General features: G+C 30.5%; 3 protein-coding genes across 3 annotated transcripts in view; 1 reads left to right on the plus strand and 2 right to left on the minus strand.

The window, feature by feature from the left end:
- The first annotated feature begins 21,604 nt into the window (after positions 1-21,604).
- LOC109808161 (pre-mRNA-processing factor 19) lies at positions 21,605-32,582 on the plus strand. The gene is made up of 18 exons (XM_020371034.3): positions 21,605-21,764; positions 21,898-21,983; positions 22,705-22,776; positions 22,926-22,988; positions 23,255-23,341; positions 23,788-23,935; positions 24,160-24,281; positions 24,592-24,708; positions 24,820-24,915; positions 24,990-25,049; positions 26,005-26,079; positions 30,681-30,785; positions 31,102-31,221; positions 31,309-31,386; positions 31,464-31,560; positions 31,654-31,705; positions 31,846-31,916; positions 32,036-32,582. Exons 1-18 carry the CDS (start codon positions 21,752-21,754, stop codon positions 32,149-32,151), a joined length of 1,578 nt encoding a protein of 525 aa, XP_020226623.1. The 5' UTR covers positions 21,605-21,751; the 3' UTR covers positions 32,152-32,582.
- Positions 32,583-39,380: 6,798 nt separating this feature from the next.
- On the minus strand, positions 39,381-42,393 carry LOC109807181 (uncharacterized). The gene is made up of 5 exons (XM_083060496.1): positions 41,668-42,393; positions 41,498-41,570; positions 41,014-41,094; positions 40,856-40,919; positions 39,381-39,597 (listed from the first exon to the last, which is right to left on the minus strand). The coding sequence occupies exons 1-5, from the start codon at positions 41,907-41,909 to the stop codon at positions 39,506-39,508; spliced, it is 552 nt and encodes a 183-aa protein (XP_082916622.1). The 5' UTR covers positions 41,910-42,393; the 3' UTR covers positions 39,381-39,505.
- Positions 42,394-71,797: 29,404 nt separating this feature from the next.
- LOC109808345 (small ribosomal subunit protein uS3x) overlaps positions 71,798-72,089 on the minus strand; it is a 2,353-nt gene continuing 2,061 nt past the window's right edge. The window contains exon 6 of the mRNA XM_020371306.3: positions 71,798-72,089. This exon is cut by the window's right edge and continues 47 nt beyond it. Coding sequence (XP_020226895.1) covers positions 71,966-72,089 — 124 coding nt within the window. The 3' untranslated portion in view covers positions 71,798-71,965.

The following is a 72,089-nucleotide window of genomic DNA, read 5'->3' on the forward strand; positions in this document are numbered from 1 at the left end:
ATGTTATAGGCATGAGAGCTTGTTCGCTCAAAAACTATGCATGAACTCGGATATGAGAGCTCATTTACTTAAAAATTGCATGTGGACTTATACACGAGAGCTCATTCGCTCAAAAATTGTTTGTGAACTTAAACATGAAAGATCATTCACTCGAAAATCGCACATGAACTTAGACATGAGAGCTCGTTTGCTTGGGAATCACACGTGAACTTGGAAGTACTTATGATAGGCACATGAGCTTGTTTGCTTAAAAATTACACATGAACTCAAAAGTTTGGTTTACGAACACGGTTGCCATATGATAATTTTTTAGGAAATGGTATGGTGATTTCATTGACAAATTGTTTAGGATTTCTTACATGTCCTCGATGTGCCTTATTAAAACCTTCTTAGTCAAAAACCTTTCTTTGAGAACAAAGGCTAAGGTAGGAAAAAAGTACATTACCCGATTTCATGAGTTCAACTAAAGTAGTTCTTCAAGTGGGTGATATTCCATATTCTTTGAATAAGCTTCCCTCCTAGCTCTTTGAGTTGATATACTCTATTGTTTACATATTCGATAATTTGGAAAGGACCTTCCTAGATCAAGGTGAACTTGCCTGAATGTTTGTTATCCCATGCTTTATGGTAGCTCGCCAAATGAGATTTTTGAACGGTAGGATCAGGGTTTCAACTTGGAGTTGTAACAACAAGTTATTCTCTATTTTCATGGAATCTACATTGAATTTCATACGTAAAAGGGTTTCCTTGGTGGTTGATTGAGGTGTGCAATGATAGGTCCAAAGGATGTTGGGAAGTTCGTCTGGCCACACCTCTTTGGAGGGCCCAAGACATTTCTTAGTTTGTTTAGGATGACTTTGTTGGTTGCTTTGTCTTGGTCATTAGCATGGGGGTATTCAATTGATTATGCTCGATGCGAGATATCGAGTTTGTAACGTCTAGTCGTGTTAATATTAATTTTAATATAATAATAATATACTTTATATAATTAATATCATTATACATAAACCAAAATTTATTTTTTTTCATACCCTCGCTGACATATAGCTTTTTATATATGCATCATATCTTATACAAAAATTTACAATAATGTACATTCTTATAATCTACTACTTATTTCCTAACTAATTATATAATGTCTACATATCAGGTTGATATAAGTTCACTATTGGGTTAACATGATTGGTTGGAGGAAGATAAAAAGTGACTACAATTTGTCCATCTATGATAACGGGGTTTTGTTGGGTTGGTGAAAACACAAAAGATGATAATCCTATTCCTTGGAATGTAACGGCATTGGCAGATGCGTCCATGGCCCAACTGGTACCCGGAAAAACTGCAGTGATAACAGAAGAGAAAGGGCCCGGTAGGATTGGTAGATCCATCTATTTTATGATATGTTAAATTTTTTTTTTACAACAAGAAATAAGGAGTGAGAACACTTGTTAAATAAATATAATTAATTAAATAAGGAACAAGATTATCTATAGTAAACATAAAAAAGATTAAATAATAAAATTTGAATCATTTTTATAGTGACTAGTCAGGATAAATGAGCATTATTGTAATATCAATCAAATATCACCAGAATATTTTACCATAAATGCTTACTCATTTAAATCCCCAAGTTCAAACCTCCAGCTATAAATAATTCAAACTTTATCTTCTATGATCATAAAACAATATTTATGAAGATAAATACATGAGGAAATAAGTCCAAAGTATCACAACTATATTATTATCGATTATAATATATATTTATAATAAATATATTTACGTAAAGAGAATATATTAAGAGTGTCAATAATATAAATAAAAATGACAATAATTATAAAATAATTAAACAATATAAAATATGAACACCTTAATAGTTAATATGGATAAAAATAATCATAAATTAAGCAAATAAATGAGGTTAGGGGCACCTCACTAGATAAAAATAACATAAATAAATAAACATAAGAGTATATAAAATTAAAGAGATAAATTAAGTTCTCCTCCCCCTTACCTTGAAATGCACTCTTATCAGAATTTTATTCTCTTACATTGCGGTTTTCTATATTTTTTTCTCGTTCTCTCTTCCTTTTTCACGTACTATTTCTTTCTCTTTTTACGTTCTCTTCCGTTATGGGTGGTTTTTACTTTGATTACGTAAGGAAGTGCGTAATTCTATTATGGTAGAGGGAATATTTACCTGAAGATAAATAATGTTTACTAATATTTACATTGAGGAAGTGACTTTTATCTTTTCCTAATTTTAATTGATTTATAAAAATATATGAGGCCATGGTAGGATTTGAACCCAAGACCTAGTACATGTAGTTCTTAAGCTCAACTAGTTAAATCACTGAACCATTTTATTTTATATATCTATAACATCATGTAAATTTATAATAAGTTATTTTTCATAGGTAATATTTATAATATAATTAGTTAGCACACATGTATATATATATATATATATATATATATTTATTGTACTGAACAAAAAATTTTATAAAATAAAACACTAAAATTTAAAAATTTTATTTAAAATAAAATTATAAATATTAGGTGATTCTATTTTAGTAATTAAATCATAATAATTATATAATTAGAAATAAATATTTTATAATTTTATTTCACTAAAAAATGTTATAATAAAATTTTATACATATATATATAGTGAAAATATTATATTTATTCTCTTATATATATATATATATATATATATATATATATATTATCATAACTAAAAATTTCAATACACTTAATAATAATGTTGAGAATATTGTTATCTAAAAACATTAGGATACTACAGAGTTCCTTGAGAAAATTTTCAAATTTGGTTTTTGTGAATTGTTTGTCATTGTCTGTGAATATGGAATTTAGGAGGCTGTAATTAAAATTGCAAGTCTTATTCTAAAATCTAGATCCGGAGTACATTCTAAGTCACATGAACTACAGGAACAACACCACCATCCTCCTTTCAAGTATCAATGATAATTTTTCAAAGAAGTAGTCTGACAAATGGCCAAGAAAAACTCAAATGTTCAAGGAAAGTGTTGGCTTGTATAATCAGATGTTCTTCTTACAATCAATTTGTCTAGTAGATCGCATAAGTGTGACATGCTTGACAAGAGTTGTATTTGTAGGCCACAGTTAAGAAGGATGCATTGTTGAAAAAATGTGACGAGTTTGATGAGAGGGTTGGTAATCTATCCTCGTCATTAAGGGTGACAATATCAAGCTATTAAAGGTCAAGTTGAAGTCTTTTTATATTGATACAACCATGTCAGCGATGATGTGTGCTCACCTTGAAGGTGAGAAGAAAAGATTATTGGAGGAGAAGGAAGTTTATTTTACTAAAGGGGTTAGGCTTGTTGTAGAGAAGGTTGGTGTGCTTGTGGATTGTTGCAGGCTTTCTAACAAGGTAGGTGCTCTCACCTTTGAAATAGGACAACTTTTGGGTGAGAAAATTATTTAGACAAGAAGCTTTTGGCAATAAAGGAAGATGTTACAAGAAACACGTAAAAAGTTGTAAGATATTATCTAGAAGGCATTCTTCGCACCAGATTTTCCTCATGGTTTGATTGATGAATTTGATATTTTTATTGTGAACGAGGCTAACATTCCTAATGAGGATGAGGGTGAGGTGACAAAAAAACAACTCCTAAGATGCCAGTGCTAGAGGTTAAGGCCGAGGTGGTCGAGGAGATTGTTGTCTTGAATCAAGAAACTTATGTGTTTGAGGTGAGTGTCCAAGTTGTTGTAGTGAGGAAACCCTTGAGAGTTTTTGTCGAAGGTGGTGTCATCTAACTTGTTGTCGAGCACATTGTGGTTGAAGTCTTTATTGTTGATGCAGTTCTAGTGGTCGATGTCTTCGCCGATCTAGCACCAAATGAAGAGGTTGTTAATTATGAAATCCCTAGTATTATTTGAAAGTTTGTGATCATGAAGGCATGAGAACTTAGAAGCTTAAAGTCGCGCACAAACTCAAGATTCGTGATTGTGCTTATGAGTGACATGGGGAGAATTATATGATAGTTGTTGCAACTTTGAGGAAAAGAAAAGAAAATTTTCATTTATGATTCATGTACTTCATGTGTGTATGTAGCTAGTAGTGGTATCATGTCATGGAATATTGGTAAAATGTACTTCATGCATGTACGCAATTGATAGTGATATTTGTGCGACTATAATAATACCAGTTATGTAATGAAATGTAATAACTTCCTTAATTTAGCTTCCCACTAAAAAATTATAGATTGAACTTGTTTTGATGTTTGTCAATGGAATGTTCATTTTAGCTTGCCTTGTGGTGCTTATTTTGTAGGCATTGTATGTTGAATTCAACATGGTGATATCTTTGGTGAAGTGATGACCACAATGTTTGTTGACGAGTTGCCTAGGGGAACTTGAGGAGGGGAATGACTCTCCTTGTTAGTTTAGAAGTTTTGCATGATGAAGGTGTCTTGGGTTAATTTAGAGGTCATGTACCCCTCCGTTGTTGGAATGTAGGTTCTTGAGCAAATGTTATTGTTCTCCTTACGTAGAGCCAAAGTTTATGTTTACGATGTATGTGATCAACTTTGTAACTAGGGATGGCAATGGGGCCTCATGAGGGCGGGTAATAGTAAACCCGCCCCCGCCCCGCTGAATGAAAATTGGCCCCATACCCACCCCATATTCGCGCGGGTATCCATGAATTTCTTGAATACCCACGGATATCCATGGATATTTATAAATTTTTTAAGAAATTAAAAAAATTATATTACAAATAATTTTAAGTTTATATTTAATGTCATTGAAATATTAAAAATAAAAATTCAATGTTAATTTTGTACTTGTATTTAACGTTAATTTTGTTGAAATAATAATAAAAATGCAAGATAATCAATAACTTAAATACATCAACCTCACAAGTAAGTTAAAGTCTCATCACAAAGCTACAATAATTCAATCTCATAATTCCAAACGAAAGTAAACAACTTAAAATACATAAATCTTATTGGTTCAATCAAAGCTAGAAAATTAATCAAATTACATCCAACATAATTCTATAACATGCTTAACACATATTGGTAACTTCATCAACATCACTTTTGTAAGAAAATAAGATGAGAAAGTATAGTTTTAGAGTTATGTGGTACAAGAATAATTAGGATATTTAAGAAATATTATTAAACGAGTACCTACGGATATGGATATCATCATACCCACCCCCACCCCGTTTATAAACGGGTAAAAAATTATCTGTCTCCATTATCCGCGGGTACCCAATTAGCTTATCCATTTATTATCTGTAGTAGATTTTACCCGCAGGTGCGGGTATTTTTGTCATCCCTATTAGTAACATATGCAATCGACTTTGTAACATATGCAATCAACTTTGTAACACACTTGATTGGTGTTGCGTTGTTGGGGGAGGATTGTCAATGCTTTTTCATTATGGCTTTTCATGGCTTTTATGCACTATGATAATTCAATGCTGGATGTAATAAGCGGCCTTGTGGTGAAAGTAGTTGCCACAAGTTCCACAAACGATGTTGCAATGGCAAAAACTAGAGGTTGTTGCCCTAGGATTAAGTTGAGGTTGTCAGATATTGTGGAAGTTCCTACTACATTGTTGTTCATTATCTAGTTTTAGGTGGAAATCGTGTGTGGCTAGGATAATTTCACTTTGGCCCCACAGTGGAGCCAAATCTTCTTACCAAAATGTACAAGCGCTCCTACAATGGGAATAATGTCCTAATTGTTCCAATACCTAAGGTTGTGGGGGAGACACTTGCAAAGACACTTCGACGCTTAAGTTAAAGGAGACTTTATGTTAAGAATGAGATTAGGGTAGAATGATACATGGTACCTCATATATAGGTGATTAATCTTATCTCCAGGTTTAGAGAAGATGTTGTATGATATCTTGGAGATGTATTCCCGTAATTACATGAAAATATTATTATTGATTAGTGGAGATATTTTTCTTATAAGTGAATGTATTTGTTAGGTGAATATGGTGTGATTAATTATAATAGTTTAGAAGATATTCATGTCAAGATATGTCACTAGTAATTAGGAGTTACAACCTAGGTTTCACTGTATGATGATGGGATGGATGCCTAGTATGGGCAAGCAAATGAAGCTAGCTCAACTTTGTTGAGTTAGGTAGTATAAAAACCATTACATTATTTTATAATATTTGAATATATTCCAATATGATTTCATAAATAATAGTACCTTTTGAATCTTATACCCTTTTTATGAAAGTAATAATTTAATAAATCGTTCTCTAAATATATTTTTATCATTATAGGAATATAAATAAGACTTTGAATATTTATGTATTATATTAAATTTGTTGGATTTAACTTTTCTTTTTATGGGAATAATAGACTCAAATGTGTAAGTTCATTATGTCTCATTTAACTAGGTGAAATTGGGTCATATTGGAGTTGAGAAAGAGACTAATTATTGAGAGAAAAGTTGCAAACAAATAGAGAGAAGAGAAGAGGAAAAGTCATTGTGTAGTTCACATGATGCTTTGCTTTTAATAGTTTGATCAACAAAATAGGGTATAAAGTGGGAGAAAGAAGTTTTGTAGTAAGAACTATAATTTAGGGGGTTTCATCTTGATTCTCATTTGTGAGCATTATTGTTTGGTTTGTTTTGACTGATTGTAATAACTATTTTGGTGCATTAATTGGATACTTTTTTGTACCCTGTTGATTATAATGAAGTTATTTTTTTTGTATGGACAACACATGGCTTTTACCTTGCATTGAGGAGTTTTTAATGTTAAAAATATTTATGTCTCTTGTGTGTTTGGGTCATCTCTTTTTGCTCTATCTCTATTGGTGCTCCTCTTAAATTCTTGTAAGTTGGATACAAAAACAAGATAATGTATCTTCATTGGTTATAATGAGGATAATTTTGGTTACAAATTCTATGATCATGTTAAAGAAGTTTGTTACAAGTTGTGATGTGAAGTTCATGGAAGACCAAACTATTAAAGACATGAATAAGGTGGAGAAGTTTATACTTAAGAGAAATAGTGGCAAAGCTAATGTTGATTCATAATCCAAAGGTTGAGAAATATAATTTGGATGCAAAAATAAGACAATGTATCTTCATTAGTTATGATGGGGATGAATTTAGTTACAAATTATGTGATCCTATTGAGAATAAGCTTGTTAGAAGTTGCAATATGAAGTTTAAGGAAGACCAAACCATTGAAGACATTGATAAGGTGAAAAAGTCAACATATAATGGAGATAGTGGCAAGGCTCATGTTTATCTAGTTCAATTGCCTATTTATAATCTAGATATTGATTTCTAGAATGGTGAGTAACATGACTATGCTGGTGAGTAGTGACTTGAAGGTGAGGTAGATGTTCCTATTGACGATGTTGATGAATATGAACTTAAGATGTCACTAGATGAGAGTCTTGGTGATACACTTGAGCCACCACCAACCTAACTTAGGATTTTTAACAAAAAAAGACAACTATTTGAGGTATTTTTCTAATGGGTATATAACCTTGACAAATGAGGTAAAACATGAGTGTTTTGGAGAGGCCATCGAGTGAAGATAAGAAAAAGTGGTTGGATACTATGAAGAATGATATGAAATTGTGGTTGGATTTGTGAAGGATGATATGAAATCCTTGCATGATAATGACACTTTTAATTTGATGATTTTTCTTACTGGCTAGAGAGACTTGGATAACATGTGGACCTATAGGGTGAAACATGAAAGTAACTACATATATGAGGCACAAAGCCAAATTAGTGATAAAAGGCTTTAGTAAAAAAATGTGTTAATTTTAATGAGGTATTCTCACTTGTGGTGAAAATGACATTCATTAGAACCATGTTGAGTTTGCTTGCTACTCTTGATTTGGAGGCAAAGCAAATGAATGTGAATGCTACTTTCATTCATGGTGATTTGGAGGAAGAGATATACATGAATGAACCTTATGTTTTTATTGTTAAAGGCAAGGAAATCTGTGACACCCTCTACCCCGCTTACCATAACACATAAATAATAAAATTAGAATAACATAATCTTTCATTATTAAAAATACCAAATATGTTCAGATAGAGAACACCACATCCATAACTTAAACAAATAACATAATCAGCGGAAATTACAAAGAAATAAAACTAAAGTTTCCAAAATAATTTAATAGAAATAACACCCTAATCTAATCCTATCTACGCCCTGATGTCACATGTCCTATCAGAGCAAAGCCCACATAGAAGCCTAAGCTTCATCACCAACATCCTGAGCCTCATGCTGATAATCACCTGTATAACGATCAAAGGAAAGCAACACAAAGAAAAGGGAGTGAGAAACATCTCACTCTGGCTCATAGTGTAGAAATATACGTCGGATAACCAAACACAAACAAAACAAGTATAACATAGATATATTAACAACAATATCACATCTCACTCATCTAAGACATAAAAATATCAATTTATCATATGACATTAAAAATGCACATGTATGGACACGGACTACATATTATCATGCATGTGGCGCCAGTAACATATCACATGGCATATTGTCGCTAGTAATACACGAAGAGTAGTATAGGTGATGGAAAACAGGAGTACATGCCGGATCACACCCTCTGCGCACTCTCACTAGAAGGACATACTACCAAGGTCTCGTCGGGATAGCTAAGCTGCGCAAGATACATCCCATGCACACAATGGGCGAGACTGGGACTTCCAAACTGAGCTATCCCCAAGGACTAATCCTCAAAGCTTTTACACTAGGGGGCCTTCCCTAGCGATGTATTTTATATCGTACCCTTAAAAACATTTATGCAAATGATGCATGTCAATCAAGACTCTATGCATTCTCATATAACATTGTCATGTCTCATTATCATATCACATCATTATATCACATCATCATATCACATCATCATATCTCATTATCGCATATCTTCATATCTCATGTCTCAATCACATTTCACATTATCTCATCATATTCACATAGTCTCCATAGAGCACTTTAATTTATATCAAAACTCGTCTATTTGTAAAATTAAATACATATTTGTACATCTCATCAAACAAGGAATATAACAGAACAATCGAAAATCAAAACAGAAAATATTCATATTTTGTCTGTTTCTTATAGGGTTTCCCACAGGAACCCATATAGCACTCTAATTCATATCAAAACATATTTATTCTCAAAATTAATCACATATTCACATATTACATTCAACAAGGAATACAATAGAGCAATCAGAAAGCAAAACAGAAAACATTCATATTTTGTCTGTTTCTCATTGGGTTCTCTCAAGAACCCACGGAGATCTCAAATCATACAATTATTTACATATAAGAAGAGCAATAGAAGAAACATATATAATTGGAAAAAAAACCCACTTATACATGAGCATACAACAAACATAGGATTGGGGTCAATCCCACTACCCAACATATATTCTCACACCCAAAGCGAGGTTTCTCACTCCCCCCTTACCTCGATAAGCAGGAGCTGAAACTAAAGCCAGATCTTGCTAGTCCCCTCTTATGGGTTCTCCCTTGGTCTTCAGAAAGTGCAGAAGAAAAAAGATGTCAGAAGTGAAAAATGTGCTTTTGGGAGTGCTGGAGCGTTCTATTTATAGGCATCAGATGAGGCCAGAACGGCCCGTTTCAAATCCGGAACAACCCGTTCTGAACTCATGCGTCAAACGTAAATTTCACATCCAGAACAGCCTGTTCCAAAACTAGAACGGTCAGTTCTGAAATTACATATTACCTACAACAGCCATGTTTGGAATGACCCGTTCCCAAAGTGAAACGGCCTGTTCTGGAATCTCGTATTACTCATAAAATCATGTGTTGGAACGGCCCGTTCCAATCTATGGTTTAAAAGCCATTTTAGTAGTTTGGAACGGCCCGTTCTTGGCTACTAAAAATTAAAATAAATTTTTAAAATAATTTTCATAAATATAAAAATAAATAATAATTAACTCTTATACTAGTAGAAAATTTGGGATGTTATAAAATCTATGTGTAGGCTAAAAAAAACCTATATGAATTGAGTTTGCTATGCGTGTGCCAGACTACGAGAAAGTTACTTTTGACCATTATGTCTTTGTTATAAAGGTTTTGATGGTGACTTTGTTATCATGTTATTATATGTTGATGACATATTTATTGTTGAAAAATAATCATTTTGTATGTTATTAACAATTGTATGTTGATGCTTTAAAATAATCATTTTTTCTATTTTTCTCTTTAAGTTAATGTATTGAAAACTAAAATAAAAAGGTTTCATTTTTAAATATACATCATTATTTGCTTAACATGCATCAATTTATTACTATTTATTTTTATATAGAAAAAAATTAAGATATGAAGATGATATCTCAATTGAAAAAAATAAATTTAGATTATGTTTGATTTAAGAAATAAAGGGAAAAAATTAATACAAAATGAAAAGATTATTTAGGTTGATCAGAGAAAAATAAAATATTTTTTTTCATTTTAATTTAATTTTGTTTAATTTATACCTATTATAAAGGAGATATATTTTGGTAGCCACTCTTTTGGTTTTTACTTTTTAGTGGACGATTATACCCTTTAGATATAAAAAAAATTCTTATATATATTTTTTGTATGTAACTATTAAAGATACGAAATGCCTCAATCTCTCTAATTGTGTATAATGTAAAAGAAAAAATATATTAAAAATAACATAAATAATCTAAATTAAAAAATTGAGACAATAAATAAATAATGATATTTTTGTCTTTATAGCTAACAAATAACTTCTATGATTCTTGTAATACCCTGATTTAATAAAACATAATATATGTATTTTGTTAATAATTTTGATATTTTATTTTTATTAATAAAAGCTAATTAATTTTTATTTTATTATTATTTACTATATTTATGATAATTAAATATTTTGAATTTAATAATTATTGGTAATTATTTTTAAATGAATATATTGTGAGATTTTGTAATTAAAGGTTATATTATTTAATTATTTATAATAAGGGAAGAGAACTTATTTTTGATAACCATAGTTCACATATTTATTAAAGGGTTAAAGAGAGGTTAAGTTTTTTAAAAAAAAAAAAAAGAGCTCGTCAGTTTTACATTTTTTTTTGTCATAAATGCGTTTACGCTTCAAAGTTCGGAGAATCAAAAGGAGGAGGAAACCACCCCAGAGTTAATCGTTCATCCTTTTTTGCTCAACAAGGTAAGGAAGAGTGAGAAATCTCGCTCTAGGTGTGGGAATGTATATTGGGTAGTGGGATTAGTCCCCAATCCTGTGTTTGTTGTATACTCGTGTGAGGAGTTTTTTCCAATTGTGTCTATTTCACTTTTTGTTATTCTTGTATGTAATTGATTATATGAATTGTTTGAATGGATGATTAATTTCAGTTTTAAAATTGTAATTGTATGATTTGAGATCTCCATGGGTTCATATGGGAAACCCTAAGGGAATGCATTGGTAGTTGTAAGAGAGGATGGTTGAAAGATGTAATTGTATGATTAAATTGTAATGTTTTTAATGTTTATTGCATGATGTACAACATTTTTTTTATCGATTATACGAGTAGATAAAAGATTGGATGTAAAAAACGAAAATTGCAAACTGTAGAGTTTCTGATCGTAGAAACCACGCTAAGCGTCATTTCTGGCGCTAAGTGTCTTTTTTTGGCACTAAGCATCTAGGTAATAGAAAGCTGATAATGCTATCTGTGATCCTCAGATTAAGCGTGAGCTTGAGGCTTAGCGTGACCCATGTTGAGCGTGAGATTCCACGCTTAGTGTGGCTTAACCAAAGAGTTAAAATTACTCTCTAGAAGCCTTACGTTGAGCGTCTAATCTGGGACTGGGCGCTAGTTGCTCTATTATGTTTCTTTCCTTATTTGTTTGGTGAATTTTATTGGTGTAATGTGAATATTTTGTTAGTTCTCTCTTGTGATCTATGATATGCAATGATGTGGATTTCTTGTGTTATTTAATGTTATCCTTTAATGAATTCAATTGATGAGTATGCAATGTGAGAAAAATTGATATGGTGGAACAACATGATAATGAGACATGATAATGTGATATGAGAATGCATAGAGTCTTGATTTACATGCATCATTTGCGTAAATGTTTTTAAGGGTACGATATGGAATACATCGTCAAGAAAGGCCCCCTTGTGTAAAAGTTTAGGGATAGCTCGATTTGTAACTCTCAATCTCGCCCATTGTGTGCATGGGATGTATCTTGCACGGCTTAGCTAACCCGACCAAACCCTGATAGTATGTCCTTCTAGTGAAAGTGCGTAGAGGATGTGACCCGACATGTACTCCTAGTAGGGATGGCAACGGGGCGGGTCAGGTACGGGTTTCATGATACTTGTTCCCGTCCCCACGAGTCAAACCCATCCCCGTCCCCGTACCCGTACCCATCGAGTATATGATTTTCATCCCTATCCCCGTCCCCGCAGGTATTGGGTATACTCGTACCCGTACCCGTACCCGTCAAAAAAAAAATTAATAAAAAAATGATATTTTTAAATTATTTTTTTTATTATATTATAATTATAATTAGGTTATTTCTCTATCTCACATTATAATAAATAATCACACATAAAAAATATTAAATTTTTTTAATATAATTAACTTAAAAGTGGGTATTAAATTAAAAATGGGAACAGGGACGGGTACGGGCGGGTAAGTACATACCCGTACCCGTACCCAATTTAATATATTGGGTTTTATTCGTACCCGTACACGTACCCGGTCAAACCGGGTATTCTCCGTTAAAATCGGGACGGGTTCGGGAATTACCCGCGGGTATGGGTATATTTGCAATCCCTAACTCCTAGACTACTTTACGTGTGTCGCTAGCGGCAATGCACCATTTGATATTTTACTAGTGCCACATGCATGATAATGTGTAATCCGTGTCCATTACATGCGCATTTTAATGTTATATGTTAAATTAATTTTATGTCTTTGAGGAGTGAAGTGTGATATTGTTGCTAATCTGTTTATGCCATGTACATACACATGTCTTGTTTGTGTTTAACTATTCGGCGTGCATTCCTACACCATGAGCCAAAGTGAGATGTTTCTCACTTCCATTTCTTTTGTGTTATTTTCCTTTGGCTATTATACAGGTGATCATTAGCATGAGACTGAAGATGTTGGTGATGAAGTTTAGACTTCAGTGTTAAACTTTGCTTTGATAGAATATGTGACATCGGGATATAGATAAGATTAGATTATGATGTTATTTCTATTAAATTATTTCGAAAACACTAACTTTATTTTTCTTTTGAGTTTTCAGTTATTTGTTTAAGTTATGGATGTGATGCTCTCTATTTGAACACGTTTGGTATTTTAATAATTGTAACGTTCGATTCTAACGCCCAATTTATATAATAATAATTATATATTTCTTGTATAATATTTTCGCAAATATATCGTTAACAATATTTTTTTTATGGATAAAGATAAAGAAACATAATATTTTGTGAATTTAATACATAACATATCGTTCTAAAGTATTTATAATAATGTATTATTATACACAATATTTCTTTCTTTCACTTCTATTACAAACTTTACATTGATAATAGAAATAAATTTACAATAACAATTATAATAGATTCATCAAATAGCCTCCACATTCCAATTTCTTCCAAGAAAGACAACAACTATAATCACTGTAAAATGCTCTGGAATCCCAAGTAGATCCATCTATTTTGTAATATATTTAATTTATAAAAACAAAGAAAAGAGAGGAGTAAGAACAATATCTAATAAATACAATAATTCAAAAGAATATAAAGAATTATTTATAATCAATATTAAACATATATATATATATATAATATTTACAAATCATATATTAGATTTTCATGATGCAATAAAATTTGAATTATACTTATAGTGACTAGTCAGGATAAATGAGCATCATCATAATATCAACCAATAAAAGGATATTTCACCTTAATCAACAATAGGATATTTCACCTTCATTTCTTATTCATTTAAATCCCCAAGGTCAAACCTCCAGCTACAATTAATTCAAACTTTATCTTCTATGGCCATAGAACAATATTTATCTTCATAAATACGTGAAGAAATAACAACAAAACGAGTCCAAGATATCACAACTATAACATAGTTGATTATAAATATATTTACAATAAATATATCTATGTAAAAAGAATATATTAAGAATACCAATGATATAAATAAAAATGACCATCATTATAAAATAATGAAACAATATAAAATATGAACACCTTAATAATTATTATAGACAAAAATAATCAAAGGTTAAGCAAATAAATGAGGTTAGAGACCCCACTAAATAAATATACATAAAAAATAACATAAATAAATAAAAATAGGAGTAGATAAAATTTTAAAGAGATAAGGTTCTCCTCCCCCTTACCTGGATAAGTAGGAGCTAAAACTTGAGCAGAACCTCCCCCCTCTGGATTCCCTCTTTCTTTCCCTCTCTTTCCCTCTTTCTTTCTCTTTCTCTTTCTCTCTCTCTCTCTCTTTCTCTTTCTCTCTCTAAATTTCCACTTCTGGCTGTATGATTTTTCACAGCCCCCTGCCTCCTATTTATAGGCAATCTGATGCACCCGAAACGGCCCGTACTGATTTCGGAACGGCCCGTTCCGGAACGTTCAAATATGCGTAAAATTCTCAACTGGAACGGCCCGTTCTAATATCGAAACGGCCCGTTTTCAAAAAGCAGAACGGCCCGTTCTGAAACCAGAACGACCCGTTCTCAATCTCAGCAGAACGACCCGTTCTCCCTCCGGAACAGCCCGTTCTCCTTGTTGGAACGGCCCGTTCTGGGCCCGTTCTCAACTTGAAATTTTAGTATATTTTTATTGCTTGGAACGACCCGTTCCAATTTTGGAACAGCCCGTTCCAAGTTACCCTTTTACCCCTCAAACTTTAATAAAATTGCAAAAATGCCATTAATAATAAAATTACAAAAATACCCTTATTCCTTTATTAAAATTACAAAATGCCATTAATTACAAAAATACCTTTTTAAAAAAGTTGGGGTGTTACAATTCTCCCCTCCTTTTAGAAATTTCGTCCCCGAAATTTACCTGAAAACAGAAATGGATAAACTTCTCGCATCTTGCTTTCTAATTCCCATGTAACACTTTTTACCTTATTGATGCACAAATCTATCAATCTCTCTAAGAAATATCTAATGTTCATAAGTACAAGATGCGCAAACTCGGTAAGTCTATCCATAAGATCAAATTTCTTAAGAATATCATACATAACTACAACTAAGTCTATGGATACAGAATCTTATTTCCAAATTAGGACGTCTAAAGACTGTAAAAATATTAAAGGCTCTAGTGTTTCACCTCAAACTTTTGGCATACTATATACTTGTATCCAAATTCCTCTACTTCTCTTTTCTCCTTAGGCCATGCTTTCGCTGCACAACTCTGATACATTTTAGTATCTCCTAAATGAATACTAAAAGTACTTTTATGTCCTTCTTCTAAGATCATCTTCCTTAATTCGAGATTACTAAGCACATAGATTCTATCTTTGAATCTCAAAACATCATCAACTTTCAAGCGTAAAGGGCTATTTATACCTCTACGAATCTTTTCCAATTAGCTCACTAAAAAAGGATTTAACTCCTGAGTCCTCTAATCACATCTATTAATCTATTAGTCCTTTCAACATACTCAATTCAATGTTCCCAAGGGTGAGCTTACACATCACGCTTAAGTTTCTAATCTCCTCAATCAAATTCAACCCTTACATTATCAAAATGATAGATGAATGATCATCCTACTTAAGGCATTTGTCACCATATTACTTTAATTTTTATGACTCTCTCCAAGGATCAAGTACTTAAGCATAAGTTTACTAGGTACGTTTAATCAATCTCTAAGTCTTACCACCTTATCTATACCCAAGGCAACCTCATATTTACTACCTTTCCGATATACAGCTTTATCATTTCACCAAAGGATTTCTAATTTCACCATTCCATCTACACCCAAGTCAAACTTAAATTTCTAATGTGAGCAAAGATACATCCCTTTAACCATAAGAGGAGATATATACAGAACTTTCGTACTCAAAGTATCGATTACCACATTGGCTTTTTCCAAATAACAACTAAAATTAAAATCTTAATCATTAACAGTTTTGAACTATCTCTTTGTCTCATATTCAACTCCTTTTGATCAAATAAATGTGTAAGATTCTTATGATCACTAAATATCTCAAACTTAGAATCATACCAGTAATGTCTCTAAAATCTTAAGTGTAAATATTACAATCTCTAATTCAAGGTTATGGGTAAGGTAATTTTTTTTTCATGAATTTTTTCTTCATACCTAGATACCTAGAAATATAAGTTACTACCTTTCCTTCTTACATCAACGATCCACTCAAACCCGTTTTCGAAACATCACTATATAACACATAACACTTACTAAAATCCGATAATTTTAACACTAGGCAATATTTCCTTAAGAGTTTGAAAACTACCTTCACTTACTATTCCATAAAGGCAACTCTCTCTTTTTGGTGAATCCAGACAAAAGTAATGATATCTTAGAAATTTTCTCAATAAATCTCCTATATTAATAAGTTAATGCAAGAAAACTCTTAACCTCACTAATTGACTTAGGTATCTCCCACTTAAATACAATTTCTAGATAGATCTATATCATATCTCCACTAGAAATTACAAGACCTAGAAAATTCACTTTATACAATAAAAATTCATACTTAGATAACTTAGCGTAATGTTGTCTTGGATATATCTTCACCCTTAACTCCAATATGATGATATCACATCCTAAGGTCAATCTCACTAAACACACAAATATTCATTACTTGATCCCTAAAGTTATCTATCCACATATCAACATACATGCATATCAAATCATATCAAAATACTTACTTTAATCCTTCATATATACCATCCTTAAGCATGTATGAATCATTACCGTTTACTACGTATGACCTGTACATGAACAACCTTTTTCCCCATGACATCATACAACCTTAAAGAAACTTTTGATCCACAACACAACACCTCAGAATATCAGAATAAAATTGATTTCCTAATAACTCACAAACATCATATGATAACATATATATCCCTTTAACAACTATCAACGAAAATGATACATAGAAAATTATAATCATCCAAATGATCTCAAACCTATCACCAAAAGAAAGCTAACAGGATAAGCTATCACTCTTATGAAGACTTGAAATTCTAAAATGATCATATACTTAGCTAAAATTTTCAAAAATTGTAATAGATATAATCAGCGCTAACAGCTAGACCTTTATTTACTAAAATAGTCATAACGAAAGTTCTAATCTCCATTGTACCTGATTTTGGTGCCCTTTAAAAGTTAACATCCAAGACTACAGCTTTATGAAGATCATAAAATCCAACTCTATCAATATAATACTTGTACTGGCACAACAAAACTGCAGCTAAGACATTCCCTGTATTGATCAGCCAAAAGAGCGCACCAAAGTCTAAAGCCACAAAAATACCTTAAAACACTTTCAAACCATTATTTAAGCTTCTTCCTACAATCCTAAACCAAAATAACTTACATATTTAGCACAAAGAACTTAGAAACTAAAATAAAACCCTTATTCAACCTAACCCATAAAAATCAATATATAAGCATCAAATATAATAAATCATATAATAAGATTTTAAAAGTAATAAAGGAAATATAAATTGATTCCAGTAAAGGTGGCAGTGCCTCCTAGTTAGGAATAATATATAACTTCCAAATCATGTAAAATAAAATAACAGAGATGTACACTTGAGCCTTTTATCAAAACATTCAAAACCTTCTTAGATTCATTCGCTAAAACTATAAACTCTACCAAATGAGCACGGTAAACTCATAACTCACGGCCGATTGGATCGACCTGCTCTGATACCACTTAATGTAACGCCCGATTCTAACGCCCAATTTATATAATAATAATTATATATTTCTTATATAATATTTTCGCAAATATATCGTTAACAATATTTTTTTTATGGGTAAAGATAAAGAAACAGAATATTTTGTGAATTTAATACATAACATATCGTTCTAAAGTATTTATAATAATGTATTATTATTATACACAATATTTCTTTCTTTCACTTCTATTACAAACTTTACATTGATAATAGAAATAAATTTACAATAACAATTATAATAGATTCATCAAATAGCCTCCACATTCCAATTTCTTCCAAGAAAGACAACAGCTATAATCACTGTAAAATGCTCTGGAATCCCAAGTAGATCCATCTATTTTGTAATATATTTAATTTATAAAAACAAAGAAAAGAGAGGAGTAAGAACAATATCCAATAAATACAATAATTCAAAAGAATATAAAGAATTATTTATAATCAATATTAAACATATATATATATATATAATATATTTACAAATCATATATTAGATTTTCATGATGCAATAAAATTTGAATTATACTTGTAGTGACTAGTCAGGATAAATGAGCATCATCATAATATCAACCAATAAAAGGATATTTCACCTTAATCAACAATAAGATATTTCACCTTCATTTCTTACTCATTTAAATTCCCAAGGTCAAACCTCCAGCTACAATTAATTCAAACTTTATCTTCTATGGCCATAGAACAATATTTATCTTCATAAATACGTGAAGAAATAACAACAAAACGAGTCCAAGATATCACAACTATAACATAGTTGATTATAAATATATTTACAATAAATATATCTATGTAAAAAGAATATATTAAGAATACCGATGATATAAATAAAAATGACCATCATTATAAAATAATGAAACAATATAAAATATGAACACCTTAATAATTATTATAGACAAAAATAATCAAAGGTTAAGCAAATAAATGAGGTTAGGGACACCCCACTAAATAAATATACATAAAAAAATAACATAAATAAATAAAAATAGGAGTAGATAAAATTTTAAAGAGATAAGATTCTCCTCCCCCTTACCTGGATAAGTAGGAGCTAAAACTTGAGCAGAACCTCCCCCCTCTGGATTCCCTCTTTCTTTCCCTCTCTTTCCCTCTTTCTTTCTCTTTCTCTTTCTCTTTCTCTCTCTCTCTCTCTTTCTCTTTCTCTCTCTAAATTTCCACTTCTGGCTGTATGATTTTTCACAGCCCCCTGCCTCCTATTTATAGGCAATCTGACGCACCCGGAACGGCCCGTACTGATTTCGGAACGGCCCGTTCCGGAACGTTCAAATATGCGTAAAATTCTCAACTGGAACGGCCTGTTCTAATATCAGAACGGCCCATTTTCAAAAAGCAGAACGGCCCGTTCTGAAACCAGAACGGCCCATTCTCAATCTCAGCAGAACGGCCCGTTCTCCCTCCGGAACAGCCCGTTCTCCTTGTTGGAACGGCCCGTTCTAGGCCCGTTCTCAACTTGAAATTTCAGTATATTTTTATTGCTTGGAATGGCCCGTTCCAAGTTACCCTTTTACCCCTCAAACTTTAATAAAATTGCAAAAATGCCATTAATAATAAAATTACAAAAATACCCTTATTCCTTTATTAAAATTACAAAAATGCCATTAATTACAAAAATACCTTTTTAAAAAAAATTGGGGTGATACAATAATGAAAGATTAAGTTACTCAAATTTTATTAATTATGTATTTATGGTATGCGGGGTAGAGAATGTCATAATTCTTTTTTTTCATTTACTTTTAGACAATTTTATTTAATCATAAGATCCATTTTCAAGTTGTTATTCTTCGTAAAGACTAATAAATCAACTTGTGGAACAAATTACTTTTTAGTTCTTTTCCTTTTTGTTGTTAATCTTTGATTTTGTTTTTGACAAAAAAAAAAACAAAGGTTGGTAAATCTTATTTGTAATAGAAAGAGAAAACATGTCATGTATTGATAAAGTATAAAATAGTTTTACACTTCAATCATAAAATTATATATGTTGGATTTGCTTACTTTCATAATGAATATGGTAGGAATTGATAATATATTAAAGAAAATAACTGAAATTATAGGACATTAACTCCTTTACAATATAGCAATATAACTCGAGTTAGAAAAAGAAATAGGTAAAACAAGAATAATAATGCATAAAAAAGATAACCAAAGCTACAAGGTGCAACCCCTATCACATGGGCAAATGCTTACCAATTCCTCACCCTTTTAACTCCTCATCGTCCCCCTTTGTTACACTCCCATCCTATAACATGTCCTCCACTATCTTTCCCATCATGGTAGAATATTTCACTCTAATGCCCTCTTGCCATGTGTGCACATTCTATTATGCATATCATACCTTCTATTTTACATTTCCTTGCTCGGTCTTCTTTTTTTTTTTACCCCTCTTTGGGATGTTAAAAAAACCCAAACTCGTGGATATCCACGAATAAAATTTATCATGGATAATAAATGGATAGTCTAAATAGATATCTATTGGCAACGAATACAAATATTCTTTTACCTATGAATAAATGAGGTGGGACAGATATAGTAGTATCCATATCCGTGAGTACCAACTAAGTAAAACTAGTTAAATATTGATATATTTATCTTGCGTTTTTAATATTGTTTTTAATATTTCAATGAAATTAACGTTAAATACAAGTTTAAAAATTAATGTCAATTTTTTATCTTTAATATTTCAATAAAATTAACATATATAAGCTTAAATTTATTTGTAATTTTTTTTAAATAATTATAAATGTTTATGGATATCCATAAATATTTATGAGTATTTGGAAAATTTGCAAGTACTCACTTATCATATACCTATATGGGAATGATGCAAGTATAGGATAAATTTTTATTCGACAGCGTGGGAATGGGCATTGTACTACCTGCCTCTATGAGTCTCGTTGCCATCCCTAATTCCTTCTCTTATAGATATGAGTTAAAGGCCTAACATAATAATTAAAAGTCACACCAACGATGAATTGTAATTGATTAATAACTTTAAGTTGTCAATACATATCTAATAAACTTTTATAAAATTACATTCATCTTATTTAAATAGAAAAATAAACATCATTATTTATTAATAATAATAATATTTTCCTTTATATAAATTTCTTATATATTTTTAAAATTTGACTTAAGAATAAACATCTATTTTGATTCTTGAATTTGAAAAACATGATGATATTAATCTTTAAAATTAATAAATTATAAATTTAGTCATTAAATGTGTAAACTAACAATTTTTAGTCTAAAATAATTTTATAATTTGTTAATTTGATCAAGTATTACACTAATGTCTTTTAAATTTATGGATTTGAATAAGTAATTATTTTTGTACCATAATATTGATAAAAATATCTATTAATCTTAATTATATTAAAACTATTATTTTTAATATTAATTTTTTTTTTATCAAATTCAAAACTTAAACTCAATTAGACTTTGACAAGTGTTTACTCAAATCGAGGGTCCTCCATTTAAATAAGTGTTTACTTGTTATACCAAAATGAAAATATAAATTTGAAATAAGTGGATCCGGATCCGGATCGGAAAACAAGAAATGGACCGGGTATTTGGGCCTGGCCAGGCTGGGTGGATATCCACTTGTAATAAAAGATGGCTGAAATCTGAATCATTTGCGGTGGTTCGTTTGGTTCATTTCCGTTTCCCTCTCTCTCACACACCCACACTTCCCAAAACCCCAAAACCCTAACTCTCTCTTTCTCACTCTCTCTCGCTCGCTGCAACCATGAATTGCTCCAGTTACTTCCACTTCTCTTCTGATTCCGATTCTGCGCTGCATGCTACTATGCTTTCTTTCTGATTTTTCGTTTTCCAACACTTCTTTCAATTTTGCTGATCTGACGCTACGCCGTCGTTTTTGTGTCTTTGCAGTCTCCGGTGAAGTTCCGGAAGAGCCCGTCGTATCCAGGAACTCCGGTCTCCTCTTCGAGAAGCGTTTGATTGAGCGACACATTTCGGTAACCCTTCTCTCTCTGTTTTCAACTTTTTCTGTTCAATTTACTGAATGAATAAGGAAGAATGGGGGAAATAGAGTAGATGTTAAGTTAGGTTAAGTGTTATAATTGAGCAATGAGAAAGGAGAAAAGAACTGTCACTCCTTTTAAGTTAAATCAAATTTTGAACTGTTTCTCAGCTCCGTGACCGAAATTTCAGATTCCATGTTGTTTGAGTTATTAACCTAACTAGCCTTTAATCCTTTTTTTTTTTGAAAATTTTTTTTCCCGCAGTTTGCTCATGTCAGAAACCGGATTTTATATTGGTCATTTTGGTTAGGACTTAGGTTATGTGTGAGTGAAGGTTAATAGGATAGGACTGTAAAAGGATGGAATATAATTTGAATTTGTAGTGGCTCTAGTGTGTGACTTCTGATTTGGAATATTTTGAAGCGTTGCAGCCGTTATTGATTGTTTTCTCTATTGTTTGTGTTTGTGTTTGTATTTGTGTTTCGCATTAAATAGATGGAAAGTTGGGTGTTTTTTGTTGTAAGTTGTTACATGTGGAATGTGTTTAAAGTGGCTTTTTGGTCTGTTGTCTGTTTTTGCTATGTGACGGGTTTTGCGGCGGTACTTAATTTGATTATCCTTTGTATTTATGTTTTCTAAACTCGTATATACATATATTATTACTAATGTGATTATGACAGATCATGTTTGAATTTGCTAATGAAATATTGAGTAGGATTATGGGAAGTGTCCAATTACTGGAGAACCACTTACTATGGATGACATTGTACCAATCAAGACAGGCAAGGTATGGTGGTTAATGGTATTGGTTGTATGTTTTTAATATTGAGTACGAGGTTTATGACTGGACTAAGCCACCCAAGTTTGATGTGGTTCTTTGCTTTTCAAGAGTTCACTTGCAACGTACTGATTTTATCAGGATCATTTATTGTGCAGATAGTGAAGCCCAGACCTGTTCAGGCAGCTAGCATCCCTGGCATGCTTGGAATGTTCCAAAATGTATGGAATTTAGCCTTTGAAGTATTCCTTACAATTTTTGGTATATGATGACTTTGTTAAAAACTGTTTGGTGTATTTTTTTTCAAAAAAATTATTTACATGTTTTACATTATTGAATCAGGAGTTTAATGGTGGCTTCTGACTTTCTGTTAAAAAATTTCCAAATAAATTATTAGAAATGCTTAGATAAGTGTAGTGTTGTTTCTATTAGAGTAAAAAATTATGTAGTCCTCCTTCGTTGATGATTTGGTTTGCCTAATTTATAGGAATGGGATGGGTTGATGCTATCTAATTTTGCATTGGAGCAACAATTGCATACGGCAAGGCAAGAGCTTAGTCATGCTCTATATCAGGTAAGAGCAACAAAGTTATTGATGTAGTACATTATTGTCTTTTACAGTTCTACTTCTGATTTACATTTTCTCAGCCCTTGTGTTTACAATCTCGAAAACTTGCAGGCTTCTCAGCTTTTTAGGTTCTCAATTTTGTGATATTTTTTTCCTGGGGGTCTGTTTTTTTTTTTGTTTTTGTTGAGGATAACTTGTTTAAATTTAGGTGTATTTACTCTTCAGATATGATTGCTGTATAAGTTTTTTTTTTTATATTTATTTATTGTCTTTTGTTTGACTTATTGTGCAATAATTTTAGCTCTTTATATTTGAACTTCCAGTCTTTTGGATGATATTTTTTTATCAATATGATCCGTTGGTTGATATTGGTCACAAAATGATGTTATTATTTTGTCGCTATATTTTCCACCACAAGAATTACCGTTACTTATGTTAGTTTTAATCTGTAGCATGATGCCGCTTGTCGAGTGATTGCAAGACTCAAAAAGGAACGAGATGAAGCTAGGTCTTTACTTGCACAAGCAGAAAGGCAATTCCCTGTTTCTGCACAGAATGCCATAACAGCAAGTGCGCCTGTCCTGAGCAATGGGAAAAGAGGTTTCTACATTATCATTTAGCCAAAGTTTTCTTTATTCTATATATTTATATTGCAATTCTTCAAATTACTTTTTAGGCTATGTTTGATATAACTTTCATAAAGCAGCTACTTACCCCATTAATGGTATAGATGAAAATGTTTAAAAGCTTAGATTTAGCATTTTATTAAGGATATTTTCCCAGTTTGTTTCAATTGTTTATTTGAATTATCTTATTGCATTTAGCTGCTGAGGATGAGGATCTGGCACCTGGTGCAAAGAAAATCCATCCTGGAATTTCTTCTAGCATAATTTCCGAGCTAACTGACTGCAATGCTGCTCTTTCCCAGCAGAGGAAGAAGCGACAGGTATTCTTTGTGATAATATGTGAATAAACACATTGATTTTTTTCAAAGTTTTCTTAGTTGTTTCTATCTCCCCCCCCTCACCCCTTCATTTTGGGCTCATTATTACATGGAGTGTTTCACAAGTTAGAATTTATGAAACTTGTAGTATTCCTTTTTGCTTGTTTTGACTTGCCTCCTAAAATTGTAATATAGATAGTGTGTGTATGTGTGAAAACTTTGGTGGCATAATTCAATTATTTCTTTGGTGTTTCTAATAGTAAATTTGAATGTGTGCACTTGTTTGTGCATATTTTTCTCTGGTTTGTTTCAGATTCCTTCAACTTTGGCTCCTCTTGAAGCATTAGAGGCATATACCCAGATATCTAGTCACCCCTTTCACAAAACAAACAAACAAGGCATTATATCTCTTGATATCCTTCATTCAAAGGTATGGATTTTAATCTCTAAATTGGAAACATGCAAAAAGGCTCTATTTGTTTTTTATTAAATAGAAAATTAATGGCTGCTAATCCATGCTCATCTCATTCTCTATTGACAGGACTTAATTGCAACTGGAGGTATTGATACAAATGCTGTTATTTTTGACCGACCATCTGGACAAATATTATCTACACTCAGTGGTCACTCTAAAAAGGTTTTATTTCAATTGGAATTGCTGGACCGATCTTTTCTTTAGATTCGTGTGCTGATTATGGGTACTTTTGGTAGGTGACCAGTGTAAAGTTTGTAGCTCAGGGCGAATCATTCTTAACTGGTTCAGCAGACAAGGTAAAATGCCATCCTTTTCTTAGGTTTAATTGTTTGGAAGTTGAAACAATTTCATTTGGGCACTACTTGGATGAACAGCTTGATTGAGGTCTTATTGAATAGACACTTATTATGTTAGCACTTAGGTTTAAGTTTTTTTACAAATGAGGGGGAAATAGGGTTAAACTGTTTATATAGGCTGTAAGCTGTTATCATAAGCTATTCTGGGTAGTTTATTGAAATAAGCTGAAAATAACTTTTGGTCATATAATAGACTATTTTCATAATCTCTCCCAAACATTTGCACAAGTGCTTATAGGTCCAAAATAAGCTGTAAATAAAATCTTCCAAATGGGTCATTGATCATCCTTCTCCACCCAAGAGCAGGCATTTTATAGCATGCATGACACAAATGTTCCATCCTTACATTGCCACTTCCTTTGTTTTCTCCAGTCTCCTTAGCTTGTTTTTTGCAATGTAAGTATATCTAATACTTACTTGTGAAGTTGTGAGAACTGTGACCCACAATTCGCTCCTTATTTTTTGTCTCTTGCAATTGACTTCTGCATTTTTTTCTGATAATGGATATTATTGGTTTTTATACTCAACCAACAGAAAATGGTGTATATGACTTATAAATGTGAATTCTAAAGCACCCAGAAAACTGAAAATATGTAGTATGGTGCTAAGACCAATACTTGAAGGTTTAACTTTATCCAATTTCATCAAAAGTTTCACACTAGTGTTTCTGTTGGGCTTGTTATGGCCTAGCATTTTTGAGATTTGTTTTTTTTGTCTTGTTATTGGTTAGTAGTCAGTAATGTGCTTCTTTCAACTTAGTGTTATCAAGCAAATGTAAATTCTGAATCAAATTGGTTAAGTACACAATTTTCTCTAATCTACAACTTTTTTCGTACATGTAAGCTTTTTTTATTTTGCATTTCCCGGTGGTCAATGTTTTTACTTTATTTTGCAGACAGTTCGTCTATGGCAAGTGTCTGATGATGGTAACTACAACTGCAGGCATGTCTTGAAGGACCATACCGCTGAGGTAAATGAAACTAATGTTACCACATTATATCTGTAATTAGTTATATTTTTGTGTATTAGCATCATTCCTATGTAGGCTTTCTAATTCTGCTGTAAAATGAGCTGGAAGAATTTCTCCTATTTTTTTATGATGTAAATTTCTGTTTTTTTTCTCATTAGTGTAATTGAGTCATGCCTATGCTGTGCTTATTCATGAGTTTTAGGGTAACATATGGTCAAGTGATGAGAGCATAGTGTATTACTTGATTCTTCCAGTGTCTCTATAGTAATTATAAATGCTTCTGATTGGAATTATTTGATGTTTGCAAATTATTTAATCTCAATTCCTCTTCAACCTTGATCTTGTTCCCCAGTGTTTGGGTGATAATCTTGCTGCCATATGCCATGCTCTTTGCATTGTGATACTGATTTCAATAGACTAGGTAGCATGTAAGATTATATTGTCGGATTGGACATGCTCTCTGCTGTCTGATAGTGGTTTCATTAGATTTGGTGGCATGTAATATTATTTTGTAGAATTGGACAGGTTATTTTTCCATGGAACAGTAACTTCATCTTTCCATGTTTGATGGTATGGCTTGATGTCAATTCTTTTGTTGAATACGAAATATTTTGAAGATGAGAGAGTGCAAAACATAAGGAGAGTGAAAGATAATAGAATCTCTTTAAAACACTACTCCATCTTCAGAACCAAGTGGAGAAGTCCTCAAATAACTAACCTTCTCCAAATTGGCTGCGAAAAGTCCTCAAATTTTTCACTTCTTGAAATTTTGTAAACTTCAACCAGAACTCTTCTTGTCCTGCTTTAAAAAATGGATAACAACTTATTTAGTTTCTTACCCTCTGGCTATGTAATTCACCATTGTTGCAATTGTCTGCATTCATGCATTCTCCATACATTTTCTATCTTGTTAGGATTCAGAATTTTGTTTTTGATAAGCAAAGAAGATTTCACTACTAGTAAAAATTAATATTAGCACAAGGGATACCAAGTCCATGAATAAAGGTGAACTACATTATGCCCACCAACTAAAAACCTAGAGTGAAAAACAATTGTTCTGAGCAAGAAAATTGTGATACAAAAGGGATGCTCTCGAGTTAAACTTGTGCCTTATCTTACTTAGTACAAGTCATTCTCCTGCATAAATTCCTTCACAGTAATTCCATCATCCTGGCCACATTGTAGCTTTGACCATACTGTTAATAGTGTACTTGTGTCAATGGCTTTGCTTGTCCCCATGTCATGAATGTTGCACACCCCTAACCACTCTAAAAGCTTGACCGACCTTATAAAAAAAGACAGCATAGGGAGTTATTTTGCAAAGCTAGCAACAGATATACAAGCCAAAGGATTATTGCACCAATCTGAAAAGGACAAAGTTTCTACCGATGAAAGCATTTATCCTAGACCAGGATTGCACCTTGATAAAACATCCAACAACTGGGTAAAAACAAAGGGTCTTGAGAGAAAACAATTTTGGTACGCAACAACCACATAGACCATGTCATTGCATGCCAAATTAAATACCAATTTTTTTTCCCGTTTGCCTCCGGTCATCCCTTCATGTTGAGGGAAGTGTCCATACTCGTGTGTGCTAAAACATCAAAACCAGCCCACCCATGTATATATTTCCAGACCCACCAAAAAACAAATGATTGATTTCTTATTGTTCTTCATAGAACAGACACAATGTGAGACTTGCATCATTCAACACAAGTCTATTGAATAGAGTTTTCTTTTTTGGTAATCTATCCAACCATAGCCTCCGATAAAGCCTTAACTTTACTTGGCATTGGACATCTCAACAACTTTTTGAACTGTACTGAATTATTTGACTAAATCTGTGCAGATTGCACCTGATTGACAATAAGATTATATGCTGATTTTGCTGTAAAAGTTCCTTGTTTCCCCCAAGCCACACCTAGTAGTCAGTCTCATCTTTTGCTTAATTGAATGGTCTCTACTAGATTTGTCAATTCTGGAAGTAACTCTTTCTCCCAAATGAAAATCTCTCCATGACCATGTGCACTTCTAGGTATTTCCTGTCCACTTCCCTAATTCTGCAATGTTTGCATCCTGTTACTCTGAGACAGAAGGAAAAGAAGCCTTGGAAATGCCTCTTTGAGAGAAGTCCCTAACCAAGTGTCATGCCAAAATTTTGTCTTTTCTCCATTTCTCACTCTCACATTGTTGGAGAACCACCTTGGTGCAATATTAGGTCGACTTTTTTTAATTTTGTTCAAGTCCAACCACCACAAATGCTGATTTGTAATTCCTATTTCCTAGAGTACTATCCTTGTCCATTTGTCGATGTCTCTGGATAATTATTTTGTACCAAGTTGCATTTTTATCACCGAGACTTCTTCATTTCCACTTTGCCAATAAGATGACGTTAAACATTACTAGATTCTTCACGCCCAAACCACCTCCTTTGGAAGACAATCTGTTCCCCATCTCACCCAAGCAATTTTATTGTTTTCTTCAACTCCGCTCCATAGGAAAGAGTGTTGAATGCTTGTAAGCAACTTGACAACACTCTTTGGCATGCTTCCTAGATTGTTAGTGGGATTTGGAGATTTCACCTCAAGACATCTCCTTATATCAAGTTCATCACATAAACAATCATGGGATGTGAGTTTGGAGTGTTCCATCAATTTTAGTGGAAGCTATTTTCCATAATTTGTGCTCATCAATATCACTAATCATCACAACAAAATATTAATTTTCAGCTTATTTATTCTTGTATTGATAATTGTAAAATAAAGAAGAAGCAAGCATAGTATTTGGGGCTGGATTTTTAAGGCAATATTCTTGCTAAAAAGTGATTACTCTAATAGATTCATCCCCATTGACTTGGTTTACAAGAATTTCACTTGTATAAATATTCTTTAAAAAGTGAATTGGAGCCTAACTCAACCTTACAAAATTTGCTGGTAAGGTGTGTATTACTCTCCACTTATATACACTTTGTTGACCTCATCACTAGCCGATGTGAGATGTCCAATACAAACCCCTCTCGTCAAGTATCACTGGTATGAAGTTTATAAGACTGAACATTTGTGGGTGGTTTTATAAAGGTCTTATAATGTTCGGGTGGTCTAATAAGTTCAACAACAATCAATAATTACTAGGAGATGCTTTGGTACTATCTTAAGAAAGTAGGTTATGAACTTAACTTCCCTGTGGGTTACACATTGGAAATGTGGTGGGCTCGTAACCATAGGTCTCAAGATTAAAATCTGGCTTTGATACCCATCTTAAGAAAGTGAAATTGGGGCTTAACTTAACCTTACAAAGCTGACTTGTAAGGTGAGGATTGTCCTTCATGTATAAACACTCTGATGGCTTTATCACTAGTCGGTGTGGGATGTCTAACAATTATACCTAAAGTTACATCATCCTTGCTACCATGGTAAAAATGGTGTAGAGTCCCCTTCCTCTCATTGAATGGAGTTGGAGTCTGAATTATCTTCAAATTCATCACAAATCCATCCAAAATTTCACTCATTCATGTGAACAGCTATACAACTGGTAGAATATGTTGGAAATTTCTTATAATATTATCATTTCTTAAAATATGTTAAATTATCTTGATCTCTTGGGAGCAATTTTCATTTTGCATTATATTACTTATTTTCAATATTTGATTTGATTAGGATTTATTGGAGTGTGTTACTAGTTAATGTTTTATCTTTTTGTTCATATTTATCATATCATCATCACATCCATCACGTCATTATATTATATACAAGAGAATATTTTTGTTACTAGTTAATGTTTTATCTTTTTGTTCATATTTATCATATCATTATCACATCCATCACGTCATTATATTATATACAAGAGAATATTATTCAAAATCTCTGTTTTCTTCCTCAATTTTTTTGGAGTTTAGGGATTGTGTATTTTGCACCTAATAGCTTAAGCTTTTGGTATATTTGGTTTCATGGCATCGTATCAGACAAGTTTTATTCACCTTTAGAATTGTTTATCCCTTTGTTGTGTTAAGTTCATGGAACACAATTGTCACCAAAACCATATTTTGTGCTTTTGTTTGCACCTGAACTCTCCTTTGCGCCATACTGTTGAATTGAATATTCCATCTTAAGCTCTCATCACACCCTTACTCTTGTTACAGCTTTTTTATGCATTTTGCATGTTTCGGCCTGTGTTTCCACTGATGCCCTTTTTCTTACCTTGTTTTTTTCATGGATTCACCATTTTAGCCTGTCTTTGACTCTTTACAATGATTGGCTTTATTCATGCGTATCTTTATGTAGATTGGCTCCATTTCAGCCTTTCCATAAATTGACCCCGTGTTTAGAGTCCCAAATATAGTTTGTCTCAAACCCCCAGATGTAATTTTGCCCTTGTCTCCTACCTAAATCCTGATAATTTCAATATTGTAGTCCTAACAACCATTCAACACCTGACATTCTTGACTGCTAGGCTTTGATATAAACCATGAAATTGCTTGCCTTTAAGATTGCTGTTCTTAGATGAGGCTTCTACCAAATATATGACATCTCTGAACCTGTCAATTATACTTGTCTTGTTTGTGCAATGAGATGCAAGAATGATCTGCCTTTCCAATTTTTCAGGTGCAAGCTGTCACTGTCCATGCAACCAATAATTACTTTGTGACTGCTTCACTTGATGGCTCGTGGTGCTTTTATGAACTTTCTTCAGGGACATGTCTGACTCAGGTATGATCTCTTGATTTTTCTGTAATACATGCAATAAACGGGAAGAATCATACATGCACATGAACCTTTTTCTACAGTGGGGACTTATTTTATTTTTCTGGATTGTGAAAACTAAGTTGGTTTTTACAGCACTTCGAAAATTCTATGTATGTGTCTCAAGAATGTTGAAATATATATATATATATATATATATATATATATATATATATATATATATTTCTGTAAAAATTATCTTCAGAAAGTAATAGATTTTAACCTTTTTTTTTTAGTCTTTCATACATAAGTTCTTAATCTGACAATTAATGGTGTTGTGCAGGTTTTCGACTCATCAGGTTCTTCTGAAGGCTACACATCTGCAGCTTTTCATCCTGATGGTCTCATTCTTGGAACTGGCACCACAGAATCTCTTGTTAAGATCTGGGATGTAAAAAGTCAGGTAAACAGTGTTTCTTTTACTTTTTTTAAAGTTCAATTTTAATATTCACTGTTATTCTGTGTTTTTACCTTCTTCCATTGATTGTAGGCAAATGTTGCTAGGTTCGATGGACATGTTGGGCCAGTAACTGCCATATCTTTTTCTGAGAATGGGTACTTCCTTGCGGTATGTGAGAAAATGTAACTAGTATAAACGTAATGATTGTTTTTACAGTATTCTGATTTTACTTTTAAATTTGACAGACTTCTGCCCATGATGGCGTTAAGCTTTGGGATCTACGTAAATTGAAAAACTTCAGGAATTTTGCTCCATACGATTCGGAAACACCAACAAACTCTGGTATTCATTTTCACTTGATTGTCATATAACCTATTCAGGGTACGAAGTTATACCAATTTCAAAGGATTTCATCTAATTCTCTGTATCTTGCAGTGGAGTTCGATCACAGTGGATCCTACCTTGCAATTGCTGGCTCTGACATAAGGTGAAAAGAACACTGTCTAGTACTGGATTTGGTGAAAATTTCAGAATGTTAAAGAAATAATCTTCTCAAGCTTCTTAATTTGTCAATCCCTCCAGTTTTTTTACCTGAAAATGATTTCCAGTGCCTGTTAATTTATGCAGGGTTTATCAAGTTGCAAATGTGAAATCTGAATGGAACTGTATCAAAACATTCCCTGATTTATCCGGAACAGGTTTTGTATTTTTTCCCCATTTTTGTATCCGGAACAAAAACATTCCCCATTCATTCAGGGTTTTGATGGTTTCATGTTTCTTCAATTACTAAGACGCGACTTGAACTTTTTCTTCCCAGGGAAGGCCACGTGTGTAAAATTTGGTCCAGATTCTAAATACATAGCAGTTGGTTCAATGGACCGGAATCTTCGGATATTTGGGTTGCCTGGCGAAGATGCTCCTACTGAGTCATAAAATGCCTCAGTTGTACAGGCCAAAGTGTAGCTCTGGGGTGACAGTTGCTGCCTGCTATTGGTGGTTGGTCTATGGATTGGAAAAGTTAACGAAGGTAGTGGTTTCTTTGATTATTCAGTCTTGATCCTCACATACCATGGTGTATGTGGGATGGGAGCAAATGTACTTTCAGGCTTTCTGCAGCAACATTACTATGCCTTCATCATGGCTGCTAACTTTAAGTGACAGAAGCTGCAATATTTGCCTTGTCAAGCTTAATGTTGTCCCTAGATAATTTTGTAACGTCATTGTCTAATTAGTGAGATTACTCATTTCTCGGCCATTACTTACTATCGCAAATTTATATGATTGTAACTATTCTTATTCCGGGTGTTTACTGTTTAGTTGATTTATTAGACATTATTAAAAAAAAAAAAGGTATTAGACATCAACTATTAAACAGGTTATTATGAAAAACCATACTGAGCATTTCTTTTTGTTTTTTATGTCGCGTTAGTAATATAGATAATAGATGATAAAAAAAACCAAACGATCCAACGAATGGAATGCGGTGATAACATGTTTACTTTGTCCAACATATGCCCGAGTTGAAATTCTTTGCCAATGCTTTCTCCTTGTCATATGCAATTACGTATTAATACATATCTGTAATATCTGTATTTTTTTTTTGTTTAAATGGTTATTTGACTTCCGTGCAAAGTGGTATGGGATTGTTGCGAATAAAACCAACCTAGAAACAATAATAATTTTACATTAATTTGTTTATTGTTCAGTGTATACTTGCTGAGCTATTCAACGTTACCAAGATGGTTAATGATTCGATATATCATTAGATTACTAAAACTGAAATTTTTAGTGTGCATCTGGATTTATCGTTTGCTTGAATCGCACTCGCTAATAATTTAGTGTTTTGAAGCTAGTAAATTTCAATTAAGTATTCGAGTGTTCTAAATGGAATTCTTTGAAAGTTTTAGCTTCATTTAATATTTAAAATTTAATTATTTTGTTTAGAATCTAAATATATGCTACTATTACCATTTTCAAGTTTTTTTTTTTGAAATTTTCACCAGCGAGTAATATTTAAATTTTCAGGGTGGTTTTTTTTTTTGTTTAAATATAGATCTGGTTCTTATAATATACCGTGTTTTTTTTTTCACTTGTCTTTATAATATATGAATAATGTTCTTTTAGTAAATATTAATTTTTTTGAAAGGGATTAACTTAAAATAAACAAAAATATTATAAAGACCAAAATAATAAAATAAATATAGTAACGACAAATAAAATAACATGGACTAAAATGTAAATTTTAAAATTTATGAATACTATTTGAAAAAAAAAATTATATCTAAAGACCACCACAAAAAAAATTGGTATATTGCATGACCGAAAGTATAGTTAATTTTTTTTCTTCGAATTTTCATGTTTCAAGAACCAACGTACAAACAATATACACTTGCAAAGACTCAGATATTTCACTGTTATAAAAGATTACTAGATTCTAAAAATTCTATAAATAGGCATGGAAAATAAATCATATGGTAGGTTGATTCCAACCTAATTTTGATAGGGAAAACTTGGTTTGATTGTGTTTAGATTTGTTTTTAATTTGTGAAATTGGATTTCAGAATGTAACTTCATGTTTTCCTTCCAATAGTGTGGACCGGTGTTGTTGCATTTTTTTTTCAAACTTTTTGTTGGAGCACGCGCAAACACACAGAGAACATATCTAATTAAAATAATGATTTATTATAAGAGATCATAAAGTTAAGTAATATCCTTTTTATTAAAATAATGACAGAATTTAATTTGTATTTAAAGTTATATTTACAACTAATAACTCTTTTATGAAAAAATTATCGTAGTATGAACACCATTTTGTACCATTACTGCAATCAACAATGTTATTATTTCTATTGTTGTTGTCATTATCACATGGCTGCAATGACAATGAGAGTGGTGATAACAACCAGCACCACTTGGGATGAAAATATGTTAGACTCATAATAAAGACTTATGGTATGATTTGTTTATAATCTAGTTTAGCCTGACCCATTTAATAAAGAAGTTAGGTTTAGGTTTTAAAAATGCCTATTTCTTTTAAATATGCTTATAAAAAAAACCTACAAAGCCCAATAGTCCAACTTGCATATTAATTTAAATATAGTATATAATCATTCAACTTATATAATAAATATTTTAATATTCTCAATATTAAAATAAAATAAAAATTTGAGACAAAATATGAGTGATAATTATATATTTTAACATCGTAAGTCTATACTTCCAAATTCATAGATAGGAGATTAGATATAGGTCACGGTGATTGTAACTAAACAAATATGAATCTTATGCAAGTTATTCTTACCCTTTCTTATTGTTTCTTGGTTGCTTTATCCAGAAAACATCCATGTATATGTTTGTTTAATTGAAAACACATCATTCAAGATAGTTTAATAGTATCTTGCATAACCAATTTCAACATCCTTATCTCAAGCTTGATTAAAATCAATTGAGTCAATTAAAAATCTTTTAGAAAAGTTTTAATCCAATAAAGTTTTAAGACAAATTTAAAAATGATCAAATTCATCCCTTTTTGGATACAACCATCTTTTATCCTCTGGTCCTTTTCAGTCTGATGTTTATATTTTTTCTTGTTTTTATCTTGTTACTATAATTTCTTGTGAGTAGTTTCCTTTGTTCTAAGATTGGCGCTTGGTTGTTAATCATAGTTGATGTCAATCCAATTAGTTTGATGTTTTCTATATTTATCCTCTTGATTATCTCTTTATTGAATTATACATACAAACACTTAGCTACTATTTTCATAAATTAAAATGTTTAGGGGAGAATTGAAAGGTGAACCTAATATGGTAGATCTATAAGGGAATGATTTAGGTTTTAATTCATGCCAAATATAACTAATCGAAAATGGGTAAAAAGACATAACAAATAATATAAAAGGTTTAACTGAATGTAGATACCATGAAAGTATGAATTAATTCAACTAATGACATCTTCATGTCATGAAAGAGAATGAGTACTACCTTAGGTTGCTTCTCCTCCAAAGAGAAATGAAGGGAACATTGAAATAAGATGATAAGGTTGATAGTACATAATTAATGCATATTTTAGTACATTAGATTGAGCTTATTTCACATTTAAATGTATCTTAACTTGATGAATTGGTTGAAATTTATTTTAATGAACTATTTTGGTTTCAATTGTAAATTCTGGTTAATTTTCATAATTTTTGTCTACTTTGACATGTTGTCTTGCACATGCCATATTTGAAGTTCCCAAACTCGGAATTGGATGTTCTTAGTGTCCTAAAAAAGATAAGACAGAACTCTACAACTTTTTTGATGGAAGTTTCACCTAGTTCTAACATTTAAGGGTCCAAAAACATGCCTCAACATTATGCCTAAGCACTTCATTTTGAATTTACTTTAGAAACTTATTGAATTAGTAGTCTAACTTTGTTAATTAGTTGATTAGAGGGTCAGGTCTTGCAAATATTTTTATTAGACCTACTATATTGCTCTATTATTAGGTGTTAAAAGACATGTTATTTACACTTTAGTCTTATTTTTTTTAGATTTTAGAGTTACTTCCTCTTCAAATTTCTCTAAATTGTCTCTCCCTCCCTCCCTCCACCCTCCCCCCCCCCCCCTCTCTCTCTCTCTCTCATAATTTTCTCTTCAAATTTTTGCGTGCAAAAACTCTATGGAGATATGTAGCAAATTCGTTCATTCGATTCGAGGTTTCATAAATTATGATAAAATTTAAGTTCTCGATCTAGTTCTATCATACGAATTTTCTTCGTCTTCTTCTTTGTTTCAGATTTAATTTTCATTTTCATGATTATTAATTTCGTTTAATTAGACCTAAAATCAAGATTGAAGATTAATTTTGCATCTAGATCCGGATTTAGATCTAGACCGAAAATAATCTAGCTTTAGATCTATATTTTAATTACGTTTGTATTGATCTATGTCGATTGAATTTGAATTATATTTTGAACCGTGAAAATTTTATCATAAAAATTGAAATCTTGAATCGAAGTAATCTTTGATTGGAATTGCCTTTTAATTCCTTGTTTACATTCTTAATTGTTCAATTACTATTCGGAATTCATAAAATCCCCTTTCTAACCATACGAGATAAATTTGGATCATATTGACTTGAGTCTTCGAGAAGAATAACCTAGGTTGTTCCCTATATTACAAATCTTTGGGAAAAATCTTGTAGTTTTTTATAGTGATTCGACAATGCTATCAAAGGTTAATTGGAAGTTTTTATGTGAAAACTCCAATCCTAGAAACTTTCTAAATCTTGATTTTTTCTAAACTTGATTTGATTGTGAATGTTTTCCCAAGTTAATCTTCAAATTAATTCCTTTTCTATATTTACCTTGATTTAGAGAATTGAACCTTTTAAAACAAGTTTAGAAACCTAAGTTAACCAACGAGTGATCCTTAAGAATCTTAAGTTGAACGTGTTGAAGGTAACTAATAGTTTGAAATATGAGAATAAAAATGGCAAAAAGTTAGGTTCTTTTTGTTGGCTGAGTAAAAAGATTAAACCAAGGTAAATAAAGTTGTTTTAAGGTGGGCATGGAAGGAGTCTTAAGGTTCCTAGATTGGTTGTGTATGTTTGCCTTGTGTGTCAAGAGTCTAAGGTGGAACATCAAAAGCCTTTAGAAAATTGTAACCTTTTGATGTACGAGTAAAAGTGAGATAATATATCTATGGACTTTGTGATTGACTTACTTAATATCGCAAAAGACTTAGATGTTGTTTGGGCAGTAATAGATAGGTTGGCTAAATTTGCTCACTTCATTCAAATTAACATTAGATACTTTTTACGAATGTTGAAAACCTCTATGTCAGATAATTTTTTAAATGGATCAAATAAAAATAATCTGTTAACCCATTTAAATCTATTAAAATTTCAGTGTAAAATCCAATTCATTCAATTTGTTTAAAGAAAAAAAATCATTCAATCTATCCATTAACAATTTTTTGATGGATAAATATCCAATTCGTCCATGAAAATAATGTTTTGAAATATTTTTTTCTCTAGTTTTTTTTATAACTCATTACATTTATATATTGTCTTTTAAAATTTACAAGACTTTTGTTTATATCAAAATAACCTTTTAAAATCTCAATTCAATAAACATCTCATATTGTATTTTAATGAATTTTGAAAAATAATGGATGAATCATCAACTATCCATAAAATTAATGAATGGGTTGGATTTGATCATTATTTATTTTTATTGCATTTGATAAATTAGATAGATTTACTTGTATATAAATTGGGTGGATGATTGGATGATGAATAAATGGATTTTTTTTACCCCTAATTGTATATTGAGCAAGAATACACAATAAAAACATGTTTTTGTTCTCTATTGTAAAACCTGCACCCCTTTATAAATTAGAGGCAAGTTTTTTTTTATATTTTTTTTCACAATGGAAACATATTTTCATGAAAGTGTATTTTGAGGGGGAAAATTACAAACAAATAGAATGCAGGTGAATTTAACGAAAAAGAGGAAGGAAATATCGGTGACCTTCTAAGTTTGAAGGATTAAATACCATATTTTAATGCCCATTAGTTTAAATAACTTCTAGCACTCAAACTTTGCTACTTTTCCTTCTTGTTGTTTAACTGTAGTACACACAAATTATTTATTTACTACTTTTTATTTTATTTTATTTTTATTTTTAACTTCAATACACACAAAATTGACATTAGACAATAGGCTTAGATATTTATAAAGTTTTATTTTACACCAATAGATATTTATAAAGTTAACCTTTTGTAAAATGGAAAGTTAACTAATCCATCCATTAATTAAATAATTTGACATTATCTTGAATTTGTGATATTTTAGATATTTATAAATATAAATCTAAAAATTTTAAAAAATATTTAATATACTAATAAATATTTATTTATATTTTAATAATATATTCTATGTTAAAATAAAATGATAATTAAAGTTTTATAAAATTTTGCAAACTTAATATATTTAATAAAAACTTTTGATTTAACAAATAAATGAATAACATTTATCTTTCATAAAATTTATTAGAATGTGTAAGTGCACCAAATCCTATGCCTAGTGCAAGTAGATCTACATGTAATCTTCCAAATAATACAACACAAGGGAGATACAAAGTTATGGCATAAACTTACTCTGCACATTTTATTAATGTCCATGAGAACTTGAATAGTACACATCCTTATATTGTACATCACCTCACCTGAGATTCCAATTCACAACCTAGTGTTTTAGAAACCTCACAATTAATGAAAACTATGAAAAAAGGAACATAAATGTCTGATACATCCAATTGGTAAATCACTCGATGTTAGAAACCACCTTCAAGAAAGTTGGTAATCCATATTTGAATAAATTGCTAGTCAAGTACATGAAAAGAGCATGAATTGGATGTGTTCATTCTGCTTATCTCAACGTTGCATCAGGTAACGGGAAGTATATGTGAAACCCCACAACTGCACATAAAAGAAATAGTGTATAAATAGTAAATCATAGCCTCGTATAGTCGTAGAAATACAAGGTGGACAAAATAAATGCATGAAGTGACCATGACATCTACAACAAAAACAACGACTAGTAAACCCTATCCTAATATGTGGAGCTAGCAACGTAGAACAATTAACGTCATCAAAACATCAAAAACAAAGAAATCATTAAGAGTAAGGTCTTGTATAACGTTTAATCTTTTTTAATCTGACTAACTTTATAACATCACTAGAGTTTCTATTGGCCATCTTTTCTTTATGACCATTTTATAACATACTAATTGGACTCCACATTCATTATCTTGGATTACAACTTGTAGGAGAAATTATCACCATTATGTTACTCGTACTAGATGAATAAAATATTTGTACTTGGGCACAAAGGAATGAAAGTGTCAAATATGATTCATTCGGATGATAACTATTATTTAGTCATGTTATTTTGGAAGCCAAAGGAGATTATTGATCATAGTCTTAAAGATAAATATTACATGCAATTTTAAGCACACAAGCAAATAAAATAAAATAAATTAAACAACAGAGATCAAAGACACTAATTATTACTTGATGTAAGCTAGACAATTAATAATGGCAGTAGTAACAACATTACCTCTACATTCTTCAATTCAAATTCTGAACTATGAGCCAAACACATGTTTCCAAATGTATCACATGGTCCACTGGTCCCGGATAACCTTTCCAACATAAACAATACATTCAAGAGATTCCATTAGTGGTACTACGTACAACAATAATAAAGTAGACAACTAGTAAGAAACATTATGTAAAATACTTACAAATCGTCATCTAAGCACAAAGCAGGGGTACCACCACCACCAAGTGCAAGCAAGTCATTCAAACATAAGTAATAGTGTCGATTGATGCCTACCATAAACATATCAAATCAAAATACCATTATTAGTTCAAAGAAAATTGAAAAGGGTGAAACAACTTTACATGCTAAAAATAAAATTTTGAGAAAATCTATATTGATAATTAATTTTCTCATTCTCAATCGGGAATAGATTAAACTAATAATTATTACTATTTTTCGAATTTCATCGCCCAATTAATCATAACAATCATTTGTCAATGCCTCGAACTCAAAAAAATTAATACTCCTCGTGTTGGAAGGTAATAATCAATACTTTATTCCTTTGTTTTCTTTTTTTCCCTTGTGGGTGATGATCCAAATTAAAGAAAACTACAAGAAATATTACATTTATAAAAAATGTTTATAAAATATAAATAATATATATATATATATATATATATATTTGACATATAATTACACATAATTTTAATGTTAATTTTGAATAAGATTTAATATGTATATGTCATTATAGTTTATACTTATATTTTTTGAAAATATACTAATATATATTATATTTATAATATAGATAAAAGTAATTTTTAGTGATAATTATTATATTACTATAGAATGTATAACTATATTGTAATTTTTTTGTAGTGAAATTTAAGTGACAAGATTATATATTTTTCAAAGGAACAATTTTTGAGAATAATCATTAATGATGTGCTAAAATCCTTCTATTTTATTATAATTTAACCATGTAAATTTATTAAGTAAGTGAGGATGATAAATTTCAAATATGTAATAAAAATTGAGACTAAATAATTATCATATATTAATCTTGGACCTGCGTTATATATCAAAGGCTACTCAAACTAGAGGACAACATGCAAAAGGTGAAGAGCTAGTTAGTCGGCGACCAACTTGGGAGGCTCATTAATTCATCATTACCTTTCTTTTATATAAGGCTTTAAAATGAATTTTTATGTGATTAATTTACATACTTCCATGTCATACAAATTCAAATTCAACTAAAGCTAATTAATACTGAGAATTGGTATATCTAAATAACAAAAAGATATTTGACTTCAAAAAACAAGTATGAAATCATCAACAAACTAATTTAGACAATGCATCAATTTTTGACACTTGACTTAGTTGCAACATCTTCCTACAAATAAAATGCATTTTTTCTACACCATAAGGATTTTTTTATACACAAATTTAAATCCAAGATTTTGCTCGAGAGGAATAAGCATGTCCCATTTAAATTAATTTCCCCTTGGATAAAGAAAATGCATTTGTACATTAACCAATAAGAACCCTCACCAGTGGGCCGAAACAACCTTGGCTGACTATATATGGTTGTAAATACAAAAGTTTGATTTGTCCCCTATCACCACAACATACAAAACAAAATCATGTTTCAAGATGTAAAAACATGTTCATGGTGAAGCATTACCCGAAAAAGAAAAAAAAAATCATACTTGGTATTTTCGCTTTGCAGTAGGGTTCAAAGGGCAATTTAGTAGCCCTCCAAACACAGCCCCTTGCTTATCTCCAACAATCTAAATGTTTTGCAAAATAGATAAGAAACACGTGGTCGATAAAAGAATAATACATTAATCTGCAATTAGTAAATCTCTAATGAACTCCATAACAAAAGACATGTATTTAGTGCACATTGAATTCTCTAAAACCACATTAAAATACCAACTAACGTGATGTTAAGAAATTTGTGCACATGTAATGTTTCACATTGAGAATAATATTCTAAGTTGAAGAAAATTTAGGTAGCTTTTATGTTGGATAAAAATTTTATACTGACTTTTACTACTAACTTGTTTTTGTAATAAAAACACCCAAATATTAAACACCTTACTTTAAAATTAATTTCGCAAAACCAATTTCATTCAAAATCAATTTTACAATGCTCATCCAAACACACTTAGTCCATTAAGGTTGACATACCAGCAAACCAGGACCAGAAAGTTTAGCACTGTTGCGAAGAAGTGTGCGAAGTGATATGCCATGTTTCAATGTACTGCCCTTCATTTAAAGAAGTTATGTTAAATCAAAATTGCAAAGTAAAAACACAATACAATTCAATGCACAAACTAAAATCTAGAAAGCAAAATTACCTATAAAGTAGGACCCTTTGACATCCTTTTACTATATTAGGGAGGCATGATTCAAAAAAATCATTCAACTCGGGAGAAATAAAAACAGATTCATTAGTAAATATGGGTGGATGCTTCTTGAAAGTATTTGGAGAATGTTGCTCCTTTACGTGTTCAAAAATTTCACAATTGTTATTGCTCTTTCTTGAGGCATGGTGATCTTCATTTTTTTTACATTTGAATAAATCATTGTTGTCACTCATGGGAATAAAATCAACATATTTCTTCGAGAGATCATCTTCCTGATCAGTTTTTTTTTTATTACTTCCAGCAGAAACCGATTGATGATTGCTTGTCTTGGATCCATTAAAGCCATAAGAAGGAATAATATAATACCACAAAGAAATATCCTTTCTAGAATAGGGGCTCGCCTACACAAATAAAAACTTCATGTCAAAGATTAAATAAAAGGGGAAAAAGGAAAATTATGGCGATAATTTTTCCACTTAGTAATGCTAAACTGTGAAGCAGACTTACACATCCCTTCTTAATACTTGTTCTTATTCAGTTACACATAAAATGAAATACAATCATTTATTCTTTTTTATTTAATTACTTTCCTCTAAACTAATTCTACAACCATATGTATGATTGTTGTAGAAAGTAAAAACACATTTACGAGAAAAAGAAAAGGTGAATGTGGCGATGCAGCTAACCTAAATTTTCAAATGAATAAAACCTGTAAAGAAGGCAATCATACTACAGCTTCAAAGGAAACTTATTGACCACTCATCATGTTCCATCTTTCTATCTCATGATAAAACTAAGTTTATAGTTGAGAATACACTACTATGAGAGTCTTACACCCAAACTAGATAAATAAATCATGGTGCAAAAAAAAGAAAAACAAGTTACCAATTTACAAATCAAAATCCACAAATCCAACATTCTCTTGTAAATGCAAAAATGTCATAATCACCTACATAACCCCATTTAAAACAACATTAATATTTTCCTCCTAATAACCAATTGTTTCAAGGACATAACTCATATATAATTTGTGCTTTTGGTGTTATTATATTATTAGAACTCGAGTTTCATTTCAAATTTATAGAAACAAATTAAAACTTTTATTATGCAGATTATCAAGATGAAAAATAGAATCAAAAGCGTCTAAGGAACTACATTTAAATTATGTTCTTATTGCAATCAATTCACGAAATTTCTTTTTCGTTTATACACTAATTTTCTTTTTTCAAGGTGCATCTGAGTAGATAATTAACATTAAAATCCATGAAAATAAATATCACTGTGCACCCAAACAGTTGAATTTTGGAAATACCAAATGTAAATCACCACACAGAAGTTGATCTAAATCCATGACCATAAAGCTGAGATTTCATATAGATATAAAGATAGATATTGAATATGACAAATGAAATCAAAATAACTTAAATGCATATCAGTGAAAACTAAAAGGAACTCATTTTTCCCTTTTTTTTTCTATAAAAAAGAAAAGAGGAATGCAAAGAAGAAATAGAACCTGGGGAGGATTGGTAGAGGATTTAGGAGAATAGGGAAATAAATGAGAAAGCATGTGTATGAATTTCTCTTTCAAAGTATACAGTTTATGTAAATATTGAAATGAAAGAAAATCAAAGCAACTGCAAGGAGCTGTGATGTGAGTTTCAGTTATTCCATCAACGGTATGGTTCATAACATCAATTTTGTTTTTTTGACTCATAATATGAAAATTAGGAGGCACATAAAAGGGACAACACAAAGTGGTAAAACAGCAAATGACATTTATAAACACCCATTTGGTACTTCATATGTGAAATATAAGGTAAAGTTATCCAAAAAAACATATATAAGGTAATGAAGGAGTAAATTACCTATAATATGTGAAAAAGTCATATGTTTGCAAAAAAAGGTTTAAAGATAGATATTTGATTGATTTATTTTATGAAAATTAAAATTAAAATGCTAAAATAATTTTGTTGACTTTCCTTCATCTTTTACAATAACGGTAAGTTTTTACGAAAAAGTAATATAATATTAATTTTTATAAGATGTACCCCCAAAACAAAATATTGTATAAAATTTTTTTTTGACTTTTGTAATTCTTTTATTGCCTAGATAGCAAATATTCAATGAAAATATATTTGGATGACATGAATATTTATGAATTTGGATACTTATATATTTTCGTTTTCTAACTTCACAAATTTATTATTCACTCAGGTACAGAAGATTCTTTATTGTACTTTTATTATATAAAATAGTAATCCGTGACACTAGGTGTACATCTTAAAAAAAAACTTATACTAATTTTAAATCATTAGTATATATTAATTTTACGATGTATAATGTATGTGTGTGGGGCACTTTAATATGCTTCGTGATAAACTGACCATTAATTAATTAGTTAATTTTAGTCAGTCAATTAAATTATTTGATTTGATATTTTTTTAACGATTTACTTTTTAACATTAATTATTTATGAAAATTATAAACAAATTAATTTTATAACAATTTTCTCCTGTATTAGATAGCACTGTCTCTTGACTTTGTTGTAGAATCCAAATTTTCAAATTGGTTCGGTTTCTTTTAATCCAATATAATATATCTCAAGTATTTAATTTGATATTTTTAATTTTAATGATTTTCTTTTTTACATTAATTATTTATGAAAATTATTAACAAATTTATTTTATAACATTTACTACTATAATTTCTCTTATTACATGTGACTTTTCATATAATTTTGCATAAAAATTGCACGTTACATTGTTTCTATGAATTTTTCTATGAAATTTTATCTAGGTAATATTTTCATGGATAATATAATTTTGCGAATTTTAAAATTCGCAAGAAATTTTCCTGTCAGAAGAAAGTTTATTGCGAAACATTAAGAAATTTGTATCCATGCCCCCAACATGTGATATATAACCTTTTAAACTCTTAGATCGTAGATTATAGGTCTAACACTCAACCATACAAAATTAACTTGTAAGGTAATTATTGTTCCAAATTATATACTCTTTAATTTTTTTATTTCTAATTAATGCGCGACTTGAGATTTTTTTTTAAAATTATTTAGATCATGTCTTTAGAAAGAGAATTAATTCATTATATTGAACTATAAAATTATATTATTATAAATTATTTTAAATCTTAAAATATTCAATATTCTTAAAAAATAGTTTTTTATTAAATAATTTTATTTAAAAAACTATCATTAAATTACAACTCATCATCATTAATTTATACATTTAATTAAAATAAATATTTAATTTATTAATATTTTAAATTAAAATTATTTTTTTATGAAATATTTATAAATAATTTAGTAAAATAATATTTTATTAATTAAATATTTTTAATTTTAAAATTTTATAAGTTATCATTAAATTAAAACTAATTATCATTAATTTATCATATTTATAAAATTTATATATTTAATTTAATTAAAATTAAAATTAAAATTAATTATAATGATATTTATAAATAATTTAGTAAAATAACATTTTTTAATTATTAAACTAATTATAAATTTAAACAGTTTTTTTTTAATTTTTTGGGAATTAAAATTGAAAGGAAAATCCGCAAGAAAGAAATTTTTCTATCATTTAGTAAATATTATTTATGAATTTATTATTACAAAAAAAATCAGCAAGAAACAAAATAAAATTCTTACAAAATTTTCTGCAAATTTTTACCATAAAAAAATTCTATGATCTTTAAAATTGTAGCAAAATTTGCAAAAAATTTTGTAGATTACTTTTCACAAACAAAACTTGTAAGAAATTTCTGTAAATTATTTTTTGCAAATAAATTTATAAAAAAAAATTTGTAAAATTATTATTGCAAGAAAATCCATAAAAAAAATCTATGAATATGTTTTTTTTAGAAAAATTTGCAAAAAAAATGACATTTTTTTAGTAGTAATTTCTTTTTCTATCATAAATAGGACTAACTCTAATCTTTATTATAAGATCCAAATTTTCAAATTGGTTTGATCTTTTTTTTATTCAATCTATTATATCTCAAACATTATTTTTTTTTACAAAATACCATTATTAAATGCATTTTTTTTATTTCAACAAGTGAATTCATTTAATTTATGTCTTATAAAATACAAATAGTTTCATTTTATTTTCTCCTGGAACGCAAATACTATACAAATTTTACATTGTTCACTTCCCATGGATATTTATTTAGGAGTGGTTTTTGAAAAGAAAAAAAAAAGAAATTTAAGATATATTTATTGATTTTAACCAAAATAAAAATAATTTTTAATTATGATAAATTAGTTATTTGGATATTATAATAAGGATTTAGGGTAGTAAAATAGATATAATTATAATTTTGTTATGTTATATTTAAATCAATTAATGAATTTTTAACTTAAATTAAATAATTGAACAATTTGCATTAATGATTTGTTTGACTAATTAATTTTTAAAAAAATTATTTACATTATTCATTAATAGATTAATTTGTTTTTGTAAAAAACCAGTATTAAATAGTATATAATTAAAATAATTTTAACATACATTAAAATAATGAATTGGTTATTTATTTTAATTTAAATCAATAAATTAAATTATTTGACTTTTATTTTAAAAAATAAATTATTTGAGTTAATAACCTGTTAGGTTGATCATAATTTTTTTATTATCAATTATTTGATGAAATTATTAATGATTAAATTTTTTTCTTATAAGCTTTAGTAACCCAATAGTATATAAAAATAAAATTAATAATAACAATAATTGTTATTATTATATAATCATTATTAAGAATCAATAATATATGCAAATAATTATTGAAAAAAATTTATTAACCGATTTTATATACAAACCTTCCCATATATTTATGTAAAATATATATTTTAAATAAAAATTAGGTATGGATTACATCACTGTAGATCCCAGGCATCTCAATATTTCAAAGTCTATCAATCATTTGTAACATACCAAATAATATAAATAAAATACAAAATAATAACATAGAATAATGAGAGGACTATACTGAAAGTGAAACCCGTAATAAAACTAACAAAATCTAAAAAGAAGAAAGACCACAACAACTACAAGAGAGCCTCCCAATAGAATATGGGGATCGTCTCCAAGTCCAACCAAATGTAACCACCTCTATGATCTAACCCATAAAAGGTAAGTTGATCCACAAAAACATTTCCCTTGTGATAAATATGAGGTATTGAGGTACAAAAAATCTCACTGTAGATGTAAGATGTAAACATTGCTTCCAACTGCAATGAAACTCTCAGGGTTCAATATAATCCTTCGAAAAAGCCCTTAAAACCAATTTTTAATTACTTTCTAACCATAAATTCTGCCAACTCGTCTCATATGCCTTATGAATGGCCAACATGATCACCATAAGTTTCACATTTAAAGTAGACTTAATCCTAATATAAATAGAAAATTCACCAAGAAAGGCACTCGTGTGGTCCCTAAAAATGCCACCGTAAGCAGCATGACCCAGACAACCGTGAGCTGACCCATACATATTACACTTAATAAACCCAACAAGGAGATGCCAATCTACTTGTATAATATTTTGTTGCTTAGGCAGACGAGCCACCCTGATTAGATTATTAACAATATTGACATCTAACAAAGAATGAACATTGCTTGTTGAAACCAAACAAGAAGAGGATGCCATCAAGATAACAAAAGCTATGGCTTTAGTGGCACTAATAAACATACTATAAAAGCACAAGCAATTAATTATGTGCATGCCAAATGACCCAAATCTCACATGCACTATCGCTGCTGAAAGGACCTCCTTCACTTGGCTACTCTAGTTATGTTTTAGTATGAATAGTATCAAGAGATGATCAATCAATAGGAATATTTATCAAAGTCTACAACCACAGCCAAAAGGCATCCACAAAGGAGTAATGAAGGAATAGATGATCTGACATTTTTTAAGAAGAACTAAAGAGACAACACCAAGAGACCATAATGATGCCCCATAATTTGAGATTTTCATCAGTGATCACTTTGTGATGAAGAAGCCACTAGACTAAACTAGACCTAGAAGATGGAATGTGTTCACACATATTGGACTAGCCTAGGGAACTTGTTGTCCAATGGGATGATAAAATCGATATGACTCATTAAAGGACAAACACTATCAACATTATGGTTTTAAATTGCGGTTGCGGTCGCGGTTGCAGTTATTGCGGTTGCGGGTATTGCGGGTATTGCGATGCGGATTGCAGCTGTTACGGTGTGAGATTATTAATTATTTCACTAAATATAAAAAATTTGTAATTATCAATATATATTTTATTTTTAAGGATTTATACATTTTAATTTCTTTTTTTTAAATATTCTATTATTTTAATGAATAATTTAATTTATTTTAAAATTATAGTATCAATTTATCGTATTGCGGATGTATTGCAGTACATTGCAAACACCGTTACGTTGCGGAAAAATGTGTGATTTCCAGTATCATCGCAATTGCGGTCCGATGCCGTTGCGGACAAAGCCGCAACAGCAATATTGCGGCCGCAACACGTGTTGCGGTCCGCAATTTAAAACCATGATCAACGTCTAGACTCCAAACCCAAGAGTCCTCGTCATGTGCACTAGGAGTATGTAGAAGTGTAAGAGCGTTCCTTAAATTTGGAATCTGATCCATCAAACAATGAGGAATAGGCCAAGAAGACTAATGAATAAAATCACTAACAATGCCATGAACCTGTGACTTCTTCTCATGTGTGAGATCAAGAATAGTGGCTATTGGAGTTGTCATGCACCAACCATACAACCAAAAATTGAGACACTTACCATTATCCAAAACCCAACCTGTGTTTTCATGTATTTTCCACGGGTGCCCACAGATAGAAGGCTAGATCGAAGATGACTTGAAACTTTTCAAAGGTTACCCATGTCTTAAGAATATGGGGCACACATAAAAGAAGCCTAGTGATTTGGAGAATAAGCAAAATTCTAGGCGAGCTTCAAGGTAGCAACTTCATTAAGTGTTGGAAGCGATCTTAGGTCAAGATCCCCTTCACAAATAAGAGTACAAACTATCTTCCAAGCAATAATGACGTACTTTCGAGTACAAGGATCAACAAACCAAATGAAATCACAAAAAAGAGTCTCAACCTATTTAACCACATGTGATGGACATGAATATACATGCAAATTGTATTAGAGACTTCCATATATAATTTACCAAACCAGTTGCACTCTGCCAATAAAAGACAAGAGATGCCCCTTCCATGATATTAGTTTTGCTTGAATTTTCCCAATTGTAGCCTAGAGGAAGCGAGCATGAGGCTTACCTTCGAAAATAGGAACACTCAGATAATGAAAATGAGCTCTTTCCAGAGAAATCCTAGCAATGTTAGGGTAGTCATTATAGAAGAAGATAGTACCCCACTAAAGAAGTTGCACTTGCAAGGGCTGATTAGCTGACCAGAAGCTTCACCATATTGATAAAAAAAAAAAAAAAACTTTTTAAGATTAGCCACATTCTTGGATGTTCCTCTACCAAAAAAAACATAATATCATTCGCATAGAAAACATGTTTAGGGGTGGATATATATAGTTGACCAGCCATAGGTAGAAGAAGCTTCTGATCAACCAGTCGAGAAATACCTCTACTTAAGACATCCCCCACCAAGTAGAAAAGGAGAGGTGAAAGGGGATCCCATTGTCTTACCGCGCATTTGCAAGCCAAGTAGCCAACAAAAGCACCATTAATACTAAATGAAAGTCTCATAGATTTCCAATATAAAATCAATCTAAGTGCAATAGGTTTGACAAAACCCAAAAGCCTTTAAAACCTAAAGTAGAAAATTCTAGTCTAAGGTGTCAAATGCTTTCTTTATGTCAATCTTTGGTGCCAAGTTTCTACTAAAAACCTTGTAATCCAATAGTTTAAAAGCCTCAAATGTTAATAAGCAATTAGAAATACACCTTCCTTTGATAAACTCATTCTATTATGATATGAGCTTTGGAGTAATAACAGATCAAGATAACCTATCAACTAACAACTTCGTAATTATTTTAAATTGAAAATTCTCAAGTGCAATTGGTTGAAAGTCTTCTATGCGATCCACACTAGGAGATTTTGGAATAAGTTTTATTAGATTCGAATTCAACCCTGGAAGGACCTAACTTTGATGAAAGAATTGTAGCACAAAGTTGTGTACATCAGAGGCAATAACGTCCCAAAATGCTTGATAAAAACAACCTCCAAAACCATCTGAACCCCACACACTCATCCCAACCATAAAAGAATATTACAGACTTTACTTCCTCCTAAGTGGGAACATTAGTCAGCAAGTTGTTATCCTCTGCAATCACCAAGTTTGGCACTACTTGTTGTATGAGATCATTTTGATGACAATTATTGTCTAAGAAATACAGAAAAATATTGAACATGTGTAACACTCTCTATCCCGCATGTCATAACACATAATATAATAAATAACATGAAATATCTTAATATAATAAATAGACTCAAAATTTATAAAGGCAAAAAGAATCACATTTTAACATAACTAGATTTAGCAAAAATATCAAATTACAAAGGAAATAAAATCAACTATTTAATTTAAATACACAAATCAAATCTTAACTAATACCCGGTGCCACGTGTCCTATTAGAGCAAAATTTAACATTGAGGACTAGACTTCATCACCAACATCCTCAACATCATACTGGTCATTACCTACAAAAATCACAAGAAAACAACACAAAAGAAAAAGAAGTGAGAAACATATTACTCTGTCTTATAGTGCAAAAATGCAAACCGACTAGTCAAACACAAACAACACATATAACATGATATAGCATATACAATTACATATCATCATCATACTTAGCTCATCCACAACATAATAAACAACAACAAATATAATTATAATGCATATACAATGGATACGAACTACATGTTATCATACATGTTAGGCCACACCTTCTACACACTCTCGCTAGAATGACATATTACTAGGGTCTGGTCAGGATAGTTAAGCCGCATAAGATACATCCTATACTCACGAGGGCAGGATTGAGACTTCCAAACTAAGTTATCCCTAAGGTTGGTTCCTAAGCTTTTATACAAGGAACCTTTCTTGATAATGTATTTCATATTGTACCCTTTTAAGAAAACACTTTTATGCACATGATGTATGTCACACAGACTTTATGCATGAGATTTCACATGATCTCATGAATTCATTGTCAATTGATCTCATATCATAAAACCACCAACCATTCTCAATATATCGATTAACAATTCAACTATATCAATTAAATATTAGCAATCAATGGAATAAGAGATCACATCACTACAACTCATACATAGCCTACAAGTATATCAATAGCACACTCGCATACTACATTTTCATAACTTAATCTTCTATGATATTGCATGGTCTAAATACCTTAGCTAGAGTTATATATATGTTATTAAGTTGATCTTAATTTTATTAGAAATTTAATGAAATTATCTTCAACTTCTTTGTTGGCCTAAAGAGCTAAATATGCCATCTACTGTTTTAAATAAATACAACATCGCAAAGTTTCAACTTAAATCTGATAACTTTTGCTCACTAATTTGAGCATAAATTAAGTTCTAGACCTCATTTTTAAGCAATTTCAACAGCATCTAAAAGCTAACATCCAAAATTATAATTTGCATGAAGATTACAAAATCTAATTATGTCATTTAAGTCTACTCGAAAGGCTTACAACATACACACATTATATTTCACGCACAAAATATGATGTTCATCTTTTAACTCACATAACATGATAATTCCTTAATATTTTTATGTGATTCTTGAGCCTAAACTATAGTCCAAAATGTGTAATTTCTAACCCAACAGTTGGAACTCCCATAAATACCAAAGTATATTCATACTATAATTTTTAGAATAAGGAACAACTCACACCCAAACTCTTTCTCACAATCCAATTAGTAAGAACTCTCCACAGGTTATGTTACACTTCTAAAAGACACAATTTATAAATAGATACGTACTTATGTCATCTCCTCATACAACCACTAATACATTCCCTAAGGGTTTTCCACATGAAATCATAAGAGTACTAAAATAAACAATTACAAGTCAAACTCAAAAATTGCCAACACCTTCATCCTAATTACATCAATGAGAATATACAAAGAGAAATAGAGAAGATAAAGACACATTTGGGGAAAAATCCCTCATATATAGACATGCCACAGAGACAGGATTGAGGTCAATCTCACTACTCAACATACGTTTTCACACTCTAAGTGAGGTTTCTAACTCTCCTCTTACCTAGATAAGCTCTAGATAACGAGTGCATGACTCTACACTGATTTCCTTCTTACTCTTGTTCTTCGAGCTCTGAAGCGCGTACATGAAAATAGAGGTGTAAAACGGGTTTAATTAGAGAACTCTTTCAAAAATCCTAACATTCCTTTAACCTTCTAGTTAAACATATTAACCCAGTTATCTTGAAGATTCCTTCCTTTTTTAATAAAATATTATACTATTTTTTAATAAAATATTCTATAATATATTTTAAAATATTACATAATTAAAATAAATATTTAATGATCTCCATTAATAAAATAAAAATATTAAAATTATTAATAAAATATCTATACTATATTTTATGAAAAATAGGTTACGTGCTAATGAATGTCCTCCTTAACATTGAGAATATGTTCACCCGGCTATTAAAAGAGCCAGCTTCTTAGTCGAACGTCTATACTTGGCTAATCTATGAAAATACGTTGTATTCTGATCCCCATGCAACTGCCAGTTTCATCCCTGAACTGCTTCTAGCGCAAGAGAAGCCTTCTTCCTCACACGCTCATGAACATTACCAAGCTCCTTTTGATTCCAGACTTTAAGCGCTGCCTTAACCAACTATAGCTTCTGCTTGAGAAGGAACATAGGGCAACCGAACACTAGGGAGGCTCATGTTTCTCTAACCAAGTGTTGACAATCTGGATGCTCCTCCCACATGGCAAGAAATTTAAGCTGAAAAGGAGGCCTGGACTCCTCCCCCTTGCGCAACGAAACCATAATAGGATGATGATTAGATTTGCTCCAAGGAAGAGAACATCACGCAATATCATCCCAAGAGTCAAGAAAAATCACATTACATATGGCCCTGTCCAATGTCATGGTAATACGGTGAGCACCCTTATGATTGTTAGTCCAAGTGAATTCTGATATCCTTTTGTGGGAATATGAATCAGCTGATTTGAGCTAGTCTGCAAAGTCAGCACAAGAAGTTGAACACAAGGGAGGACCTCCCTGTTTTTCATGTGCTCCTAAAACTGCACTGTAGTCACCTACAAAAATCCAAGGGCCAACATGTTGTTGTAGAGCCAAGATTAGTTCATAGTTTACAATGTTTAACATACGATGTTGCTCCATAAACATCACCAATAAAACATGGCACCTTTTCAACCTGCAACGAAAGCCCTACCAATTGACAAGATGCCATAATCACCTTAGGAGAAAAAGAAGAAGAACAAAGATGGTTTATCATTCACAACTACCTATCAAAATGTGATTTGGGTTATCATTCCGCTCGACCACCGAAGGCTCCTCATGTATATTCTTTGGGTCTATTTCACCACCACATCCTCAAGTATTGTCTCTTTCACTCGATCCTTGCCTTTCTTTTTCTCACTCTATCCAACCCTAGATTGACAGTCAGCATAAGCATGCCTAATGGTTTTACAAGACTCACAAAAGGGAGGTAATTTCTCATAAACAAGATCCACAAAGAAGGCAAAGCCATGCCTCCCGACTAAGATTTGGTCTCGTATCTCCATAATTAGATCAAGATCCACTAACACACGAGCAAAATGACCAAAACTATGATTTATTGTTGCATCGTCAAGTGAGAAAAACGTGCCAATGCCTTTGGCAACAACAAATAGAATTTTTGGCCACCAGTATTCTTGACGCAACCCTAATATACGAACCTAACACTGAGAGTTGGATTACTTTAGCCTTGTGGGATTAAAATTTAGTGTCCAGAAGAATAGACCTAGAACCCATGGCTTAATATTCCACGAGCCTCCAGCAAGAACCTTACGAAGTTCCTCCACATATGAGAAAGAAAAGTCAAAGTAGCCTTTTTGCCAATAGAGGTCATTCACCATTGAGCAATGGGACTCCATAAAGCATCAAGCTTTGATTGAAGAACACCAAATTTAGGCAGAGAAGATCCTTTAGGAGCTAGAAGACGACCATGCAGACTTGTCTTATATTCATCCTCAGGAATGGTTACGACAATTGCATCCCCTTCAACCAAGGCATCGGAAGTTGACTAAGGGTATATATCACACATTCACACGCATTTTGTAAAGCCTACGTAAAGTATTTCGTGTGAAGAATGACGTCAGTCTCTGCCACTGCAAGAGGCATATAATCAACGAACCCAAAAATGCAGTTCAAAGGAATTACTATCGAAAAAGGAGAAATTTGACCCTACCTTTATTTATAGGATTAAAAAAATATACGTAAATATTTGATATTTTAGAATAATTTGATTACATTTATTATTTTCTTAAAATTATATATATATATATATATATATATATTATATGAAACGTTTGGATTTATTAAGAATATTTTTTATATATTATGAATCGTAATAAATTGAGATTTTTTTTATATTTGTGAGAAAATTTTGAGAATAAATTGAATAAAAATTTCACAAAATCTTCTTCTACTTCAAAAAATAAAATTTTATACGTTTTTTTCTCAATTATTTTTATAAAATAATTTAAAATATTAAGATTAATATTTAATGAGAAAAAAATTAAATTAATTACTTAAATTATTTATTTATTAATAACACATTACTTAATATAGAGAAAAAAGTAAAAACAAAAAGAAAAAAATATTTTAAATTATTTTATTAATTTTAAAAATTAATTTTATCAAAACATCTTAATTTAAAAGAATATCATAGTAAAGTGCACATCAACTATGCAAAACCCTATAGCCGCAAAACCGTATCACCACAAACCCTTTGTAAAATATATATAATTACACTAACCTTTTCATATTTTACCGTAATCATTTAATTAAATTTTATTTTTAATTACTTAATTAAATCATTTGGATTAATTGATTTTTTTTATTTATTAAGTATTTTTAACATGATTTACTGTAACAATAATTATTATTATTGTTGAAAATATATATACAATTATGCTAATTTTAACATATATATTTTATACTAATTAATTAGTTATTTTTAATTTTTAAATATCAACTACATTTTGAGTTGATCTCTTATTATATGATTAGAACTTTTTGCATCAATTATTAACAGAAATAATAAAATAATTAATCAATTTTTTTACAAACTTTTCGGTGATAAATATATAGTAAATATTCTTAATAAATTTTATGGATATAGTGATAATTTTAGTAGCATTCTTTTTTGAAATAACTAATTACATGAATTTTTAGCAAATTAACTTGCAATAATCGATGTAATGATTGATTGAACAGGTAATCAACGAAATCATATTTTTATATATAGTATTAATTTAAATATTATTTTTAAATTTAACTATACAATTGTAATTATTTTTAATTTTTAGTTATAATTATAACAAACTTAAAATAACATTCGTTAAGCAAATCATTACATCAACTATTTTGTACAGATTTTCTCAACAAATTGTAATGATTTACTTAACTAAATATCTTTGTCATAATTCTTATTTGAAATTAATTATTCAAATAATTATTGCGAAAAAATATCTATTAATTAATCAATTAACTTGGCTATAGGACCCTCCGGCTAACAAAAAATAAATAATCGATAACCTCCAGAAATTTAGTTAATTAATAAAATGAAAAGGTAATTATTTATTTAAAATAAAACATGTCTATATAAAAAGCATCTTTGTGCAAGTATCTTATAGTTTGCTTAAAAAATAAACAACAGTATCTTAATTGTTTTTGTTATTAAATTACAGTTTTAATCTCCTCATAATCTCCAATTCCAATTTTGACTCCCTATATTTTTAATTTCATGGCATGACTTAATGACATGTTACTTTGGTAATGACATGACGATTCATATAGACCGATGAGATGGTACTTTAGTGATGACATAGATAATTGACATAACATTGACATGGTACAGAAATATAAGTTTTTAAAAAGTGGTAAAAAAGTGATCTGGTAAGGACTAGAAAACATAACTTTCATTATTGTAGAATTGAGTGATCTTCATTGGCTTAGCTACTTTTATTAGATGTCATTACTATTATTTAGTTAGGTGTTAGTTCAAGAAGTTTTGATATGTTATGTTAGTTATTTATGTTTACAGCTAAATAAAGGCTTGTTATCTCCTCCTACATAAATACTTAGCTGGGTAATTAAATATAATGATAATACACAAAAACACATAGTTGAGATACTATTATTGAGTGAGATCAAGTGTGAGATACTAGCTCTTGTAAAGTTCTTGTAATCTTTTTCAATAGTGAAGCCCAAAAGTACCTTAAAGAGTGGATGTAGGATTCAATCCAAACCACCATATATAATTCTCTGTGTTCTTCTTCTTTCTAATTTCTAGTTTTGTTTTTCATTTCTACATTACACTACTACATTCTTGTAGTATCTGGTTTATTATTTCACAACACAATTGGTATCAAGAGTCATGTTCATAGGATAATTATCTTTTTGCCATGTGCTCAATAGAGTTCAATATTGAGAAGTTCAATGGAGATAATGATTTCAACTTATGGAGGATCAAGAAGAAGGTGTTTCTGGTTCATCAAGGTGTCAAAGAAGCACTCTGTAAGATCCAAAGGAAGCTTAGAATATCATGAGACAATCTGGAATCCCTTGAAGTATAAGTTTTATGATAACAAACATTTTTCTAAATAGATTAGAGTTTCATAAAATGCCTTTCTATAAACAACAAACAAGAAGCCAAAAGTTTTCCAAAAGAAAGCATTTCAAATGAAGTAGTAACATATTTCATTTGTAAGATGAAACACACTAAACAAAACATATGATCTGGAATCAATGTCATATTTATTTCTCGTTAAATTGTCATACTATTCTTTGAGAAGCAATTAATATTGTATTCCTGAGCAGATCAAATGAGAAAGCTTCTTCATAGATAACAAAAGTCTTCAAAAAGGGAATGTCAAATCATTGTGTCAAGATAGAAAGAGAAAATCCCAAATATCTCAGACAAGACACCAAAAAGGATTGTTCTACACCAGCCCTAATTGCTCTGTGTTGACACCACTTTACCACACTCAAAATAAAAGAAAGAGATGATAACTAGTTGCTTAGATTAGATAGAGGAAGTGTGAAGAAAAGTAAAAGAAAAGTGCAGAAAATAAAGAGCATCTCACATGGAGCAAATTCATGAAGTAAGAAATACAAAGGTAAATTCCTATGAAGAAGATCTTTATAGCAAATCTCATATAGAGTTCTTTGTGGACTACTTGTACCAAATTTGTATAGCACCCACGTCTAGAAAAGAAGGAGTTATTTTTGTAACTCTTATCAATTGTATTTGTAAGGGTTGAGCCTAGAGAGACTTGTATAAAGTGAAGTGAGCAGAAAAACACATAGAAGGGGGGTTGAATATGTGTATTTGTGAACAAAGGAATTTTAAAACCTTTTTCGCAAGAAGACTTTTTTTTGTCTAATTAAAGATATTATTTTGATTGATTGAAAAACTGTGCAGAGTTAGGTTAATAAATGATGTTGCGTCTAAAGGTTTATCGTCTACACATGAGGAATGATCCTTAATCAATAACTACTTCTTAAGGTAATAAGTTAAGCACTCATATTTTTCGTCTAAAAAGAGTTGTAGTAAGCAATAAACATTGGATGAAGTTTTCAATATGATTTAGCAAGTAGGTAAGATTGCGTCTGAATTGTAAATAACCAGTGCAAGTATTTTTATACTGGTTCGCTCAGACTGAGCTACGTCCAGTCTCCTTCAAATGAAGGGTTCCATTAAAAGTTCAATGAAGTACAAGTATTATTTGATCAGCCTCTTCAGGCTCGTAGTGAGTATTATAGACCACCCAGGTCATGACCACTCCTGGTCGGCCAACTTCACTCATTGGTCCTAGTATTCTTTAATCAGTCTCTTCAGGCTAGCAGTGAGTATTCTAGACCACCCAGGTCACGAACACTTCTAGTCCCAAGTATTCTCAACCACTCCTAGTTCGTCAACTTCATGCCGACACTAGTATTCTTTGCTCAGCCACTTCTGGCTCTCAATGAGTATTATCGACCAACTCCTGGCCCGCTAACTTCACCATTAGCACTAGTATTCTTTCTTCAGCCACTTCTGGCTCTAAGTGAGTATTGTCGACCAACTCCTGGCCTGCTAGCTTCACCACTAGCGCTAGTATTCTTTAATCAGCCACTTCTGGCTCACAGTGAGTATTCATTGACAAGCTTCTCCAGGCTTTTACAAGTATTCTTTCCCTAGCCTCTTCAGGCTCTACAAATGATGAATATGTGATTTGGTTTGAGTGTTTGGCTTACTCTCAGAGAGAGGATACATATGTTTGTACACTCACTAAGGTATGCAACCTTAGTTTTACAAGGATTGAGTGTGTAGTTTATTCTCACAGAAAAGATACATATATTTATACACTCACTAAGGTTCATGTTCCTAAGTTACACTTAGATCTCCTTAGTCTACAGAGATGAATACACTATGGTAGATTTGACAGTATATGCTCTGTCTCTGGTTTCATTGCTTTGTGGGCTGGATATCACTCTTTTGTTAATGCTGCAATAGCCAGTCATTCAAGGTTTGATGTAGTGATATATATATATATATATATATATATATATATATATATATATATATATATATATATTCTTGGAAAATATGCTTGTTGCAATTGTCTGTTGAAGCAGAATATAGTCGTTCATGACTAGTTCGATCTTCTCATTTAATGCTTAAAATCTTGCATTAAATGTTACTTCCTGTTTATAGACATTGCGCTAAGTCTTTTTCGTTTGTTAGCTGTTGTGTCTGACTTTAGATGAGACGTAGGAACCTTTTTGTCCTTTTCCGGTCGCATAGTTGTAAAGGCGTTGTCCTTATTTAAAAAAAGTAATGTACTTTTTCTGACACATGCATGCTTTTGCTTTTGCGCTGATTTTCTCCTTCTTCTTTTCATCTTTTACTCGTGCAACCATATTGAGAGCTTTTATATGATCGTAGACGATGCCTAAGTTATCCTTGGAGATATGATTCTTCATAGGCTTTCGTGGCAGTCTTCATCTGCTTCTGTTATTTCATATGCATCTCAAGTCTTGACCTTCATCTGAGCATTAGTCAATAATGCTTTGACTTTCTATAGTCTGGTCAACATTCTAAATGGACAGACTTTGTTTTCGTCTAGAATATCTTTCAGTCTGTACTGTCCTTCGTCTGGTGCGTTGTTGACTTTTCTTCTACTCTTTGACCGGCCTTCGTTTGATATTTGATTTGTCATTGTCTGGAGCTTGTGTCGGTTTTCATCTATCATATGGCTTTGCTTCGTCTAATCCTCGTTGTATGCTTTGCTTTGACTAATATTCGTCTGATTGACCATTGGGCTTTTCGTCTATGGTCTTCCATTTGATACTTCAAGACTTAGACTAGTAGTGGTAGTACGCTTCGTCTTGTATTTGCTGTCTTTTCATCTGGCTTGAAGCTTTTCATCCTTTCTCTTGGCACATGCACACTCTTTATTCTTCAATTTGTTTGTACTTATGTTTTTCTGAAACACTAACACACTTGTTAGAAATAACGTATTATATTTGTCTCATTTAAAACCTTACTGGAAATTGCTTTGTCTGACTTAACATAAAGAATACTTTGTTTGAGCCTAAAGAGGCTTGATGAAAGAATACTTGGGTTTGAGCCTGGAGAGGTTTGGTGAAAAAATATTTGGTTTGAGTTTAAGCTAGAAGTGTCTTGGTAAAAATACTTGTATCTTGTTGAAAATAGTGAAACTCAATCTGGTTGGATTGCAAACTAGACGTAATCTTTGGGTTGGAGACGAACCAATATAAAAACACTTGTGTTATTTCATCTGCTTCTACTACTTCGTCTGATTACCTTCCAGTACTTCATTTATTTACGTTTTTAATATTTTTATTTAGGACACAAGTTGGACTTGTATTAGCATGTAGCACTACATAACTTTTTTCTCAAAGAATGTCGTTTTGATGAATTTCCAATTGAATTAGTGGATGAATCTTTATTTTTAATGCTACATGTTAATAAAGACCATAATTTTAAACATTATTTAATCTCAAGTGCATGAAAGAAAATATGTCAATGCATGGAGGACTAATGTAATTTAAAAGTAAAAAATAAAATATCATCAAACTCAAACAAATTGGCCTAATTTTTTCAGACCTAAAAAGCTTGACCTAGTGGGCCAATGAGCCAGTCCATTAAATTGGATCGATTTTGACAATTCAACCAGATAATGAATATCTTATATTTGAATATATTATTCAATTTTGGAGGCATGAAAGAGAAAGTATCAATGCATTATATTTAAAGAAATGTTACATAGGAGTACATGAAACAATAATCACTTATTTATTAAAAGATTTGAAAAAATTGTATTGATTTTATTTATCTTTATTCAAATATTGTCATTTATGCTATTTTTTTATTAATTATAATTTTTAAAAATTCATATTATCTTTTAAAATCTCATAAAATATTTTCAAATCTTATAAATTCTTATGATATATATTCATTGAAATTAATATTACAAAATATTTATAAAACTTTAAAAAAAAATCTTAAAAGTTATTACATTTTCACAAAGATTTATAAAGATTTTAATGAATTTCAAAAGATAATATCAATTTAAAAAAAAAATGTATAATTAATAAAAAAAATAACATAAATGATTAAATTGGATAAAGACAAATAAAATCTTCTTAAAAATTCATCCAAATAAATATTACAAAATCTTTATAAAACTTTTTAAAAATCTTAAAAGTTATTAATTTTTTAAAAATCTTAAAATTTATTATTTCAATATAATTAACATGTGTGTAAACACACATATATAACTTGAAAATAATTATTTATTTTTAATAATTTTACTTGTCATTTAAAAGGAAAAAAATAATATATCATTAGATTGGGACAAATTAGCCTGATCATTTTCAGACTTAAAAATAAAGAGTTCCACCTAATTTGATCTAACATACCAATAAAACAATTCATTAAGTCAGTTGATTTTGGCAATTCAATTAGTTAATGCATATAATGTATTTGAACATATTATTCAATTTTAATAGAATGAATAAAAAAGTATCGATTATATTGATTTTATTTATTTTTTATTCAAACTTAATCATTTATGTTATTTTTTATTAATTATATTTTTAAAAATATCTATATTATCTTTTGAAATCTCATAAAATCTTTACAAATCTTATAAATTATTAAGATATAAATTTATTAAAATCAATATTACAAAATATTTATAAAATTTTTAAAAAATCTTATAATTATTACATTCTTACATAATCTTTTAGAAAAATCTTAAAAAATTTTACAATCTTGCAGAATTTTTAAAATCAACAATACTTTTTATGCTAAAATAGTTTTAAAAATTTCTATCCAATACTTCCTCTAACATTTTGTATTAAAAATTAAACACAATATTATATGACATTATTGCCTGAGTTAATTACTTTTTCAGTTTCCTATCTTGGTGTAAAAAAATGTTTCCTACCTAATGTTATATAAGACATTAAATTTTTAATAATTTAATTATATAATTTATTATTTAACATATTTTTATATAATAAATATGAATATACAATTATTTTGTCTTTTATTTTTTTAAAATATGTTTTTCTCTTTTTTCAATACACCAGTAATTTAATATTATTCATTGTAATATTATAAAATTTATATTATTTATTCATGAAAAATATCTTAAATAATATATATTAATATTATATTATTTATTTTATGTTTTTGACTATATTTTTCATATGATGATTTTAATATAATTTTTATTTAATATAATTTTTATCCAATAAATATAAATATAAAATATAAAACAAATTAATATATTTGATAAGATATACTGATATTATGTTTCGTGTTTATATTTATTGTATAAAAAATATATTAAATAAAAATATTATATTATTAATTTACTAAAAAATATTATTTTATTAAAGAAATATATTATTTATTATGTTTGAACTAGATTAAATTGAATAATAATTTTAAAAAGTAATCAATTCAAGTAATGTTATATATGATAATAGTTATCAAGTTATAATTAAAACAAAAAAAAAAAAGTTAAATGGCTTAGAAATTTAAATGGTAAAAGGTATATTAAAGGTCATGGTTGTAGTTGTGACACCATTTATCCTATATCTACTATTCATAAAAAATTAATAAATAAAAATTCTAATTGGTCTAAATAAAATTACAATGTAAAAGAAAATAGAGGAAGTCACATCTATTTAAATTTGAAAGAAAATGTTTGTGAAGTAAAGAAAGATACTAAAAGAAAGTTGAATAATATCTATCAAAAACTCAATATTTTTTTTAAATAATGAAGTAGTAGCAAAATTGTAAGAGAGCACACGAAGAGTAAGGAAAGAAGAAGATACAATATTTTTATACTAATTTATTTCAACCATCGAGTCTACATCTAGTTCTTGATGAACCCAATCCAGTTCAACTATCTTTTGCAGGTACAAGTATTCTTTTACAAGCCACTTATGACTCAACCTAAGTGTTCTTTGACTTACCTCTTCAAACAACTACTTAAGTATTCTTTTAACATAAAGTTTCTCTAGACTTTAATAACAAAGTATTATTTTACGATCAAGTTTCTTCATGCTCAAAGTAATAACATAAAGTTAAACTTGGGTAAGTTAACAATTTTGTTTCGTCTTATTATCAAGATATGATATAACCAATTGAGTACAAAGCTTAGAATGAAATATACAATGATGTTCATGTAAAATCTGTCTCTCACTTCTTTCTTTTGAATCTTCAAGCTTCTTTATATAGGTACTTCATGAAGATGACCATTACAAATCTTTGAGCGTCTCTCACAGACTTGTTTTGTCTATTTTCATCTTTGTTTGATATAAAGAGAAGTGTTCGTTGATGCATTAAATTCATTTTACCAAATCGTCACCTTTTATCTGATCAAAGAAATTACTTATCACCTTTTAGGTACCAAAATAGATAAACCAACATGCGTCAATTCAAAGCAGCTTTTCCTATAGCTTTTCATGCTTTACGGGATATGGTAGTCCTTTTTATAGCTCAAAAACATGTCTTTAGTTCCTTTAGTGAATTGTTAGTATTGAAGAAGCTTTTTCATTCAATTTGTTAAGGAATCATGTAGACAAAGATGATTCAATTTGTCTCATAGATGAAGTGTTTTTTTTTCTATGAGACTTAATGTCCTAATAATTGATCATCTTAATAGATTGTCTTATCTCTATTCTTCTTCGGGCTTGATCTGAAATACTTTTCTCTTATAAAACAATTATGCTTGTTATCATTAAAACTTAAAGTCTAAGAGGTTTAAAATCATATTTTGACCTAACAATACTTAAACAAAAAAGATGCAGTTTAACAAATAACCCCATGGTTAACAAGAAACTACTACAACCCCAATATATATAACTAACATAATCCATAAATATAATGAACTCTAAGAAATATAAGATTCTTACATAATAACTCCAATGTCACATCCTACTATAGCTCAACCCATAGCATATTAAAAGACTCACGTCTCATCACCAACATTATCATCATGATGGTCCTTATCCACAAAACACACATAGGAGTACAACAACAACAACAACAACAACAACAAAGGAGTGAGAAATGACTCACTCTAGCTACTGGTGTGAAACATGGTTGGGTAGCCACACATCAAACATATCAAAAGCATACATACATGTGACAATGATTTTAAGAATATAAATGGAACAATATAACTTCAATTAATAGCAATTCAAATTGTACACACGTTCACAACTCATACACTCAATGTAGTGGTCATGGACTCATCTAGATCTACATGCATGTGACACAAAGGATCTCATAACTTGTGGCCCGAAGGCAATTACTCATGATCCAAAGGTGAATACTCATGCTCATAACGCATGTTATTCACATACAAGACTATGCATTACTTTATCTCATTGAGTCAATTCATACTCATTATTCACTTAAAGCACCATCTTCATGTTAATATCATACATACACATTATCGACTTGTCAATCTCATGCATACGCATCATCATCAGTTCATTCTTATATCACATAATCATATTCTATCACATATACAATTCTTATAACATACATAAAAATTTTATATCATGCACATTACGTAGAAGCATCTCATATCCTATACAAGTACGAAGTCTTTAGCACAATTTCTTACAAACATAATTTTGTATCTTCATTATAACTCACTCATAAATCATTCATAAATATCCCCTCTCATTCTTCTTCTTTCTTAACCATTGATATAAGTTTCTCAAACTATTCCCAAGATTAAACACTTAAAGGATAAAATAATTCACCATTATAACTCACAATTTGTCTCTTCTTATCTTAAGTTCTTACAACATTGTGGTGTCTAAAAGCAATATCTAGAGTTATACTTATGATACCAAGTTAACCTTTATCTTAATGGAAAACTAATTAAGACAATTATCTATACTTCTTATTTTGACCTTCAGTTCTGGTTTTATCAACTAATATGCTTAAAATTACAAAAACTCTTTATGCCTAATGTTGGCAACTTGACTTTTATTCACTAAATGATCACAACTTGATTTCTAGATTTTATATTTAGGTGATTCTAACCACATGTGAAAACTAACACTAGTGGAAAAAACACTTTTAAGATTGGTCATTTTTGACTTTTAAGATCGGTTCTTTGATTGATCTTAAAAGAACTGATCTTAAAAGTTGAACTTTTTAAGATCGATTGATAGCCGATCTTAAAAGTTAGACTTTTAAGATCGGTCGTGCCAACAGCCGATCTTAAAAGCTGGACTTTTAAGATCAGTCACACCAATAGCTGATTTTAAAAGTAGTACTTTTAAGATCGGTCCTACTGATAGCCGATCTTAAAAGCTGCACTTTTAAAATCGGTCCTACTAATAGCCGATCTTAAAAGTTAGACTTTTAAAATCGGTTATAATAATAGCCAATCTTAAAAACGAGTTTCATTTTAGGTAAAGCCTAGACGACTCTGCCTAATGAGGAGCAACTAATTTTTTAACCAAATTAAAGCTTTTAAATTCTGAGTAAGGAATAGACATGATTCACAACAGAACATTATTGCATTGTTTCATCTATGGACAATATATCCTCTGCTCGCATTCTTTCATTTCGTCTCCATCTTCCAATTCAAAGAAAATAGCCTATCATGTTATTTTCCTTTTTGAATAAAAACTGGGAAATAAAATTGAAAAACTTATATTCAACTTACTGTAAACAGAAAGACTGAAAACAAGACTGTTATAGCAAGGATACATAAAGATGTGAACTCTTTCAGATTTAATGACTTCAGAGATGGATTATTTTCTACAGAATTATCTTCATAAAACCAATTCACATACTCCACAAGAAACAAGATCCTTTCAAATGACTGAAGATCTTCCTTTGGCACATTTAGCACAAATCGGCTGCAATATAAACAACACAAGAAGAACTTTCATAAGAAAAAAAAACATAGGAAGACACAATTGTACTTAACAAAATAAAAAGTGAAGAAAGTCAAAGCAAAAAGACTTTGAGTGTTACTGAGTTAAAGGACACTATCGTTGTATGTCTATGACAGTTCATTTCAAAGACCTTCACTATTATTGCAAAATAAAAATAAAAAACCTAAATGATTATTATAGCAAAAAAAAAACACTATTATTATGCTTATAGAGAAAATGCATGTCTTAGCTGGAACTGGTGACCAGGGAGTGTGATAAATTTATATATTTTTTGTTTCTTGGTTAACTTTACAGAACTCTTGAGTCTTGATAAATTGCTGATAAGACCTACATCTACTCAACATTTCCTCCCCTGAACGAAAATTGCTGATAGCAAGCAATCAGTTTACATCTGCCATTAATCGAAGTCCAAGTAGCTCATAGAGTTCTATAAAACTCTCCAATTTCAATAGCTTGGTCATTATATCATCAATTTGACCCAACAAGAATAAGATAAGACTTACACCTACTCAACAAAACTTGTAAATTCAAATGTTAAACTTCCACAAGGATTAGGGGATCTCACCAAATCTTGGGGGTTATAGAAACTTTGCTAAAAAAAAATTATTTAACCATGTGTGTGAACATCTGTGTGATTGAGTTGATTAACCCAAAAAAGTCATACTCTGTAAAAAAAAATTTAAAAAAAAATAGACATGCACAAATGTGTTGTAAACTTGTAATGCAAATGCTAATTGGTTGGTTTAGCTAAAAGCACATGATGAGGGAGCGTAAGCAAATCTTAACAGCGTATTTTAGAAAGAAAAGGTAAGGGATTAAGTTGTATTGAATAGCTTATCACTGGAATGTAAAAAGAAAGCACAAACAACAAGACAAATTAATCAATACTTAGCCAAAAATTAAACACAATCCACAATCCACATAGTATCCCTAGAAAATGCATTCAGAAAATGCATTTTAAAAGCAAAAGAGGTATTTTTTTCTGGTTGACTACTCATTCGGAAAATGCATTTTTTTTTCTCATTTGAAAAATAAACAGCTATAAATTTTGTTATCTTAATATAACCAAACTAAAATTAGGAAACAACTTATTTACCTGACCTATGACTACATACAAAATATAAAGTATGCAGGTAGACAACAACAAACAACGATGCCAATAAGACATTCAATAGCAACATAGATGAATACAATCACAACGTCGAAAGCAAGAAATGTGATACAGAGCCTGCATCGCACAATATGCAGTAAAGCTGAGGTGAATCCCTTGTCACCTAGTAGAACCCAACAATCCATAGTATTTGCGGACTCTATGAGTTTTGTGATGCTGACAAAATAATTCATAAGCTTTCTTAAGGTAAAAAACAAACAGTTCTGCAATCAAAACACAACCTAGATTGCTAAACACAGCAAAGCATAATTTGTACTCACAAGAAGATACTCTAAAAAATGAGGTAGAGAGAGTGAAACCTTTTAGGGTTTCATTGATACAGCAATGTGTAAGAGAATGAGCTAGAGCATGGAAGCACGGAAGATAATGAGGAAGCACGGAAGCATGAAAGCTTAGTAGAATGAACGAGAACGAGAGTGACGCGGAAGACAATGAGGCACATTTACGAGTTCTCCCCCAAATTTAGAATGAACTTTTAAGATCGGTCATTAAAGAGCCGATCTTAAAAGTGACGCAGTGACATTTTTGTAAATAAGGTTATAATTTTTAAGATCGGTCACATTTTAGCCGATCTTAAAAGTACTTTTAAGATCGGCCAAAATGTGACCGATCTTAAAAGTTGTAACCTTATTTACAAAAATTCCACTGCATCACTTTTAAGATCAGTTAAAATGTGACTGATCTTAAAAGTTGTAACTTTATTTACAAAAATGTTACCGCATTACTTTTAAGATCGGCTCTTTAAGAACCGATCTTAAAACCCCGATCTTAAAATTAATTTTTGTACTAGTGTAACAACTAGGACTACAACTTTCATGAAGATAACAAAAGCTAATTCAAATGTTAAAAGGGTGCATGATTGTGAATAAATTCATAACAATATGGTTAAACCAAGCACGAGCGTGTTTCACACTAAGCAGACTCGTCCTACCATAACAAAGCTTCAAATTCGTTCGAAACTCCACCTGAAGCATGAATTTCACCTCTAAACTCTATTCTTGCACCATTTCTCAATTAAATCTCATTCTAAAACTTCCATCTTACATATTACTCACAAGAGCCATTTCAATTTAGGCATACAAAATAATCAAATCAACCCCCCCAAGCCTAATTTATCTCCCCCAAGAACCTTAAAGTCACAAAGCTAGCTACAACAAAGATCTAATTCATCCAAATCAATTAATAATTTCACCACAAGCAATCAACAAAATGCATTATATATTATCAAGACTCAATTTGGGGTGTTCACAATCCCTCCATTCATACAACAGAAACCTAAAGAGGCTTAGGGATCATCTTATAATCCACAATACGAATGTGTCACACATGGAGAGAATCTTACTCCTCCACTTACCTCAATGAATGTTTGATGGTGAATGAGGATCTTCAGGATGTGCTCCTAAAGCTTATGCATTCCTCTCTTGGAGTTCTTGTGTTTCAAAGAAAGGAAGAACATTAGGAGAGAACATAAAACTATAATTAACCTCTTCCCTTAAAAACTTGTCTTTTAAAAAACTAAATTATTTTTAAAATATTTAAAAAAAATATAATAATTACTCATATATTCTCCAAATAAATTGTATAACAAAATAATTTTCACACCTTTATCCCTAACAAAAACATTTGCAATTATTTTATGAGACTAATTTATCTTATAAATTTTTTAATTAATTAAAATATCTTTTTAATAATTTTAAAAAGGCTTAAATATATTTTTAGTCCCTCAAATTTAAGACAAATTTATTTTTTGTCCCTCAAATTTAAAATTGTTATTTTTAGTCCCTGTAATTTTTAAATTTAATCTCTTAAGTCACCAATAACATATTTGAAAATGATTAATTAAGACAGTTATGCAATATCAACTAGATTTAATATGATATTTTCACTAATAGAAACACTAATAAGTGAATTTTATGCAATAATATTTGCTAAATTTTTTAACAAAATTTGAATATAAGAATTAAAATAAAAAATTTTAAAATTATAGAGATTAAAAATAATAATTTTAAATTTAAAAAAATAAAAATAAATTTATCCTAAATTTAATGGATTAAAAATATATTTAAACTTTTTAAAAAACTTAGAGGAATACACTATTTTTCTAAAGTCACTTTTTACCGCTTTTTAAAAATCTTTATGTTCTTGTCACGTAAGCGTCGTATTACTGATTGATGTCATCACTAAAGTGACATGTTATCAAGTAATGTTAGCATCAATGTCTTTAGCTACCGGTTAATTGATGAAACCAGTGCTGCAAACAAAGTGGCATAAAGCAAACTAGCCAATTAAAACGCTAGTCTGAATTATGAAAGAAAGCCAGAAACATTCAGTTCCAATGCAAGTCAACTCCTGAACTTAACACTTTGCCACTTTTCTTGACCAGTTTCTTTTTGCTAGGGCAACATTAAAGGCATATCCAATGGACTAGCAACATGTAGACAATTGAACAATGTGGCCAAGTGTTCAAGACCAAAGAGTTCAGAAATATTTGCATTATTGGAAATTGTGCACATAGGTGAACCCTATTATAACTGATGTGGCATAAGCTGATCCTGCAACAGAGAAGGCCATAAGAAATTGGCCAATGCATTGCAAGAGTAGCATGAGGGTCCACATGAAGGAGCCAGGGAACTGTGTTTCTGAAGTAAAAATACCAAGACAAAATCAAAAAAGTCCCTCTCAATATAATTTCAAATACTCATATCGGGCAAAAATGAGCTTATTGTGCTGGCATGGTACACCAATGGTTCGGTGAAAATGAACTTATTGAAAATGTAAGCAAAACGAGACTTTTTTTTTTATTGTTGTTGTCACTAATTTTGACATCATTTTGTCGTCTGATTTAAAAAAGAAGAGAAAAAAAGTCACCGAGCAAAGTCGAAAAAAGAGCAAATTTTTTTAGTTATTTAAGCACTACACTGAACTACGATTTTAAAAATCCAATTTAAAAAAACAGAACTGTAAAATAGCTCGGTTCAGTTTTTAGTTAGAACTCAATTTTTTCAGTTCAATATAGTACAGTTATTTTGCAAGAATGGTGGGGAAGAGTCAGAGAGGGAGGGAAAAAAATCCAACAGAAGAGGAGCATGATATTACTTTAAATACTAGATAAATCTATAGACTTAAAATAATAGTCCAAGGTAGCATGGACGTAAACAATTATGTTTCTTCTTTACTACTGTGGGAACAGGGGGCAAAGAATGATCAAGTCATCTTCCGACACAAACCTGGTATAGGAGCGCCAATTTGCTTCATAGATAATCAACAAGGATAGGCTCCAAAAAATCAAATTTTGCACCTCAACTTCAAGAAAAATTCCAAAGCCACATTGCCAATGGCAAATAGGTACTTGAATACATTAATGCATTATTACACGATACATCAAACAAAGCCAGAATACCACGGGGAAGCTATAATCACACTACAGCCTCCAAGCACATTCTATTAAAAACATTTGAAGATTAAAGAAACCAAATCTACTATAAACATAAGAAATAAGGACTCACTATCCAAATCTAAATGAACAATTTAAAACAGACAAGTCTCCGTTCAACAAGGTACCAATAAGTATGTAGGTAGGGTATAGACTAGGACTGGGAAATAACACAAAGAATCCTCAACCAGTCCACACAATAAGAATCCTCAACCAGTCCACACAATTATCAGGAACGCCTGACTCACCAAGACAAGCTCCCGATTTCCCCTTCCGTTCCCACCTATATTTCACTAACCCAAAATAATAAACAAACCAAGAATACAAGCAACAAAAATCAAATCATTAAATATGAGAGGCATTAGATTCCAATGAAAAATTCAAAACTCCAAATAAGATCCAACCATGCACCAAGAACAGTATGAGTGGCTCTGGTGATGATTTCGAATGTCAGAAGAGATTTTAGAGTCACAGCCTAATTTTTGAACAGTAAGTCCATAAAGACAATGCAAGTTCCATCTAATTTTAAAGCTCTCCAGGTCAAAGACAAGGTATACATTAACTCAACCTGCCAAATAGAAGCACTACTTCATGAAGAGGCATCAAGAAAGAAGGGTAAACATACATGTAGTTCAAGCAATCCAGTACAGTCATAATTAACACACGGTAATTGCATTCATCACTTGGGAGGTTGATTCACTTATAGTGTGTTTGGACGACAAATTTTACAAATTCAAGGAATTTTAAGTTCTTGGTATTTGAATTACTTTAATTTTAATTTTTATCATTTTTAAAATATTTGTTTGGATAAGTCAATTCAAATTTCTCAAATTTTAAATTGTTGGATTGGATATAATAATTTAATTTTATTATAATAAAATTAATTTTAAAAATATATTTATATATTGAAAATTTTAAATTAAATTTTATAAAAATAAATATTAGCTAATTTTTAAATATTTAATAATTAAAAATTAATATTATATAATATTTAATAATTTTAAAAATATTTTTGAATATTTAATAATTAAAAACATGAAGATGATAAGAAATAAAATAAAATATATAAGTGAAATAAGAAGAAGAAAAAATATGAGAAATTTCAAATTTTTACTTTTTTAGGAGAATTTAAAATTCTACTATTTCAAGAAATTTCACAAATGCTTGAATTTTAAATTCCTTATAAATTCTCTATCCAAACAAGACATTTCACCTCAAAAAATTTGAAATTCTTCAAATAAATAAATTACTCCATTTAAATTCTCCATCCAAACACACTATTAGTTATTAGTGAATTGTTATTAACAGTTGAGTATCCAGAACCACTTCAACATACCTTTTCAAGACAGTTGGGAACTGGTTAGTACATGTAGAGCATGGTACAATGCCTTCTACTGACATTTTGGAAACTACTAAAATTCACGTGTTACAAGCAATAGACAAACACAAAAACTTGAGTCATAATCATTATGTGCCACGAGTCGATAAATGCAAAGATACAACCGATGCTTCATTCCTTCCATCATTTTAAGGATTTTCTTGATGCTCTTAATGTAAGCATGCAAACAAGAACCTTACTGATATATACAGGATCCAGCACTTAAAAGATATTGATATCATCTTTTAACGATAAATACTTAAATTGTACATTTTAAAATTTACCAGCACTTAAAAAATTGTTAAACATAGCATTTAGAAGGAAAATTTCATAGAACTGTATCAGTGACTTGAACCACAAACACAAAATTCAAACTGCATAAGACAGAGGTATAAAAAGATAAATCAAATGACTTAAATTCCTGTAACCGAGTATAACAATTTCTTCAAAATTTAAGAAACTACAAAATTTTGAACGTGTCTTTGACTGGAAACATTGCATACAAGAAAAATTAGGCACTCAGCTACTATGAATTACTGCTCCATAGCAATTAGAACTTCTCAAGCGACAGGAACCTCAATATCATTAGCCAACACTGCAGCAGGCCGGATGTATTCCTCCTCCTCCTTTGGAGTATGGATTGTGACAAGATCGGGGAGGGGAGTTTTTGGACCCTGTTTCCCC

This window comes from Cajanus cajan, chromosome 7 (genome assembly GCF_000230855.2).
Source record: "Cajanus cajan strain Asha chromosome 7, NIPB_CcT2T_4, whole genome shotgun sequence".
Classification (NCBI taxonomy): Eukaryota; Viridiplantae; Streptophyta; class Magnoliopsida; order Fabales; family Fabaceae; genus Cajanus; species Cajanus cajan.

What these genes read in the sequence shown, in the direction of transcription:
- LOC109807181 (XM_083060496.1), bottom strand. Translation starts at nt 41,909, where the DNA reads ATGAGTGACAACAATGATTTATTCAAATGTAAAAAAAATGAAGATCAC. An exon ending in CAAAGGGTCCTACTTTATAG is followed by an intron (nt 41,571 to 41,667) that starts GTAATTTTGCTT and finishes AATGAAGGGCAG; the next exon opens with TACATTGAAACATGGCATAT. An exon ending in CTGCAAAGCGAAAATACCAA is followed by an intron (nt 40,920 to 41,013) that starts GTATGATTTTTT and finishes TTGTGGTGATAG; the next exon opens with GGGACAAATCAAACTTTTGT.
- LOC109808161 (XM_020371034.3), top strand. An exon ending in TCAGTGGTCACTCTAAAAAG is followed by an intron (nt 24,916 to 24,989) that starts GTTTTATTTCAA and finishes TACTTTTGGTAG; the next exon opens with GTGACCAGTGTAAAGTTTGT. An exon ending in AGAATGGGTACTTCCTTGCG is followed by an intron (nt 31,387 to 31,463) that starts GTATGTGAGAAA and finishes TAAATTTGACAG; the next exon opens with ACTTCTGCCCATGATGGCGT.